The sequence below is a fragment of the Pristiophorus japonicus genome, unplaced genomic scaffold (assembly GCF_044704955.1).
Source record: "Pristiophorus japonicus isolate sPriJap1 unplaced genomic scaffold, sPriJap1.hap1 HAP1_SCAFFOLD_503, whole genome shotgun sequence".
Taxonomy (NCBI): Eukaryota; Metazoa; Chordata; class Chondrichthyes; family Pristiophoridae; genus Pristiophorus; species Pristiophorus japonicus.
This window is the reverse complement of record NW_027254409.1, coordinates 349,841-421,929: the sequence shown is the minus strand read 5'-3', so window position 1 is coordinate 421,929 and position 72,089 is coordinate 349,841. Positions and strand designations below refer to the sequence as shown.

Here is a 72,089-nt window from a genome sequence, read left to right as displayed (position 1 = left end):
ACGGATCCTGAGTTCGGTGGAATAACGTCCTTCAACACTGACATTTTTTTCTCATGTTCATTAATTTGCAATATTCACGATACATACGGATAGAAAAACGGAAAAATCAGCCAAATTCGCGACAGTGATTCAGCCTGTCGATCCTTCTTTATGTCTAAGGCACTCTGTGTATGTCCATTGGTGCGTGTATATTTTTGGTTATGTGTGTGTGTGTGTGTCTCTGTGTCTGTCTATCTGTATGTATGTCACTGTGTATGTGCAACTGTCTGTGGATATCATCACCATGAATTTGGTATGAACTGGAACTTTTTAAAAAGACTTGGGGAAAATAATACAGTTGTGACATTTGATATCGGCTTTGGTTCAGCGGCAGTATTTTCGACTTCAAGTCCCACTCCTGAGACTTGAGCATATAATCTTGGCTGACACTCAAGTGCAGTCCTTGCAGAATTTTACATTGTTGAAGCTGTTGACTTTGGGATGAAAGTTTAAAATGAAGCTCCGTCTGCTCTCTCCGGTGAATGTGAAAGTTCCCACAGCATTATTCGAAAAAGAGTAGTGAGTTGCCCGGTGTCATTTTTATATAAATATTCTGAAATGCTCACTGAAAACCTGAGTGTATGCGTGTGTCTGTGAGGGTGGCGCTCAAGCCCAGATTCTCACAGAGACAGAATGTGAAGGTTCACAAGTCCAGAATGGCCGAATGTGTAAGTCGTTGCATTTAGGATCTAATGGGTTTATTTCCGCGTGGTTTCGAACCCCACTCCTGGTAACTCTTGAATTTTGCACCGATTTTCTCCCATTCTGCTCAGTGTTACCCGAATGCCTTCTGTTGAATCAGTAACACTGTCACACTCTCAACTGACAAAGAAATGGGATTGTGGAATGTATCTGTGCCTCTCACTCTCTGTCTTTAGAGAGGCCTGTATATCTTTATGTGTTTGAGTCTCTGTCACTCTCTGACTCACTCTGTCTGAGGACCTACGAGCTGAATTCAGGGAGCTCGGATTTAAATTAAAAAGTAGGACCTCAAAGGTTGCAAACTCAGGATTGCAACCAGTGCCACCTGCTAGTGCGAGCAGGAATCGCAGGATAGCTCAAGTGAATACGTGGCTTGAAATGTGGTGCAGATGGGAGGGATTCAATTCCTGGGACTTTGGAACCGGTTCTGGGGGAGGTGGGACCAGATCTAAACCGGAAGGTCTGCACCTGGGCAGGACCAGAAACAATGTCCAAGGGGGAGTGTTTGATAGCGTTGTTGGGGAGTGTTTAAAGCAGGGCGACAGGAGACAGGGAAGTAGAATGGGCGCAGAACGAAAGATTAAAAGTAAAGGTGGAGGGCAGAGAAACCCACGGCAAAAATCAAATAGGGCCACTTTACAGCAAAATTCTAAAGGGTCAAAATGTATTAAAATAACAAGCCTGAAGGCTCTGTGCCTCATTGCGAGAAGTATTCGTAATAAGGCGGATGAATTAACTGCACAAGCAGCAATTACTGAATATGATAAAATTGGCATGACGGAGACATAGCTCCAGGGTGACCAAGGCTGGGAATTCAACATTCAGGAAGCATAGACAGAAATGGAAAGGTGTTGGCGAAGTGTTGCTGGTTAAAGCGGAAATTAAGGCAATAGTAAGGAACGACATTAGCTTGGATGATGTGGAACATGTGTGGGTGGTGCTGCGGAATACCAAAGGGAAGAAAACGCTCGAGGAGTTGTGTACAGATCAGCAAACAGTAGTAGTGAGGTTGGGTACAGCATCAAACAAGAAATAAGGGATGCGTGCCATAAAGATACAGCAGTTATCAAGGGCGACCTTGCTCTACATGTAGATTGGGCTAACCAAACAGGAAGCAATACGGTGGAGGAGGATTTCCTCGAGCGTATTAGGGATGGTTTTCTCGACCAAGATGTCGAGGGACCATCGAGAGGGCTGGCCATCCTCGACTGGGTGGTGTGTAATGAGAAAGGACAAATTAGCAATCTTGTTGTGCGAGGCCCCTTGGGAAGAGTGACCATAATAAGGTAGAATTCTTTATTAAGGTGGCAAGTGACACAGTTAATTCAAAGACTTGGGTCCTGAACTTAAGGAAAAGTAACTTCGATGGTATGAGACGTGAATTGGCTAGAATAGACTGGCGAATGATACTTAAAGGGTTGACGGTGGATAGGCCATGGCAAACATTTAAATATCACGTAGACGAACTGCAACAATTGTATTTCCCTGTCTGGAGTAAAAATAAAACGGGGAAGTTCGCTCAACCGGAGCTAACAAGGGAAATTAAGGATAGTGTTAAATGCAAGGAAGAGGCATATCAGTTGGCAAGAAAAAGCTGCAACCTGAGGACTGGGAGACATTTAGAATTCAGCAGAGGAGGACAAAGGGTTTAATTAGGAGGGGGAAAATAGATAATGAGAGGAAGTTTGTTGGAAACATAATAAAGTTCTATAGATATGTGAAGACAAAAAGATTAGAGAAGGCAAACGTCGGTCCCTTGCAGTCAGATTCAGGTGAATTTATAATGGGGAACAAAGAAATGGTAGACCAGTTGAACAATTACCTTGGTTCTGTCTTCACGAAGGAAGACACGTATAACCTTCCAGAAATACGAGGGTACCGAGGACCTAGCGAGAAGGAGGAACTGAAGGAAATCCTTATCAGTCAGGTAATTGTGTTAGTGAAATTGATGGGATTGAAGACCGCTAAATCCCCGGGGCCTGATCGTCTTCATTGGAAAGTACTTAAGGAAGTGTCCCTAGAAATAGCGGATTCATTGGTGATCATTTTCCAACAGTCCATGGACTCTAGATCAGTTCGTATGGACTGGAGATTAGTTAATGTAACACCACATTTTAAAAAAGGAGGGAGATATAAAATGGATAATTATAGACCGGTTAGCTTGATATCAGTAGTGGGGAAAATGTAGGAATCAATTATTAAAGATGAAATAGCAGTGCATTTGGAAAGCAGTGACAGGATCGGTCCAAGCTGCATGAACTTCTGAAAGGGAAATCAAGCTTGACAAATCTTCTGGAATTTACTGAGGAAGTAACTAGTATAGTGGACAAGGGGAACCAGTGGATGTGGTGTATTTGGCCTTTCAAAAGGCTTTCAACAAGGTCCCACACACGTATTGGTGTGCAAAGCTAAAGCACATGGTATTGGGGGTAATGTACTGACATGGATAGATAACTGTTTGGCAGTCAGGAAGCAGAGAGTCGGGATAAACGGGTCCTTTTCAGAAAAGCAGGCAGTGACTAGTGGGGTGCCACAGGGCTCAGTGCTGGGACCCCAGCTATTTACAATATACATTAATGATTTAGAAGAAGGAATTGAGTGTAATATCTTCAAGTTTGCAGATAATACAAACCGGGTGGCGGCGTGAGCTGTGAGGAGGATGCTAAGAGGCTGCAGGGTGGCTTGGAGAGGTTAGGTGAGTGGGCAAATTCATGGCAGATGCAGATTAATGTGGATAAATGTGAGGTTATCCACTTTGGTGGCAAAAACAGGAAGGCAGAATATTATCTGTATGGCGGCAGATTAGGAAAAGGGGAGGTGCAATGGGAGCTGCGTGTCGCTCGGTCTCTGCATCTCTCTCTCTTCAGAGAGCTGTATCTGTGTTTGAATGTTTGATGCTTTGTCTCTCTCAGTCTGACTCACTCTGTCTGTCCCTGTTTCTCTGTTTGTCTCTGTCTCTCAATCTGTCTCTTTCTCACGGTGCCCACGTCTGTTCCAATGCGATTCTCTCAGACTCTTTGTCTGACTGGCTCTCTCTTTGCCATCATTCCGGTCTGTCCATGTCTTTGCCTGACTCTGTTAGTCCCTGTCTCTAACCTGCTGAGTATTTCCATCATTTTCTCTTTTAGTCTCTATCTCTCATTCTCGATAAGTCCCTCTCCTTGTCACTATCTTTATCATTGTCTTTCTCTCACTCTTTCCCCCTCTCTCTTAATAGATCACACACACACATCTCTGTATATGTATGTATTTGAGTCTTTTTCTCACTTAGTCTGCCTCTCCTTCTCAGTCTCACACTATCTGTCTCTCGTTGTCTCTATCTCGCTGTCTGCCTCTCCCTGTTTGTCGGTTTGTCTCTGTCTCTAAATGTGTCTGTCGACTTCTCATGTTATCCAGTTCTGTTCACAGCTCGATTCCTGCTCTGACAGTGAAGGTACCGGTCAGTTCCTCGTTAGTACAGTGGTGAGTATCTCCGCCTGGTACGTGGGAGACCGGGGTCCAATTGCCCGACGGGGAGGCAGTTGTTTCAAAATGTTGAATTTTACTTCTGTTTCTTGGTAGAGATTCATATTAAAAATTCCAGAGCAATATAGAACTGTAAAAATACAGGTGGAAGAGATTGCCTGTTCCAGATCTTTAGCAAACGGAGTCTTTTTCAGGATTCGTTGGCCGTCTGCTGCACCGAGATGGATGACTGAGTTTTTTCTTAGTAACGTTTAACAAAGCAGCGACACAGTGGTAGTGGCCGAGTGGTTAAGGCGATGGACTAGAAATACGTTGTGTTATACCGCGCAGGTTCGAATCCTGCCGACTCCGATTCTCAGCATTTTTCATTCCATTTCACAATTTAACCAGTTCTCTGCCAAACTGATCCTGAGATTGATGGAATAACGTCCCACACCTTTCAACACTGAAATTTTTTTCTCGTTTTTATTAATCTGCAATATTCATGATACATCCGTTTAAAGAAATCGCAAAAATCAGTCAAATTTGCTACAGAGATTCAGCCTGTCTATCCCTCGAGATGTCGAAGGCATCTGTGCATGCCCGTTGGTGCGTGTAATTTTTTGGTTATGTGTGTGTGTGTCTCTGTGTCAGTCTATCTCTATATATATCTCTGTGTATGTGCAACTGTCTGTGGAAATCATAACCATGAATTTGGTATATCCTGGATCTTATAAAAAAGACTTGGGGAAAATAATACGGTTGTGAACTTTTGTATCGGCTTTGGTTCAGTGGCAGTATCCTCAACTGAATCAGGTGTGTGTGTGTTCAAGTCGCACTCCTGAGACTTGAGCATATCATCTTGGCTAACACTCAAGTGCAGCACTTCAGGAATTTTGCAATGTTAAAGCTGTTGACTTTCGGATGAAATGTTAAATTGAAGCTCCGTCTGTACCCTCGGGTGGATATGAAAGGTCCCAGAGCATTACTCGAAACAGAATAGGAGAATTGCCCCCGTGTCAACATTACTAAAAATGTTCGTAAATGCTCACCAAAAGCCGATGTGCATGCGTTTGTATGTGGGATTGGGGTTGAAGCCCAGTTTGTCACAGAGACACAATCCAAGCTCTCACAGGACCAGGATAGCCGAGTGGTTAAGGCGTTGGCCGTAAAATTCAATATGTTTTTCCGGCGTGGGTTTGTACCCCACTCCTGGTATCTCGTTACTTTAACATGTATTTCCTCCCATTCTGATCAGTAGTGCCCGATTTTCATCGGTTGAATCAACAATTTTCTGCAACTGTGTGAGACTCTGAACCGATAAAGAAATGAAATTGTGAAATGTATCTGTCTCGCTCGGTCTCTGCCTCTCTCTATCTTCAGAGAGCTGTATCTGTGTTTTTATATTTGAGTCTTTGTCTCTCTCAGTCTGACTCACTCTGTCTGTCCCTGTTTCTCCGTTTGTCTCTGTCTCTCAATCTGTCTCTTTCTCACGGTGCCCACGTCTGTTCCAATGGGATTCTCTCAGACTCTTTGTCTGACTGTCTCTCTCTTTCCCATCATTTCGGTCTGTCCATGTCTTTGCCTGTCTCTGTTAGTCCGTGCCTCTAACCTGAGAAGTATTTCCATCATTTTCTGTTTTAGTCTCTATCTCTATATCTCTATCTGTCTCTCACCTTGTCACTGTCTTTATCATTGTCTTTATCTCACTCTTTCCCTCTCTCTCTTAATAGATCACACACATTCATCTCGATATATGTATGTGTTTGATTCTTTTGCTCACTCAGTCTGCCTCTCCTTCTCAGTCTCACACTTTCTGTTTCTCATTGTCTCTATCTCGCTGTCTGTCTCTCCCTGGTTGTCGGTTTGTCTCTGTCTCTCAATGTGTCTGTCGACTTCTCATGGTGTCCAGCTCTGTTCACAGCTCGATTCCTGCTCTGATAGAACTCATGCTCGTTAGTATCGTGGTAAGTATCCCCGCCTGTTCTGCCGGAGACCGTGGTTCTACTTCCCTACGCGGTGGCAGCTTTTACAAAATGTAGAATTGTACTTCTGTTTCTTGGTGTTGATTCATATTAAAAAGTTCCAGAGTGATACAGACCCAGTACAAATACAGGAAGAGAAGATTGCCTCTTCCAGATATTTAGCAAACGGAGACTTTTTCCGGATTCTGCGGCCGTCTGCTGGACAGAGATGGATGACTGAGTTTTATCTGAGTAACATTTAATGATGCAGCGAGCCAGTAGTCGTGGCCGAGTGGGTAAGACAATAGACAAAAAATCCATCAGGGGTTCTCTGCGCAGGTTTGAACTCTGCCGACTATGTTTCTCAGCATATTTCATTCTGTTTCACAATTTAACCACGTTACTGCAAAACTGATTCTGAGATAGATGAAGCAACATCTTTCGACGCAGCCGCTGTTTTCTTTCTTTCATTAATCTGCAGTATTCACGATACATACGGATTGAAACACGCAAACACCAGCCACAGAAGCGACAGTCACACTGCCTGTCTATCCATCTATTTGTCAAAGGCAACCTGTGTATATCTTGATCTGGGTGTCATTGCACATCAGTCATTGAAAGTTGCATGCAGGTGCAGCAGGCGGTGAAGAAGGCAAATGGCATGTTTGCCTTAATGGCTAGGGGATTTGAGTATAGGAGCAGGGAGGTCTTACTGCAGTTGTACAGGGCCTTGTTGAGGCCACACCTGGAATATTGTGTTCAGTTTTGTTCCGCGAATCTGAGGAAGGACATCCTTGCTATTGAGGGAGTACAGCGAAGGTTCACCAGCATGATTCCCGGGATGGCAGGATTGACATATGAGAAGAGACTAGATCAACTGGGCTGGTATCCACTGGAGTTTAGAAGAATGAGAGGTGAACTCACAGAAACATATAAAATTCTGACGAGATTGGACAGCTTAGAGGGTGAAAGAATGTTCTCGTTGCTAGGGAGGATGAGAACAAGGATTACAGTCTAAGAGTAAGGGGTAAGCCATCTAGGACCTAGATAAGGTGAAACTTCTTCACTCAGAGAGTGGTTAACCTGTGAAATTTTCTACCGCAGAAAGTCGTTGAGGCCAGTTCGTTGGAAAAATTCAAAAGGCAGTTAGATATGGCCCTTACGGCTAAAGCGATCAAGGGGTCTGGAAAGAAAGCAGGAAAGGTGTACTGACGTTGAATGATGAGCCATGATCGAAGGGCCGAATGGCATATTCCTGCACTTAATTTCTCTGTCACTTTCTTTCTATGTTGATGCGTGTAAAGTTTTGGTTATTGTGTGTGCGTGTGTCTGTGTATGTCTATCTGTATATATGTCTCTGTGTATGTGCAACTGTCTGTGGAAATCATCACCATGAATTTGGTATGTCCTGGAACTTTTAAAAAAACTTGGGGAAAATAATATGGTTGTAAACTTTGGTATCGGTTTTGGTACAGTGGCTCCCTTCTCGACTGCATCAGGAGGTTGTGTGTGTAAGTCCCACTCCTGAGACTTGAACACATCATCTTGGATGACACTCAAATGCAGTATTTGGGGAATGTTGCATTGTTGAAGCTGTTGACCATCGGCTGAAATTTTAAATTGAAGCTCCATCTGCACCCTCGTGTGGATGTGAAAATTCCCAGAGCCTTAGTCGAAAAAGAATCGGAGAGCTGGGCTCGTGTCAATATTACGAAAAATGTTCGTAAATGCTCCCTGAAATCCAATGTCTCTGTGTGTCGCTGTGGGGGTGGAGCTGAAGCCCAGATTCTCACAGAAGCAGTGTCCAACCACTGACCGGATCAGGACCAGGATGACCGAGTGGTAAAGGCGTTGGACTTAAGATGTGATGGGTTTATTGCCCCGTGGGTTCAAACCCCACTCCTGGTAATTCCTTAATTAAACAGAGTTTTTTCCCATACGGCTCAGTGATACCCGATTTTCATCTGCTGAATCTCCAATTTTCTGTAACTCTGCAACTCTGTGACACTCTGAGCCGATAATGAAATGAAATTGTGAAATGTATCTGTGTCGCTCTCTCTCTTTAGAGAGCTGTGTTTATGTTTGTGTATTTGAGTCTTTGTCTCTCTCAGTCTACCTCTCTGACCCACTCTGTCTGTCCCTGTTTCTCTGTTTGTCTCTGTCTCTCAATCTGTCTCTTTCTCACGGTGTCTCGTTCTGTTGCAGTGGGATTCTCTCAGACTCTCTGTCTGACTGTCTCTCTCTGTCCCATTATCTCTGTCTGTCCATGTCTTTGCCTGTCTCTGTTAGTCCCTGTCTCTAACCTGATAAGTATTTCCATTATTTTCTGTTTTTGTCTCTATGTCTCTCTCTATCTATCTGTCTTTCTCTCTATCTGTCGCCCTCTTTGTCTTTCTCTTTGTCCCTGTCCTTTTCTCTGTTTCTCAATGTGTCTGTCACTTTCTCACGGTGTCCAGTTCTGTTCGAATAGGATTGTCTCAGTCTCTCTGTCTGACTGTCTCACTCTTTCCCATCATCTCTGTCTGTCTATGTTTCTGCCTATCTGTCTCTCTTTGCCTGTCGCTGGTAATTCCTGTCTCTAACCTGCTGAGAATTTCCATCATTTTCTGTTTATATATTTGCCTCAGTCTCGATCTGTCGCTCTCTCTCTATCTGTCTCTCTCCTTGTCACTGTCTTTATCACTGTCTTTCTTTCACTCTTTCCCTCTCTCTCTTTATTGATCACACACACACATCTCTGTATATGTAGGTGTTTGAGTCTTTTTCTCAGAGTCTGCCTGACTTTTCAGTCTCACCCTTTCTGTCTCTCGTTGTCTCTCTCTCTCGCTATCTGTCTCTCCCTGTTTGTCTCTGTCTCTCAATGTGTCTGCAGACTTCTGTTCACAGCTCGATAACTGCTCTGACACAACCTGTATCCTCGTCCGTATAGTGGTGAGTATCCCCGTCTGTTACGTGGGAGAACTGGATTTAATTCCCCAACAGAAAAGCAGCTTTTTCAAAATGTCGAATTTTACTCCTGTTTCTTGGTATAGATTCATGTTAAAAAGTTTCAGAGCAATATAGAACAGTAAAGATACAGCAAGAGGAGATTGCCTCTACCAGGTTTTTTGCAAACGGAGACTTTTTCAGGATTCTGTGGCCGTCTGCTGCACAGAGATGGATGACTGAGTTTTTTCTGAGTAATATTTAAAGTGCCAGAGACGCAGTAGTTGTGGCCGAGTGGTTAACGCGATGGTTGAGAAATCCTTTGGGTATTCCCCGCGCTGGAACGAATCCTGCCGGCTACGATTCTCAGCATTTTTCATTCCATTTTACAATTTAACCAGGTTTTTGCAAAACGGATCCTGAGAAATGCAGAAGAACGTTCCACCCCTTTCAACACTGACATCTATTTCTCATTGTTATGCAATATCTCAATATCTGCAATATTCAAGATACATACGGATAGAAAAACGCAATAATCAGCCAAAGTAGCGACAGTGATTCAGCCTGTCTATCCCTCTATATGTATAAGGCATCTGTGCAAATCCGTTGGTGCATGTATATTTTTGGTTATGTGTGTGTCTGTGTCTCTGTGTCTGTCTATCTGTATCTATGTCTCTGTGTATGTGCAACTGTCTGTGGAAATCATCACCATGAATTTGGTATGTTCTGGAACTTTTAAAAAAGACTTGGGGAAAATAATACGGTTGTGAACTTTGGTATCGGCTTTGGTTCAGTGACAGCATCCTTGACTGAAAAACGCAAAAGCCAGCCAAAGTAGCGACAGTGACCCTGCCTGTCTATCCATCTATTTGTCTAAGGCAACCTATGTATATCTTGATCTGGGTGTCATGGTACATCAGTCATTGATTGTTGGTATGCAGGTGCAGAAGGCGGTAAAGAAGGCAAATGGCATGTTCGCCTTCATAGCGAGGGGATTTGAGTATAGGAGCAGGGAGGTCTTACTGCAATTGTACAGGGCCTTGGTGAGGCCACATCTTAAATATTGTGTTCAGGTTTGGTCTCCAAATCTGAGGAAAGACGTCCTTGCTATTGAGGGAACACAGCGAAGGTTCACCAGCATGATTCCCGGAATGGCAGGACTGACATACGAGGAGAGACTGGATCAACTGGGCTGGTATCCACTGGAGTTTAGAAGAATGAGAGGGGATCTCATAGAAACATATAAAATTCTGACGAGATTGGACAGCTTCGAGGCTGGAAGAATGTTCCCGTTGCTCTGGTGTTCGAGACCAAGGATCATAGTCTAAGAATAAGGTGTAAGCCATTTAGGACCGAGATGAGGAGAAACTTCTTCACTCAGAGAGTGGTTAACCTGTGAAATTTTCTACCGCAGAACGTCGTTGAGGCCAGTTCGTTAGATATATTCAAAGGGGCACTTACGGCTAAAGGGATCAAGGGATATGGAGAGAAAGCAGGAAAGGGGTACTGAGATTGAATGATGAGCCATGATCTTATTGAATGGTGGTGCAGGCTCGAAGGACCGAATGGCATATTCCTGCACAAAATGTCTATGTTTCTATGTTTCTATGTTGATGCGTGTATATCTTTGGTTATTGTATGTGCGTGTGTCTGTGTTGTCGACATGTATGTATATTTCTGTGTATGTGCAACTCTCTATGGAAATCATCACCATGAGTTTGAAACGTCCTGGAACTTTTTAACAAACTTGGGGAAAATAATACGGTTGTGACCTTTGATATCGGTTTTGGTTCAGTGGCTCCTTTCTCGACTGAATCAGGAGGTTGTGTGTGTAAGTCCCACTCCTGAGACTAGAACACATCATCTTGCCTGACACTCAAATGCAGTACTTGGGGAATGTTGCATTGTTGACGCTTTTGACCATCGGCTGAAATTTTACATTGAAGCTCCATTTGCACACTCGGGTGGATGTGAAAGTTCCCAGAGCCTTAGTCTAAAAAGAATAGGAGAGTTACGCCCGTGTCAATATTAAGAAATATGTTCGTAAATGCTCCCTGAAATCCGATGTGTCTGTGTGTCGCTGTGGGTGTGGAGCTGAAGCCCAGATTCTCACAGGCAGATTCCAACCTCTGACAGGATCAGCATCAGGAAGGCCGAGCGGTAAAGGCGTTGGATTTATGATGTAATGGGTTTATACCCGCGTGTGTTTGAACCACAGTCCTGGTAATTCCTTAATTAAACGTAGATTTTTCCCATCCTGCTCAGTGATACACGATTCTCATCTGCTGAATCTGCAATTTTCTGTAACGATATGACACTCTGAGCCGATAATGAAATGAAATTGTGAAATATATCTGTGTCGCTCGGTCTCTGCCGCTCTCTCTCTCTTTCGAGAGCTGTGTTTGTGTCTGTGTGTTTGATTCTTTGTCTCTCTCAGTCTGCCTCTCTCTGACACTCTCTTTCTGACTTTCTCTCTCTGTCCCATTATCTCTGTCTGTCCATGTCTTTGCCTGTCTCTGTTAGTCCCTGACTCTAACCTGATAAGTATTTCCATTATTTTCTGTTTTTGTCTCTATGTCTCTCTCTCTCTATCTGTCTTTCTCTCTATCTGTCTCCCTCTTTGTCTCTCTCTTTGTCCCTGTCCTTTTCTCTGTCACTGCATCGCTAATTGCCTCCCTCTCTTTATGGAGCACGCAAATACATCTCTGTGTATGTATGTGTTTGAGTCTTTTTCACATTCAGTCTGATCCTCTCTTTCAGACTCAAACTTTATGTCTCTCTTTGTCTCTATCTCACTGTCTGTCTCTCCCTGTTTCCCTGTTTGTCTTTGGTTCTCAATGTGTCTGTCTCTTTCTCACCGTGTCCAGTTCTGTTCGAATGGGATTCTCTCAGTCTCTCTGTCTGACTGTCTCACTCTTTCCCATCATCTCTGTCTCTCTATGTTTCTGCCTGTCTGTCTCTCTTTGCCTGTCGCTGGTAGTTCCTGTCTCTAATCTGCTGAGTATTTCCATCATTTTCTGTTTATATCTTTGCCTCTTTCTCTATCTGTCGCTCTCTCTCTATCTGTCTCTCCCCTTGTCACTGTCTTTATCACTGTCTTTCTCTCACTCTTTCCCTCTCTTTTAATAGATCACACTTACACATCTCTGTATATGTAGGTGTTTGAGTCTTTTTCTCGCTGTCTCTGACTGACTTTTCAGTCTCACCCTTTCTGTCTCTCGTTGTCTCTCTCTCGCTGTCTGTCTATCCCTGTTTGTCGGTTTGTGCCTGTCGATCAATGTGTCTGTCGACTTCTATTCACAGCTTGATTACTGCACTGGCGCCACCCATTCCCTCGTTCGTATAGTGGTAATTATGCTTTCCCTGTTACACGGGAGAACCGGGTTCAATTTCCTGACGGAAAAGCAGTTTTTTCAAAATGTCGAATTGTTCTTCTGTTTCTTGGTATAGATTCATATTAAAAAGTTCCAGAGCAATATAGAACAATAAAAATACAGCAAGAGGAGATTGCCTCTTCCAGATTTTTTGCAACGGAGACTTTTTCAGGATTTTGTGGCCGTCTGCTGCACAGAGATGGATGACTGAGTTTTTTCTGAGCAACATTTAAAGTGCCAGAGACGCAGTAGTTTTGCTGAGTGGTTACAGCGATGGTCTGGAAATCCTTTGGGTTTTCTGCGCATTGGTTCGAACCCTGCCGACTACAATTCACCGCATTTTTCATTCCATTTAAAATTTAACCAGGTTTTTGCAAAATGGATCCTGAGATAGGCGGAATAATGTCCCACACATTTCAACACTGACATCTATTTCTCATTTTTATTAAACTGCAATATTCATGATACATACGGATAGAAAAACACAAAAATCTGCCAAATTAGCGACAGTGATTCAGCCTGTCTATCCCTCTGTATGTCTAAGGCATGTCTGTTGGTGCGAGTATATTTTTGGTTATGTGTGTGTGTGTCTCTGCGTCTGTCGTTCTGTATATATGTCTCTGTGTATGTGCAACTGTCTGTGCAAATCATCACCATGAATTTGGTATGTGCTGAAACTTTTTAAAAAGTCTTGGGGAAAATAATACGGTTGTGAACTTTGGTATCGGCTTTGGTTCAGTGGCAGTATCCTCGACCGAAAAACGCAAAAGACAGCCAAAGTTGCAACAGTGACCCTGCCTGTCTATCCATCTATTTGTCTAAGGCAATCTTTGTATATCTTGATCTGGGTGCCATGGTACATCAGTCATTGATTGTTGGTATGCAGGTGCAGCAGATGGTGAAGAAGGCAAATGGGATATTCCCCTTCATAGCTAGGGGATTTGAGTATAGGAGCAGGGAGATCTTACTGCATTTGAACAGGGCCTCCGTGAGGCCACACCTGGAATACTGTGTTCAGTTTTGGTCTCCGAATCTGAGGAAGGATGTCCTTGATATTGAGGGAGTACAGCGCAAGTTCACCAGCATGATTCCCGGGATGGCAGGACTGACATATGAGGACAGACTGGATGAACTGGGCTGGTATCCACTGGAGTTTAGCAGAATGAGAGGAGACCAGAAGAGACATGAAAAATTACGACGAAATTGGACAGCTTAGAGGCTGGAAGAATGTTCTCGCTGCTGGGGAGTTCGAGACCAAGGATCACAGTCTGAGAGTAAGGGGTAAGCCATTTAGAAACCGAGATGAAGAGAAACGTCTTCACTCAGAGAGTGGATAACCTCTGAAATTTTCCACTGCAGAAAGTCGTTGTGGCCAGTTCATTAGATATATTCAAAAGGGAGTTAGATATTGCCCTTACGTCTAAAGGGATGAAGGGGTATAAAGAGGAAGCAGGAAAGGGGTACTGAGGTTGAATGATCAGCCATGATGTTATTGAATGGCAGTGCAGGCTCGAAGGACCGAATGGCATATTCCTGCACCTAATTTCTATGTTTCTATGGTGATGCGTGTATATTTTTGGTTATTGTGTGTGCTTGTGTCTGTGTATCTCTCTGTATGTCTGTCTCTGTGTATGTCCAACTGTCTGTGGAAATCATCACCATGAATTTGGTACGTCCTGGAACTTTTTAAAAAACTTGGGGAAAATAATACAGTTGTGAACGTTGGTATCGGTTTTGGTTCAGTGGCTCCATTCTCGACTGAATCAGGAGGTTGTGTGTGGAAGTCCCACTCCTGAGACTTGAACCCATAATCTTGGCTGACACTCAAATGCAGTACTTGGGGAATGTTGCGTTCTTGAAGCTGTTGACCATCAGCTGAAATTTTAAATTGAAGCTCCATCTGCACCCTCGGGTGGATGTGCAAGTTCCCCGAGCCTTAGTCGAAAAATAATAGGAGAGTTGCGCCCGTGTCAATATAACGAAAAATGTTTGTAAATGCTCCCTGAAATCCGATATGTCTGGAGCTGAAGCCCAGATTTTCGCAGAGGCAGAGTCCAACCTCTGACAGGATCAGGGCCAGGATGGCCGAGTGGGAAAAGCGTTAAACTTAAAATCTAATGGGTTTATACCCGCGTGGGTTCGAACCCCACTCCTGGTAATTCCTTAATTAAAGAGATATTTTTCCCATCCTGCTCAGTGATACCCGATTTTCATCTGCTGAATCTCTAGTTTTCTGTAACAATGTGACACTCTGAGCAGATAATGAAATGAAATTGTGACATGTCTCTGCCGCTCTCTCTCTTTCGAGAGCTGTGCATGTGTTTGTGTGTTTGAGTCTTTGTCTCTCTCTGACCCACTCTGTCTGTCGCTGTCTCTCAATCTGTCTCTTTCTCACGGTGTCTGGTACTGTTGCAATGGGATTCTCTCAGACTCTCTGTCTGACTGTCTCTCTCTTTCCCATTATCTCTGTCTGTCCATGTCTTTGCCTGTCTCTGTTAGTCCCTGTCTCTAACCTGATAAGTATTTCCATTATTTTCTGTGTTGTCTCTATGTCTCTCTCTCTCTATCTGTCTTTCTCTCTATCTGTCACCCTCTTTTTCTCTCTCTTTGTCCCTGTCCTTTTCTCTGTCATTCCATCACTATTTGCCCCCCCTCTCATTTTGGAGCACGCAAATACATCTCTGTGTATGTATGTGTTTGAGTCTTTTTCTCATTCAGTCTGATCCTCCCTTTCAGTCTCAAACTTTCTGTCTCTCTTTGTCTCTATCTCACTGTCTGTCTCTCCCTGTTTCCCTGTTTGTCTCTGGTTCTGAATCTGTCTGTCTCTTTCTCACGGTGTCCAGTTCTGTTCGAAATGGATTCACTCAGTCCCTCTGTCTGACTGTCTCACTCTTTCTCATCATCTCTGTCTGTCTATGTTTCTGCCGATCTCTTTCTCTTTGCCTGTCGCTGGTCGTTGCTACCTCTAACTTGCTGAGCATTTCCATCATTTTCTGTTTATATCTGTCTCTCTCTCTATCTGTCTCTCTCCTTGTCCCTTTCTTTCTCTCACTCTTTCCCTCTCTCTCTTTATAGATCACACACACACATCTCTGTATATGTAGGTGTTTGAGTCTTTTTCTCACTGTGTTTGCCTCACTTTTCAGTCTCACCCTTTCTGTCTCGCGTTGTCTTTCTCTCTCGCTGTCTGTCTATCCCTGTTTGTCGGTTTGTCTCTGTCGATCAATGTGTCTGTCGACTTCTGTTCATAGCTCGATTACTGCTCTAACGAAACCCGTACCCTCGTCCGTATAGTGGTGATTATCCCCGCTTGTTATGTGGGAGAAGCGGGTTCCATTTCCCGACGTCGCAGCAGTTTTTTCAAAATGTCGAATTTTCCTTCTGTTTCTTGGTTTCGATTTTATTAAAAAGTTCCAGAGCAATATAGAACAGTAAAAATACAGCAAGAGGAGATTGCCTCTTCCAGGTTTTTATGCAAACGGAGACTTTTTCAGGATTCTGTTGCCGTGTGCTGCACAGAGATGGACGACTGAGTTTTTTCTGAGTAACATTTAAAGTGCCAGAGACGCAGTAATTGTGGCCGAGTGGTTAAAGCGATGGACTAGAAATATTTTGGGTTTTCTGCGCGGAGGTTCGAATCCTGCCGACTACAATTCTCAGCATTTTTCTTTACAATTTAACCAGGTTTTGGCAAAACTGATCTTGAGATAGATGGAATAACGTCCCACACCTTTCAACACTGACATTTTTTTCACATTTCTATTAGTCTGCAATATTCACGATACATACGGATAGAAAAATGCAAAAATCAGCCAAAGTAGTGACTCAGCCTGTCTATCCCTCGATATGTCTAAGTCATCTGTGCATGTCCGTTGGTGCCTGTATATTTTTGGTTATGTGTGTGTGTGTGTGAGTGTGTGTGTGTGTGTCTGTGTCTGTCTATCAGTATATATGTCTCTGTGTATGTGCAACTGTCTGTGGAAATCATCACCATGAATTTGGTATGTCCTGGAACTTTTTCAAAAGACTTGGAGAAAATAATACGTTTGCGAACTTTTGCATTGGCTTTGGTTCAGTGGCAGCATTCTCGACGGACAAATGCAAAGGCCAGCCAAAGCAGCGACAGTGACCCTGCCTGTCTATCCGTCTATTTGTCTAAGGCACTCTGTGTACATCTTGATCTGGGTGTCATGCTACATCTTTCATTGAAAGTGGGCATGCAAGCGCAACAGGCGGTGAAGAAGGCAAATGGCATGTTCGCCTTCATAGCTAGGTGCTTTGAATTTAGGAGCAGGAAAGTCTTCCTGCAGTTGTACAGGGCCTTGGTGAAGCCACACGTTAAATATTTTGTTAGTTTTGGTCTCCAAATCTGAGGAAGGACGTCCTTGCTATTGATGGAGAACAGCGAAGGTTCACCAGCTTGATTCCAGGGATAGCAGGACTGACATATGAGGATAGACTTAATCAGCTCTGCTCGTATCCATTGGAGTTTAGAAGAATGAGAGGGGATCTGATAGAAACATATAAAATTCTGACGAGATTGGACAAGTGAGAGGCAGGAAGAATGTTTCTGTTGCTGGGGAGTTCGAGAACCAGGGGTCACAGTCTAAGAATAAGGGGTAAGCCATTGAGGACCAAGATGAGGAGAAAGAGCTTAATTCAGAGAGTGGTTAACCTGTGGAATTATCTACCGCAGAAAGTTGTTGAAGCCAGTTCATTAGATATATTGAAGAGGGAGTCAGATATGGCCCTTACAGCTCAAGGGATATGGAGGGAAAGGAGGATATAGGTACTGAGGTTGAATGATCTGCCATGATCTTATTGAATGGTGGTGCAGGCTCGAAGGGCCAACGGCCTACTCCTGCAACTAATTTCTATGTTTCTATGTTGATGCTTGTATATTTTTGGTTATTTTATGTGTGTGTGTGTCTGTCTATGTCTATCTGTATGTATGTCTCTGTGTCTGTGCAACTGTCTATGGAAATCATCACCAAGAATTTGGTATGTCCTGGAACTTTTTAAAAAACTTGGGGAAAATAATACGCTTGTGATCTTTGGTATCGGCTTTGTTTCAGTGGCTCCATTCAAAAGGTCGTGTGTGTAAGTCCCTCTCCTGAGACTTGAGCGCATCATCTTGGCTGACACTCAAATGCAGTACTTCGGGAATTTTGCATTGTTGAGGCTGTTGACCATCGGATGAAATGTAAAATTGAAGCTCCGCCTGCACCCTTGGATGTATGTGAAAGGTCCCAGAGCATTACTAGAAAAAGAATAGGAGAGTTGTCCTCGTGTCAATATCACTAAAAATGTTCGAATATCCTCGCTGAAACCCTCTGTGTGTGTGTGTGTCTGTGGGGGTGGCGCTGAAGCCCAAATTCTGACAGAGACAAAGCCCGTTTCTGCCAGGCCCAGGATGGCTGAGTGGTTAATGTGTTGGACTTAAAATCCAATGGAATTATAACTGCGCGGGTTCGAACCCCACAACTATTTGCCTCCCTCTCTTTATGGAGCACACAAACACATCTCTGTATATGTACGTGTATGAGTCATTCTGTTATTCAGTCTGACCTTCCATCTCAGTCTCAAAGTCTCTGTTTCTCTTTGTCTCTATCTCACAGTCTGTCTCTCCCCGTTTCCCTGTTTCTCAACTTATCTGCCTCTTTCTCACGATGTCCAGTTCTGTTCCCATGGGATTCTCTCAGTCTTTCTGTCTGACTGTCGCTCTCATTCCCAACCTCTCTGTCTGTCCATGTCTCTACCTGTCTCTCTCTTTGCCTGTCTCTGTTAGTTCCTGTCTCTAACCTGCTGAGTATTTTCATCATTTTCTGTTTATATCTCTGCCTATCTCTCGATCTGTCACTCACTCTTTCTCTGTCTCTCTCTTTGTCACTGTCTTTGTCACTGTCTTTCTCTCACTCTTTCCCTCTCTCTCTTAAAAGAGCACATACACACGCATCTCTGTATATGTGTGTGTTTGAGTCTTTTTCTCACTCAGTCTGCCTCTCCTTCTCAGTCTCATACTTTCTGTCTCACTTTGTCTCTATCTCGCTGTCTGTCTCTCCCTGTTTGTCGGTTTGTCTCTGTCTCTCAATGTGCCTGTCGACTTCTCATGTTGTCCAGTTCTGTTCACAGCTCGATTCCTGCTCTGACAAAACAAATGACCGTCAGTTCCTCGTTAGTGTCGTAGTAAGTATCCCTTCCTGTCACTCGTGAGGTCGGGGTTCAATGCCCTGATGAAGGTGGAGCTTTTTCAAAATGTTGAATATTGCTTCAAATGTCCTGGAACTTTATGAAAAGACTTGGGGAAAGTAATACGGATGTGAGATTTGGTTCAGTGGCAGCATTCTCGGCTGAATCAGGAGGTTGTGTGTGTCAGTCCTTCCCCTGAGACTTGAGCATTTAATCTTGGCTGACACTCAAATACAGTACTTGGGCAATTTTGCATTGTTGAAGCTGTTGACTTTCGGATGAAATGTTAAATTGAAGCTCCGTCTGCACCCTTGGGTGGATGTGAAAGTTCCCAGAGCATTACTCGAAAAAGAATAGAAGAGTTGCCCCTGTGTCAATATTGCTGTAAATATTTGAAAATGCTCATTGAAAACCTCTGTCTGTGAGAGTGGAGCTGCAGCCCATATTCTCACAGAGACAAAATCCGAATACTGACAAAACCAGGATGGCCGAGTGGTTTAGGCGTTGGACGTAAAATCCAATGGGTGTGTAGCTGTGTGGGTTCGATACCCCACTCTTGGTAAATCTTTAAATTGAAACCGATTTCCTCCCATTCTGCTCAGTAATACGCAAATGTATTCTGTTGAATCTGTACATGTCGATGACTTTATAACATTCTCAACTGACAAAGAAATGGGATTATGCAATGTTTCTGTGCCTCTCACTCTCTGTTTTAAGAGAGCTCTTCATGTGTTTGTGTTTGAGTCTGACTCACTCTGTCTGAGGAATTACGAGCTGAATTTAGGGAGCCTGGAGCTAAATTAACAAATAGGACCTCAAAGGTAGCAATTGCAGGATAGCTGCCACTGACACCTGCTCGTCAGAGTAGGAATCGCAGGATAGCTCAGATGAATGTGTGGTGCAGAATGGAGTGATTCAATTTCCTGGGACATTGGAAACGGTTCAGGGGGAGCTGGGACCAGTGCAAACCAGACGCTCTGCACCTGGGCAGAACCAATGTCCACGGGGGAGAGTTTGCTTGTGTTGTTGGGGAGGGGTTAAACGAATATGGCAGTGGGATGGGAACCTATGCAGGGAGACAGAGGGAAGTATAATGGATGCTGAAAAGTAAAGGTGGAGGGCAGAGAAACCCAAGGCAAAAATCAAAAAGGGCCACATTGAAGCCAAATTATAAAGAGACAAGGTTTGGTAAGATAACAAGCCTGAAGGCACTGTGCCTCAATGCGAGGAGTATTCGTAATAAGGTGGACAAATTAACTGCACAGGCAGCAATTAATGAATATGATGTAATTTGCATCACGGAGAAATGGCTCCAGGGTGACGAAGGCTGGGAACGCAACATCCAGGGATATTCACCAATCAGGAAGGATAGACAGAAAGGAAAAGCAGGTGGGGTGGCATTGCTGGTTGAAGAGTAAATTAACGCAATAGTAAGGAAGGACATTCGCGTGGATTCTGTGTGGGTGGAGCTGCGGAATATCAAAGGGAAGAAAACGCTAGTGGGAGTTGTGTATCACCAAACAATAGTAGTGAGTTTGGGGACAGCATCAAACAAGAAAGCAGGGATGTGTGCAATATAGGTACAGAAGTTTATTGGGCGACTTTAATCTACATATAGTTTGGACTAACCACACTGGTAGCAATACTGTGGAGGAGGATTTGCTGGAGTGTATACGGGATGTTTTACTTGACCAATATGTTGAGGAACCATCTGGAGGGCTGGCCATCCTAGACTGGTTGATGTGTAATGAGAAAGCACTAATTAGCAATCTTGTTGTGCGAGGCCCCTTGGGGAAGAGTAACCATAATAAGGTAGAATTCTTTGTTAAGGTGGAGAGTGAAACAATTAATTCTGAGACTGCGGTCCTGAACTTAAGGAAAGGTAACTTCGATGGTATGAGACATGAATTGGCTAGAATAGACTGGGAAATGATGCTTAAAAGGGTTGAGGCCGATAGGCAATGGAAAACATTTAAAATCACATGGATGAACTTCAACAATTGGAAATCCCTGTCTGGAGTAAAAAAATAAAACGGGCAAGGTGGCTCAACCGTAGCTAACAAGGGAAATAAAGAATAGTGTTAAATCCAAGGAAGAGGCATATAAATTGGTCATAAAAAGCATCAACCTGAGGACGGGGAGAAATTGAGAATTCAGCAGAGGAGGACAAAGCGTTTAATTCGGAGGGGGAAAATAGAGTATGAGAGGAAGCTTGCTGGGAACATAAAAACTTCTATAGATATGTGAAGAGAAAAAGATTAGTGAAGGCAAACGTAGGTCCCTTGCAGTCAGATTCAGGTGAATTTATAATGGGGAAAAAAGAAACGGTCGACCAGTTGAACAAATATTTTGGCTCTGCATTCACGAAGGAAGACACGCATAACCTTCTGGAAATAGTACGTGACCGAGGGGCTAGTGAGAAGCAGGAACTGAAGGAAATCCTTATTTGTGGGAAATTATGTTCGGAAAATTGGTGGGACTAAAGGTCGATAAATGCCCTGGGCCTGATGTTCTGCATCCCAGAATACTTAAGGAAGTGGCCCTAAAAATAGTGGATGCATTGGTGATCATTTTCTAACAGTCCATCAAGTCTAGATCAGTTCGTATGGACTGGAGGGTAGCGAATGTAACACCACATTTTGAAAAAGGAGGGAGAGAGAAAACACGTAATTATAGACCAGTTAGCCTGAATATCAGTGGTGGGGAAAATGTTGGAATCAATTATTAAAGATGAAACAGCAGCACATTTGGAAAGCACTATCAGGATCGGTCCAAATCAGCATGGATTTATGAAAGGGAAATCATGCTTGACAAATCTTTTAGAATTTTGTGAGGATGTAACGAGTCGAGCGGACAGGGGAGAACCAGTGGATGTGGTGCAGTGGGACTTACAAAAGACTTTTGACAAGGTCCCACACAAGAGGTTGATATGCAAAATTAATGCACATGGCATTGGAGGTAATGTATTGATGTGGATAGAGAACTGGTTGGCAGAGTCGGGATAAACGGATCCTTTTCACAATGGCAGGCAGTGACTAGTTGGGTGCCGCAGGGCTCAGTGCTGGGACCCCAGTAATTTACAATATACATCAATGAATTAGATGAAAGAATTGTGCATAATATTTCCAATTTTGCAGATGACATTCTGCTGGATGGCGTTGTGATATGTGCGGAGGATGCTAAGAGGGTTCAGAGTGACTTGGACAGGTTCGGTGAGTGGGCAATTGCGTGGCAGATTTCTGTAATAACGATAAATGTGAGGTTATGCACTTTGGTGGCAAAAACACGAAGGCAGAATATTATCTGAATGGCGACAGATTCGGAAAAGAGGAAGTGCAACGAGATCCGGGTGTCATGGTACATCAGTCATTGAAGATTGGCATGCAGGTGCAGCAGACAGAAAGAAGGCAAATAGCATGTTGGCCCAATATCCTTGGGGATTTGAATATAGCAGCAGGGCGGTCTTGCCGCAGCTGTACAGGGCCTTGGTGAGGCCTCACCTGGAAAACTGTATTCAGTTTAGTTCTAATCTGAGGAAGGACGTTCTTGCTATTGAGGGAGTGCAGCGAAGGTTCACCAGACTGATTTCCGGGATGGCAGGACTGACATATGAGGAGAGATTGGATCGACTGCGTCTGTATTTACTGGAGTTTAGTAGAATGAGAGGGGACCTCAGAAACTTAAAATTCTGCATGGACTGGGCAAGTTGAATGCAGGAATAACGTTCCCGATGTTGGGGAAGTCCAGAACAAGTGGTCACAGTCTAAGGACAAGGGATAAGCCATTTAGGACCGAGATGAGGAGAAACTTCTTCACTCAGAGAGTTGTTACCTGTGGAATTCTCTTCCACAGAACGTTGTTGATGCCAGTTCATCAGATATATTCAAGCGGGAGTTGGATATGGCCCTTGAGGTAAAGGGATCAAGGAGTATGGAGCGAAAGCAGCAAAGGGGTACTGAGGTGAATGATCAGCCATTATCTTATTGAATGTTGGTGCAGGCTCGAAGGGGCGAATGGCCTATTCCTGCAACCTTTTTTCTATGTTTCTATGTTTCATGGTGCATGCATCTAATGGCCCAGTGTGCTGTGCCATTTCTTTCAACTGGGTGCTATTTATTGAAACTTTAACTCGCCCGCTTTGTATCTGATCCATATTGTGTCTCACCTGACCAATCATCCATCTACCATAGGCATGACATGTGTCTATTTTCCTGTCCTCGGCATCGTCCTCTCAATTCCTGCTTATTTTGCTCTTTAATTGTTCGTGCATGGCCTTCCAATACGGATACACCCTCTAGCATTTGTTTTGGATCTTTTAGATCCTAACTCTGAAGATTCTATCCCAATCCTGGCCTGTTTCCTGATTAGTACCTCCGTTGTTCCCCTCAAACTATCTACACGTGTCTGGATCGCCTGTATATCTGGTGCATTTACTAGAAATGTCCCTGTAAAGTTAATACGTCATTCGCTGTAAATCTCCTCTGTCTTCCTTCTTTGTGTCTCAGCTTCTTGTGTTACTCTCTTCCTCCTGATGTGTCACTAGCTATTCTCAGGATTGTGTCTAGCAATCGTATTTACAACGCTTTAGTCTTGTGGCTAATTTTTTCTGGCAGGTATAGGGCTGATTCATTTATACTCACAGGTAACATTTCATGCTGCACATTGTCAAATAACAACATTACTTCTGTTCGAGGTTTAACTACCAGACAATTTCCCAAGTTTAATTCCCCTGGTTTACAATATTCAGGTAACATTTTTTACACACTTATCTTATGGCTTCAAGACAAACGCTCCTGATACTTAGATGTCGCCCTCTAGAGGCTGACTTACGTAGTTGTTGTACCCTCCGCTGTGGTTAAATGCTTCTGGGCAACCTCGGGGCAGCCTTGTAGCTTGTCCTGGTACAATCTGAAGGATGGTGATGATCACGTTTATATTCCGTTGATAAAACACATCCTGGATATTCCAGGTTTTAGTTAGAGTCTTACCATTTCCATTTCAACCGGATTTTCCTTTCACTAGCCACTGTATTGGTTCTGCAATTGCTGTGGTTAGGCACAAAATTCCTGCAATAGCTAAAGAACCCCAGTACCTTACAAACCCCTCAGGTTGGTTTTGGTCGGGGCATAATCCTAATGTCCTCCTTCCTGTCATTGGACATGGTCCGAGTTCCTTGGGATATTTCATGTCCCAGGTACTGTACCACAGCTTGTCCGATTTGTGCCTTTTTGGGATTTACTTTAAATCCTGCTTTCCGTTATCTTAAATGATTTTTCCATAACTGGAACAGAGTCTAGCACTGAGGCTTTGATTGTTGCTTTCCGTTATCTCAAATGTTCCAGTTTCAAAGCCTTTATGTCTCACTTTCTGTGGTTCTTCAATCACTGTATCTTAAGTCACAAGTTCAACTTATATTTTCCTTTGTTCTAAACTGCTAAAGCCTGCCGTTTTAACATTTAATTTTTTTCAAAATTCCTTTTAACTTTCGCAGATAGCTCCCCACTTGCCCAGGAGTTTGACCTGATCCCTGAAGGTATTTCTATATTGTTTTCAAACATTATAGTTTTATTTTTTTTTAATGAGATCAGATTTAACTTTTTATGTTAAATGTATTTCATTTTGTTGTGTATTTTCTTAAACAGTGGTACTTGAAATATTCACAACAAAATTAACTATTCACTGCTCCCATCCTGATTTCTGCTCCCCTTTTGTAGTATTTGTATTTTTTGTTGGATTATGAAATGTCAAATATGGTAATACTGTTTTTTAATCGGACTTATCATTTATGCTTTGTAGTGATTCATAGATCACAGAATGCAAAGTACTTGTTTTATAATTACGTGCCAAACTTCTGTTTTAGAAGATGAACATCAAAAACTCTAATCTTTTGCGTTGTAACTTCAATTTTGTGATACAGTATCTCATAAATTTAATCTTTTTGAGCTTCAGCGTCTGACGCAGTATGTTTACTTTTATTAAAAGTCTTTCCAAACCCAAGATTTTCCAATACAACCAAAATGTTTATCAAGGAGAATCACCAGAAATATCTCAAAATCCCAACTCAAATATGCCAATCTTTTATTTAAAAATCTTTTTACTGAGCTCGAAGCTTTCGTATCATGATTTTACAAAAAGAAATATGGGGGCGTACTTCCCAAGCACGCAGCCTTGAGACACCCATGCAGGATTCTTTTTTAAGGCATTAAAATTTACCTTCTCCATTCTTTATCTCGTTCCTAGACTAAATGTATTGTCTTTCAAACAAATGTAATCAATGATTACATGTTTTCTTTTGACAAATGAGCGTGTCGAAATTTTTTTTTTAAACCATCGGGACCACACATTTTTTATGTTTTGCTCAACAAACCTATCCTTTGTGCATTTCCTAGCTCCATAACATATCATCTGAATAAATCCACACCTGGGTTTCTAAATTAAAATGTAATTCAATTCTAGGTTCACACTTTCTTAAAACTTCCTTCATACAGGACAACACTGCAAAGGGTTAAAACAAATTAACTCTGTCTGAAAAAGTAGTTGGGGCCATAACAACAGATAGCTCTACCACTTTCTGAAGCAGGCTTTCAGACACATGAAAAATTCATTAACTCCCAACTCAAATATTCCGAAGTCCAAAATCACACAAGCACTTTCATTCAAAGACAGACAATCCCAAAAATCTCTCTTCATTCAACAAAGCTTATTGTTTGGCCGGCTCTATTTTTGTATCCATACTTCACTTAAGAAAGTCATAATAGTTTTTGTTGTGGACTTCGGGAAAATATCTACTAAGCGAGCCTTCTGGCCCCCAATCATTACTTTATTTTCCTCAGGTCCTAATCATAACCCTATTAGTGGGGGATACAAATTTGGGCCAAATTCCTCTGTCCATTCCCTTCTGTCATCTATATCTATTTTTATACTTACATCCTGTGGTCTTTTGTCACTTTCTCTGTCCATCTCACCTTCGGGTATCTTTCTATTCATCTTTTCGGCTTTTAAAATGATCTTTTTCCCTTCATCATATCCTGCCTTAACCATCTTCATGAGCTTTTCAGATTTATCTCTCAGAAACTATTCTGGTAGTTTATACCTCAGCCGTCCAAGGGCCTTGGCAGATTCCTTTGCCATTTCATACATTGGGGCTTTTTCCCCAGTTCCTGTTTTACCATCTTTACTTAAGCAGAACTTTTTAAACCAAGGCTTTTTACCTAGTGCTGTTTTTCCGCTTTTACTTATGTGGGACTATTTACACTGAAGCTCTTTTCCTGTATACGTACTTTTTGTACCAAAACTTACAGTCTTTATTTACAGTGTCCTGACGCGCCCCTCAACTGGATTTACTGGCTGCATGGACTCTACCTCAGATTCGTTGGATCTCTCGTTACTTTGCGAGGAGAATTTCTCAAGGTAATTCTCTACTCACTTGTTATTCGGTTGGTTTGGCTTTTTGAGTCTAATCTGCCCGTCCAGTAGATCCTGCTGACTGCGCCACGTTGTTAGAGTTAACTTCAAACCATACTCGGAGTCCATTTGCCTTAAAGTAAATGCAGTTTTTATTAATAAAAGATACAAGCTGCCAGTTGAGCTATCCTTGAATGAATGCTCAGAGAAACTGCCAGAGACATCTTATTTTATACAGTTTCAGATTATAGTCTTACTTAATTATGCAAGTTACAATTAATATGTGCTGATTGATTAATACATGATTATCTGGTAGGTTGCTTCCTCCAATCAGGCCTCTATATGTTTAATTAGTAATTCAGGATACATGTTGTTATGATTCTTTTTACTTAACTTGTATCTTATGACAGAATTCAAATTCTATGTTATCTGTGTCTGTGCCCAGCTCCCAAGGCCTTTGCTCTATGAATTGGAACATCTGCTCCTCTGTGGAAGGCATCCCACACATGCTTCTCACAATCTGAAGAACAGGCTGTGGGATCCATTTTAAAAATCTGTTAACTCCATTTTAAAACATCACAATTATTATTATTAATTGGAATTACGATTTGTCATCTGCCCTTTCAGTCTATTATGGGATATCTTATCGAAGGCCTTTGGAAATCTAGATAAATTACATCTACTACATTACGTTAGTTTACGCTATCTGTTACTTCTTCGAAAAATTCAAATAATTTGGTCAATTCAAGACTTTCCCTTTTATAATCCATGCTGACTATTCATTTTTGGATTCTAGTTGTTCTTCCACTTTCTCCTTTAGTAGGGAATCCATTATTTATCCTCCCAACGACGTTAAGTTAACTGGACTATAGTTCCTCAGACACGTTCTACCTCACTTCTTAAAAATTGGTATTACATTAGGTATCTGCCAATCCTCTGGCACTGCACTTTATTCTAGCGAAATAATGAATATGTTTATTAATGCCTCTGCTATCTCTTCCCTCGATGTAATTTGTCCGAAGCCGGCATTTTATCCATTTTCGGTTTGATTAGTTTATATAATATTTTACTCTTGTTATTTTAAATGCAGTTATTTCATTTCTAATATCATCCAATATCATGTCCACATGTGTTGACTCCCTGATAAATACTGATGCAAAGTAGTTGTTTAATATTTCTTCCTATCTCTGTCTGTGGACAACATTGTGAGCCACGTACCTTGGTATGTATTGTGGATGTCCTCCACGCAATCTTTATCCCTATCGTTGGGCAGGAGCATTGTCTCATTCTCAGCCTCTCCTCAGTTCTCGCCACACGACACCCAATCAGCCACGGACTTTCCTGAACCTGCGCTTTTCTGTGGGATGTGACTGTTTTCTGGATTAAATCACTCCTCCCGTGTGTTTCAGAGTGTGTCGAACTCGCACTCCAGCCCAATTACCCTGAGCCAGAGCGAATAAAGAATACACATTTATTGCAGATGTGGGAATGTGGGACAGATTTGATGTCCACAAACTCACACACACTACAGTCTCGTCTCATTGCCTACCCTGCCATCTTTAGTTATTTTTTATAAATTTATTTGCTTATTACACACTGAATTAATTTAATTACTTAGTTTTTATTCAATGGTTATTTATAATTATATTAATTAATTAGTAATTATAGTTAAATTATTAATTTAATAAAGTATTGTTATTGCTCCCAGGTCTTAGTGTGGACCAAGCTTCGAGAAAAAAGGTAATACTCTCCAAACGTTCATCAACCTGCTGTATTTTGGAGGCCAAAGCAGCACCTCCTTCAACCACTGTTCCCATTCAAACTCTCACCAAATTCCGTTTAATATCACTGTGCAGAACACACTGTGCATCAGCAGTTAGTGTTTAGTTTTATATCTTTGGAGCCACACACAAGTTACAAGTGCTGTCTCAGCTCCATGCCCATTGCTCGCAGTAATTAGCACATATTTAAGACTAACACTTACAGCTGACTGATAGTTAACTACCACTAACAGGCAGTTTCTGCTAACTTCTGTATTTAAAGTTCTAAGTTCAATTCAAAACGTTAATCGAAATGTCCCTTTTTACAGCTAATACTCAGCCAGACTCACCACGGACTTACCACTGAATCTCACTTTCTCTACGTTCCCAAGTTTAAAACTCTCTTTGTGCACTCCGTTTAAGATCATGATGTGGTGATAGAGTAAGCTCTGACATGCTTTGCTGGGCCGAAAGGGTCGGGGTGGGGAAGGTCGCTCTGTAAATTTGCAGTCCACAGGCAGATGGGCTGCTAACTCCCAGCACCCCCAGGGAAACCTCAGGGGAACAGCCTCAGACCAGTTTGCAGCCGCGAGCACCGAATGGCCTATTTCTCTGCTGCAGACATTAAGTAACTGTATGTAAAGTAATGTGTGAAGGAGAAGGGATGTCTGAAATGCAATTTTGGGTCAACCACAGACCAGGGCATGGTCAGAAGGGCAGGTCTGTGATGTCACAATACTCAGGCACAGTGTCATGTGAGTTTCCCTGCTTTATTACATCACACATACTGCAATACCGAGCAACAAAGCTCGTTACCACCCTCCCTGAACACTGCATATTATGGGCTATGTTTAGCAAGGAGATTTTACAGAGAGTGAGGAGGAGCTGAGTTTAATGTGTGTTGAGTGTGTGCGGGGAACACTTCATCCTGCAGCTCACCGCATTGTTCAGGCAAACTTACAAAGGAATGTTATAGTTGTGAATTTCACTGGAATATACTTCGTCTGCAGGAGGCCCGTTAATCCCAAAGGTAGATTATCTGAAACAAGGATACGTCGCTATCACCGGGCGCTGGGGCTGCTCAGGTTAAACCCCACTGGGAGAAAAACACAAGGAGCCTGCAAAAGGATGAAAGCACTGACCTTTGAGCCTTTGAAACCTTGCCTCCCTGGCTGTTGTTTGGTCCCAGGCCATTTCCCCCCAGCTTTCCCTGGGAGTGCTGGGGACTGAGCGGCCCTTCCGCCCGTGGACTGAAAAGTCACAGAGCCACCTTCCCCGTGCCGCTCCCTTTGGGTAAACACATCTGACACGAGCCTGGCGGTCGGGAGCTTTATAAACCCGTCCGAGACCGCAGCAGACGTCTTAGCGGGGATAAAACCTGCAGGAGTCCAGCGGGACTGATCTCCGTGGACTTCCCCATCTCTACCATTTTTGTGAGTCGCTGAATCCGCGCAGTGAAAGATCAAAACATGCCTCACTCTGTGTATATCACAGAGATGAGCGGATTGGGCAGAACACCCGCCCAAAACATTGTGTGATTCTTATAATTTAATGCATTTAACAATTACAGTAAAGGGATATTTCACCACATTCTTCAACTCCTCTCTGAATTTCGTCTGGGTCACGGCATAAGTACATGTGTTGGTGCAGCAACTCAGGAGCTGAAGCATTAATCCCATTTCCTGTACATATCTAGGTAGAGATACAGGAATAACGTTTAACGAATACAATCGTTCAACCACAAAATACAACAGAAACACTGCCCATAAGATGATAAAATTGCCGGATATAACAAACAGTAATATGATGGATTTCCTTCGCTTCTCCATCTCTGGGTCACTGGGATTCTCCCAACTGCTGTGGGCCCTGAGTCTCCTGCGGGCTCTGCTCGACACTAAAACGTGTCTGACAGTTAAAGTATTGAGCAGAAGGATCAGAACAAATGGAATAAACGGTGTTATAATATAATGAAGGAATTCAATTACTGCCCATGATACTGACTCATAGACTTCCAATCGAACAAAACAAAACCAGGGACTATTGGAAATATTATACATACCTCCATACATAAAGTACCAGAAAGTGTTCTTTACACAGAACAGCGCACTCACTGTTCCCACAGCCACAGTCGCCGTTTTCTCGGTGCAGTATTTGGTTTTGAGCTTCTGACAACAAATGGCTATACATCGATCAAAGGTAAAAGCAACTGTGAACCAGACGGAACAGTCCGTGACTGCGTAAAGCAGGATGGCATGGATATTACAAACATTAACCTTCCACATGAACACAAACACGGTTGAATAACGAATAGCAATCTGCCTGAATATCAGGTCGAGGATAACGACCAGTAGATCCGCCGCTGCCATTGCCACCAGGTAACGGGTGACACACTTGGAGAGACCGCACCTTCCTTGAGACAGGATCATTATCGTCACTAAGTTCACTGTAAGAAAGAGAAAAAGAGGGAATTTATATTTCAGATTGAGAGCAACAACAGCTGTCTCAAAGTATTATGTGTGAAATGAGTCAGGATTATATGAACCAGCCATTGGGACTTGTGGTATTTGGGTCAGGACTGATGAAATCATCGGATGAGACGTGTGCTGTTTGGGACAGGACTGATTACACCAGCGGATGGGATGTGTGGTGTTTGGCACAGTTATTGAAAGAACCACTATATGGGACGTGTGGGTGTTGGCTCTGGACTGAATGTGCCAGTGTATGGGATGTTTGGGTGTTGTGACAGGGAGTGAATGAAGCGGTGGATGTGATGTGTGGGTGCTGGGTCATGACTGAAAGAATTAATGTATTGGACTTTTGCCAGGTGGATAAAGCTCCGAATGAGACTCTGATATCACGCCATATCCAAGTCAGAGGGAGCAATAATTCAGCACAATAAGCCGCGAATTTGTGAACAGCCTGCGAACATTGAGGGGAATAGAGTCATTTTCCAGGGATGGGAATGTAGTATGGGGACAGCGAGGGGGATGAAATCTGTGTCCAGGGAGGAGAATGTAATTGGGGGCCAAGGGAGGGAATGCAGTCTGTGGCCAAGGAAAGGAATGGAGTCTGTGACAGGGAGGGGAATGGAGTATGTGGCCAAGGAGAGGAATCGATTCTTTGTCCACGAAGGGGAATCGAATCTGTGTACAGTGAGGGGAATGGAGTCTGTGGCCAAGTTGGGGAATGAAATCTGTGGCTGAGAGGGGAATGCAGTCTTTGGCGAGGTTACTGCGGTTGTGTCGTAAGCTGAAGAAGATGACTTGAAATGTATTATGTGTCGAAATCAGAACCTTTCCAACCATTGTTTTGAAAGTACACTTTGTAACTGGCTTAAGCTGACTTTCCACGAATATTGCAAATAATCTTTAAAGAAGGGACTGTCGCTTTACGAACGTGTCTGTTTACAGCTGGAACTGTGTCAACCAACTGCCTTTCACCTGGTGTGAGTAAATTACAGACTTCCAGTTGACAGAGAGAGTTTGAGACTGGAAATATCAAAATATTTCACAATATAGTGCTCCATTTTGAATAGTTGCTACCGTGCGGCCCACCCCGAGCTCTCCGGAACTGTGGCTGAATAAGGGAAATAAATCAATTCAAACACAACTGAATAAACATTTTACTGGAAGACGTATTGCAGTTTTAACCCTGTCCTGATCATCTGGAATTAGTCATTGTGAGGCAGAGCGGGAGGCGGTGGAAATTACGACAACTGTCTAAAGCTGAATCATTAGTGAATAATGTCTCATATCTCAGTGTATTTGTGAAGGATCTCTCAACGCTGATTTCCACAGATCAGTGTCATTAACAATAACCAGTGGACCTTAAAACACTTGTTGCCGCTGAACACATATTTATTATCCAACACTGGGCATCAGTGCAGAAAGCTGATTGCAAGCTGTTCAATAATATAATCGTTCACTAACATATCTGTGTCAATAAAATCAAATTTCTCTCAAATCCTGTAAACCACTATCACTGGAAGCAAGTTGTGGAAACAACATACTGTTCATTGAACTGGGAGCAGCGAATTAACAAACGATCAAACATTACATGACAGAAACTTCTTTGCATTGCCAGACAAAGAACAAGAGGGTTAAATTGAATACAATTAATAACTAGAACTAAAGGACAAGGACAGCAAATACAGAGAAACATGGGTTACATAAATTATTGCAGATGAAGGACTCACCAGGAACACCAACAGCAGCGAGGAGCGGGTAATAAATACGTTCTACATCCAAAAGTGCCCACAGGATCCAAAGCTCAGTTGGAATCTCCCAGAACATGACTTGACTTTCTGTGAGCTCCAATGAGCGCTGTTCGTTTTAAACAACAACTTCAGTCAAACATTGCTGTATAGACTGAAAACAAATACCTATTTATAGCCTGAGGGAACTCTCCAGTGAGACAATTAAACTGCATACTGAAGGATATTAATCACAGTCACTGAATAAACAAGTTGTCCGAACCTTTTCTTTGCATCACTTTCAATTGCAAAATATCTTAAAAGCAACGTGGCTTTCAGATCAAAAAACTTTATCCAAAACCAAGCACTATTGGTAAAAGCAGAAATAGTTAACTCCACAGAATCACAGCATGCATGTGAAGGGAGCAGCTTCATTTAGGGAGTTTCTATTATTACTGAGATGTAAAATAGCTCTGTAATTTCAGATTTTCAATTCACTTCTCGGGGTAACACAAGTGAAATAAAACAAATGGAAGGATAGAGGCAGGCTAAGTAAATGTCAGTAACATACACGGGGACTGACAGTACAGTTCAAATTAAGGATACATGGGGACTGATAATACAGTGGTTAGTAAGGGTACATGGGGCAGATAATATATTGGTCAATAATGGTACATGAGGACTGATAATACAATTGTCAGTAAGGGTACATGGGGACTGATATTTCAGTGGTTAGTAAGGGTACATGGGGACTGATAATACAATCGTCAGTAAGCGTACATGGTGACTGTTAATATAATTGTGAGTAAGGATACATGGGGACAGATAATACAGTGGTCAGTAAGGGGACATGGTGCAGATAATATATTGGTCAGTAACGGTTCATGGGGACAGATAATACAGTGGTCAGTCAGGGCACATGGGGACAGATAACATATTGGTCAGTAAGGATACGCGTGTGCTATTATTACAATGGTCATTAAGGATTCATGGCGACCGATGCCATACTGACAGTCACACGCCATCAAATCGTTTATTTTCCTCAGAGCAGGGAATGTAGAGACTGGAGGTGAGGAATAGAGATGAAAGGAGCAGAGAGGTGAGGGGAGGAGAAGAGAGAGGACAGGAGGTGGGAGGGAAGTAGACGAGAGGAGATGAGTGTGGAGGAGAGGAGAGGAGGGGAATAGGAGGGCAGAGGTGAGGAGAGGAGATGCGTGGAGTGGAGAAGACAGCAGAGCAGAGTAGAGGATAGGAGGTGAGAGGAGAGGTGGGAGAAGGAAAGAATGAAGATGAGCAGGAAGGGGAGGAGAGGTTAGTGGAGGATAGGATAGATGAAAGGGGAAGTAGAGAGGCGAGCAGAGGAGAGCAGAGCAGAGATGAGTAGAGGAAAGCAGAGGAGAGTTGAAGAGAAGATAGGAGAGCGGAAGAGAGGAGAGGAGGGGAAAGGAGATGATAGTGTAGGGGAGATGGATGGAGAGGAGAGTGGAATAGAGGTGAGGAGAAGGTAGGGGAGAGGAGAGGGATGCGAGGAAAGGAGAGGCGAGGGGAGTGGAGATGAGAGTGTAGGGTAGAGGGGTGGAGAGGAGAGTGGAGTAGAGGTGGGGAGAAGGTAGGCGACAGAAGAGAGATGAGAGTAGCGGGGAGAGGAGGAGAGGAGCGTAGGAGAGAAGGGAGGAATGGAGAGAAGTGGAGAGGTGAGAGATGATGAGAGAGAAGGAGAGTAGAGCAGAGGAGAGGGGAAGGGCAGTGGGAGAGCAGAGGAGCGACCAACAGAGGAGAGGAGAGGAAGAGAGTGGGGAGAGCAGGGGCGAGAAGAGATGAGAAGGGAGGGGAGGAGAGGGGAGAAGAGAGGGGAAGCGGAGAGGAGAGTGAAGGAGAGAAGAGCTGTGGAGATTCGAGCAATGGAGAGGAGAATAGAGGAGATGAGAGGATAGGAGAGAAAAGATGAAAGCAGAGTGGAGAGAGGAGGTAGTAGATTAGAGGAGAGGAGAGGAGAAGAGAGGGGACAAGGGAGGAGTTTAGAAGCGAGGGCAGGAGAGGATAGAAGAGTGGGTAACGGAGAGGGGAGTAGAGGTGAGTGGAGAAGAGGGGAGGGAGTTAGGGGAGAGAAGAGAAGAGAGAAGACAGTGCATGAGAGGAGGAGGTGAAAAGAGGGTAGAGGAAAGGAGGGCAGAGGGGCGGAGAGTGTAGGAGGGGGAGGAGAGAAGTGGAGAAGAGAGGACTAGACAGGGTACAGGAGAGCAGAGGGAAGGAGAGGAGCGGGAAGGAGAGGAGAGGAGAGAACATCAGAGGAAACAAGTGAGGAGAGGAGTTAAAATGAAAGGGGAGAATAGGTGAGGAGGAGAGGAGAGGGGTGAGGAGCGGAGGGGAGAATTTAGGGGAAAGGAGTCGCGATGATTGGAGTGGAGACGAGTGGAGAGGAGAGAGGAGAGTGGACAGAGAAGCGACCTGAAAACAGGAGAGAGGAGAGGATAGGTGAGGATAGGGGTGGATCGGGGAAGACAGGAGATGAGAGAGCAGAGGAGATGAGAGGAGAATGGAGGAGAGGGAAGGGGAGGAGAATTGTGTAGGGGAGAGGGGAGAATGGAGTAGAGGCGTGGAATAGGTAGGCAAGAGGGGAGAAAATGAGGCACAAGAGAGTTGAGGAGAACAGCTGAAAGGGAAGGAGAGTTGCGGAGAGTGGAGAGGAGAGAGGAGAGGAGACAGGAGAGAACGGGAAGACAGGTGAGAAGAGAAGTGGAGAGGAGAGAGGAGGAGATGGGAGAAGGGATGAGCCGAGTGGAGAGGATGGGGGAGGAGAGGGGAGAGGAGAGATGATGAAAGGATAAGGAGGTGAGCAAAGGGGAGAGGAGAAGAGTGTGAAGGAGAGGAGAGGCGAGAGGAGGAGAGTAGTGGAGAGGTGAGGAAAAGAGAGACGAGGGGAGGAGAGGGGAGAAGAAAGCTGAGCAGGGGAGAGTTGTGGAACGGATAGTGGATGTTATGAGAGGAGAGGAGAGGAAAGCGGAGTGAAGAGGGTAGGGAATTAGAGGGGAGGACTGGGGAGAGGAGAGGGTAGAGGCGAGGGTGGGAGAGGAGAATAGAGTAGAGGAGGGTAGATGGTAGAGGAGAGGAGAGAGGTGCGCAGAGGAGAGACGTGAGGAGAGAGGAGAGGAGATGGAGGGTGAGGAGGGGAGCTGTTGTGGTAAAAAAGAGGCTTCTCTCGCTCGGGATGGACCAACTGATATAGTTAACCGACACCTCGCCCAGCTTCCCACTGTATGACGAACACGGAAGTAAACAAACGAAACCTCAGGTTTACCAGTTTTATTACGAGCAATGAACGGGAAGGTTCAGTCTTGGAACCTCCGAAGTAGAAGAATTTTTAAGCATAATGTATACAGGTGTTGGAGAGGAGCTATCCTCCTCCAAAATCATCGAAAGGTCTATTGCTATCAGCGAAGTTACAGTGATTTGTCGACTCTTATCAGACGGGCTCTGAGTGGTACATGAAACTGCCCATCTCTCATCATTGTTTTATTGTATTTTGCCCTCTACCCCAGTCTATCCGACGCTTAGTGTGGTTGTTCTGGCTTATTTATCTCTTCATCAGCGACTTTGAAACAAAACTGCTGACTTTGGCTGTTTCAGTGTTACTAAGGTTAAGCTATAATATAATGCGTATAAGTGTGTTATACCGATATAAGCAAGTGTTACATACATCGACAATTGATAAGTTCACTACGTTCGGCATAATTCTGACCCCCTTTCTATAACCTTACTATTTATCCTTTACAATTCCCCCCTAATGGCCCAGGCTATTTGCCCCAGATAGGCAATTTCGCAATTAATTCCACATGGGTGAGCTTCCAGGGGTGTCCTTTCACTTGGGTATGGCTACTTCCCGAGTTCATGGATCTACCTGTTGGCTTTCCCATCAAGGTTATACTATGTAAGTCCTTTTTGCAGGACTGTCTGTTTTCCCTTTCTTCAATGTTTTAACGATAGTACGGGCTAGGGCCTACCTCTTACGTCGGTTACAGCTTTTTAAAGGATATCAAGGTGAGCCCCCTTGCACGACAACCAATACATTGAGTCCAGCTTCGTTCGTGTATAAGTCCTTTGTAGCCAACATTTTCTCGGTGTTCGAATTATGCCACGCCTGCGTTTTCTGCTGTTTCATCTATCTTCCCTCCACTTGGGGTCTTCACTGTTCTGCCGAAATTCTGCTCCGCCTGGAGTATCCTTTATGTTGTCGAATGGTGTTTGTTTCTCTTTCAATTCTAGTATCGGTTTTCCTTGTGGCCCGATGGTCTTCGCATAACCTCCTCAGGCAATGTCCATCATTGTCCCATCGATCATTCCTCCTTTAGCTCAGGGGTTATAATAAACCCATTTATATCTGTCTCATCAAGTGGAGTAAAGCAGACGTCAATATCCATAATGGTGCATGAGGTTTTCCTTCATTCATTTCAGTTGCCGTGGTGCTCACACATCAATCTCCATATCCTCGTACTACAGCGATAATTTAGTAATCCTGTGTTAGTGGGGGTGATACTCAAGGTGCACCCGTCCACTTGGTTATATCCACAGTCATCTTTTCTCATTCGTAGTGGATCTCGACATAAAGCAACTTGGTTATTTTTATAACAATCTACATATGCTGAGACTCTTAGTACTGTTGTTCTCTTCAATTAAATTTCTGGTTTTTCATCGTACCGCACGCGAGTTTGATTCCTTATTTCTCCTACATTGTTTGGTATAGAGGATCTCCTGTTGTCATATCATACTGTCGTATAGATAATACAAAATCTATTTAAATGTCTGGTAACACAGCTGGCCTTTGAAACCCAAGCATGACTGTTTCTCTGCACCTCGCAGGCATGAGTCATGTTTTTGTCTAAGGTCCAGTTGGTAAATATATCGAATGTTATCCAATCCGGCACATTTCTATTCTGAAGCTACTCTATGTTATGTTGTATTCCATTGAGCAACCATGCTCCATATCCTGCACGTACTAGTTCTGTCTGTATGGTTTTACTTAAGTTGCGTTATGCTCTATTCATTTATAGTTCTGGTGTGGTCTCGCAATGTGTGGGCCACTGTAATAATTCGCTTTCTGCGCCATTACCCAGCTGTACCTGTATCTTTTCATTATCCTTATCCCTTTCCAGCAATCCCTGTCAGGTTAATGTTAAGGCGTTAACTCAATCATCTAGCGTGTGCAGGTCTATCGTTTTGCAACTCCCGCCACATACACGTATCCCGCCGTGTATTCTGCAGTGTATCCTGCCACGTATCCTGCCGTGTATCCTGCCTCGTGCCATTTCTAGTATCCCTCTTTTTCCCCTATCCCGTCTTTTTTTACCTGACCCTCTTTCCACATTAAACTTCATGGTTTTGGATTCAGCGCCTTTAAGTGCTCGAAGGATCAGGTTTCTATACAGGCTTATACTGTTTAACCCGCAGATGTTGGGGTAGCTTTATTGTTTAATTTTAGGAATACAGTAATTATTCGCTGACGTACCCTGAAGTGTATCTTATCCTTGGTCTGCCTTATCAATTTCTCTTTTGCCCCAGTGTTCACAGTTGGACGCGTTTGTGGCGCTGAGGGTGTGATGGTCGAGGGCCTGGTAGCGCTCACTGTTGCTAAAGTAGTGGATGGGTCCGTGTTGGTGGGTCTATCTCTGGAGATATCCCTCCACCACCATTCATAGATGTTCATGAAATCTGCACCCCATTCCCCTGTTGCAATATGTTTGTCCCTCCTGATTAAAAACACACCGCGGTCTTATTCCCACTAATTATGGTTCTATATTATTGGCTCATCCCCAATGTTGTTTCGTTTCCTTGTAACATTGTTTTATGCCCGTTATTTAACTCTACTGTTGCTCCGTCCGACACCATCAGTGTTTTTGATGTTTTATTAAACTAATGTCGTCCGAGTCCCTGTAATACAGGCCTTGCCATCCCTCAGTCTGTTGTCCCTGATATGAGGCTGCGTTACTCCACGTTATTTCCATGAGCTCTCGAGTCCTGCAAAAAGCAATATTTTCCGGTCGTCACTGGTTAGTTAGTGACCATGCTTTTTTAACTTGGTCCAGTGTTTCCACTTGCCGATACTCCTTATAAGTACCATAACGTACTATGATTACCTGATAGAGACCGATCCATTTGGATGCGATCTCGAACCTCTCTGGGGTAATCACTTGACTGCATATTTGGGGTGTTTGGAACTTCTGTTTCTTAGTGTCGTTCTCTAAATCCTTGATTTGTTGATCTCTAAACTTTTACTCTATATCAATTCTATTATAACTAAACAGTATGTTTTCCCCCTGTTGCTGGATAATGGTCCAATAAAATCTACCAGCAAATTTTCCCAGAGTCCCTTCGGTCGGGGCTAATGTCCCATTCTGACCTTTACTTTCCCCACTGGGTTTTATTTTGTGCATATCACGCACCTTCTGCAGAGGTCCTCTATATCTCTAAATATTCCATTCCACCACCAGCATCTGGACATCGAGCTTATCATGTTGGTTCTACCTATATGCACATACCCATGGTATAAATTTAATAGGCTCCCCTGGATGCATTCCAGGGCCACCACATTCCCATCTTTTCTCCATATCCCGTCGGTCCCTTGTTTGGCCCATCTCTGCTTCCATCCCTCCTGTTCCTGCGGATTGGCCTCTCCCTGTACCTCAAGCATATTTACTTCCTCAGGCCTGATTTTACATGCTCTGCCTTGGGCTTCCCCGGCCAGTGTACCTGCCACTCGCTTGGTTGCTTCATCTGTCCATGCATTCCCCTGTTCATACTGATCATTCTTTTTTACATGTGCTTTAATCTTTATTATCGCACACTCCTGGGGTAGGTGGGAGGCTTCCATTAGATGTTTATCAATGTCCTCATGTTTAATCGGTCCTCCTCCTGAGGGCGTGTATCCCCGTCTGCTCCAGGCTATCATATAATCATGCACTAATCCGAAAGCGTTTCGACTGTCTGTATAGACGTTTACTCATTTTCCCCTAGCCAGCCTCAGAGCCTCAGTGAGAACCACTAATTCAACCACTTGAGCTGATAGATTCTCTTCTAACCGTCCTTCCCCTTTGGCCTGACCGCTGCGATCTACCACGGCCCATCCTGTCTGTGGTGTCCCATTGATATAGCGCCAAAACCTATCTACATATAGATCCATGTCTGCCTCCTCAAGCGGGGTTTTATTTGCCTGACTACTTCTCTCATCTTCTTCTGTTGTGCTACACTGATGCTCCTCTCCCTCTGTATTTTATTATTGTTACCGTCCCGTTGTGTGGGTGGGGGGGGGGTGGCGGGAGAGGAGGGAGGAGAGCATTATTTACCACCTCGCCATTTGTGCATCGAATACCTTTTTAGCCTTCCAGTGTTAGGTAATTCTACTAAGGTACGCTGGGTTTGTAGAATAATGCATCCTGGCATTATTATTGGTTCGTTAACTCTGATGGCCCAAGCAGCACAGTCGAGGGCATCAACGCAACTGGACAGTCCTGCAGCTACAGGTTGCGGTTTATCTGAGTAATATGGCACTGGGCTATGCCTTTCGCCATGTAATTGAATCACTACCGAGTTATAATGATGGTTAATATGGTAGGAAGAGACGTAAAAGGGCCTATTCTGGTCTGGTAGTCCCAGGGCTGGAGCACTTGTGAGAGTTTGTTTTAACCGCACACATGCAGTTTCTTGATCTAGATCCCAGTTTAGTGGCTCTTAGGAGGGTTCCCATCCTTTGACCTGTTTCTGTATAGGTTCGGCCACCTTGGCATATTCGGGAATAACATTTCTGCAGTAGTTTAATAGCCCTAGTATCTGCCTGACCCCTTTCACGGTTCCTGGTCTGGGGATTGATTGAATTGCTTCCTTACTGTCCTCGGGCATCTGTCTCTTCCCTTACGATATTATGTATCCCAGATATGTTACTTCGCTCCTTCTTTCTCCTAAGTCTACTGGTTCCAAAATCCCTGACAATATTCGATGAAATATGCTCCAGCTGTTATTGAATCACAGTGGTACCTTGGCCCATGTGTATTGTTATCCATTTAGCATGAAGATAAATTTTCCTTGAGACTCTTTGGCTAAGGGAATCGTCCAAGTTCCATTCACTATATCCAGCATGGTGAATATCTTATGATCTGGATCCAGGCCATTAAAAATTGTGGCCGGACTTGCCACTATTGGGTGTTGTCCGGAAGTCACCTTATTCAGGGTGGTATAATCGATAGTCAGTCGGTAACACCGGTCGGGTTTCTTCATCAGCCACACAGGTGAATTAATGGAAGCTATTACATATTTCAATATACTTTGCTCCTCTAATTCATGCACTATCTGACAGACCGCTATCTAAGCTTCGGGTGTTAATTGGTACGGTCGGTGAGCTTTGTGTTCGGGTCCAGGAAATTTGATGGGTGATATCTCTGCTAATCCACAATCTTGTTTGCATTGTGCCCACAGAGTCGGGTATAATTGGCACACGCTACCCAATACAGCCATTGAATCCCACTCGGGTTGGATTATGGTTGTTCCTGCCATTCGTTGCTGCTGGTGTCCCGAGTTTTCGAACTTAATTCGGTTTTCGTGCTGATCCCCCAAAATTATCCGATTACGCTGAAGAGCTATTAGTACCCCTATCTCTCTTAATGTATCGCTGCCTTCTGTATACCTTCTTTATGTTGCCTTCTGTATTCTGACAGCACCAAAACTGAGCAGGTAGCATTACCCCTGTATTTCGACAACACCATCTCACTTAGGGTTGCATTCTGATATGCCCCACTCTCTCCTTGTATGTTGATGGTCCTATGGGTCAGGTGCAAATCTAAGTTGGTTATTGGGTGTTCTCTGGTTGGGGCGGTGGTGGCAGTGGTACCAGTGGTGCTGGTACCTGTCTGAGCGTGTCCATCAGATCTTCCCTGATTAATGGTATTCCCTTCTGTGCCTGTTTGTGGTCTCGCCATCCAGCGCCTTCCTCATAACTCCAGCTATCTTTGGCCAGATGTCCAAGTTTACCACAATTTTGACATCTCCCTTTAGAATTGCCGAAACCTCTGCTTTTCTGCAGGCAATCCCTATTGAACTTGCCTTCCTGATTGCAGTTTAAACATATCAGTGGAGCTGCGCAGGAGTGTGTCTCTTCCTCCTTCGTCTCTGTTGCTAACGCTGTTGTTGCTATTTTTGCTCTTTTATCCCTTGTTCTATCTTTAACCCCTCTACATGTTCTGCCCATTCCAAAGTTTCATCATAATCATCTCCAATCTTAAATAATCACTTAATTATCTTTTGATGTGCCTTTCCTCGTCCATCCTTAAACATTTTCAAGAATGCTGCATCATTTATGTTGCGGTCATCAGCCCCAGAGTGGTTTTTGTATTCAATCCACTTTCGTTCCCCGTACTCCCCAACCCTTTTCCCTGCCTCTTGAGTCACAGTATTCTACTCCAATCTTTTGTCAGAGTTCTGTATCTCTACTATTTTGCTTTAGCGGGTGGTAACTTATTCAATAGAATTTGTCTCCTGTGGGCTGAGGGGCACCTCCTTTATGGTAATTTGGGCTGCTCTACTCCCACTGGAGCGAATGGTGGTCGTACGTATCAGTGCCACTGATAAATAGCCATCATCATGTGCCGGGGCCACCTCTACTCCAAACTCATTATCCCTCTCTGATTGACTGTTAGGTTGGGTTTGTGGACTGCACTTACCCACCTTGGGGTACGTTATCTCTATTACCGTAGGTGATGGTGCTATGTCTGTGCTTTGCACTATCCATCTGGTCCTGTCTTTTTCTCTGCCAGCTTATTTATCTTTAGCTTCTAACTCTTGAATTTGATGCGTTTAAGTATCTATCTGTCCTCTGCAGCAGGTGAATATTGTTACATAGGCTTTCTTCGTTTTGTTTTCATTCTGAATATCCCCACATTTCTTCTGTCTGTCAGGTGAGTCTTTTTTCTTTTATTAAGAAATCCAAATTAATAATGTCCAGTATAAAACCGCTTTCAATGGAAAGGGTTAACTCTTTTACAGGTTTGTAAGAAGGCCTGGCGTCATTACGTGACTTCGGGTATTCATCTGCAAATTTTTCCCAAGTCTTTGTGCTTTCAAAACTTGCTAAGAAATTAGGAATCCGTTAAAATAGTATAAATTATTAGTAAAGTTGTCAAAATAAAACCTTCTCAGCGGGAAAGGCAGCATTTTAGATTAAACTCCAATTTCTCTACACATCCAATTCAAATACTTGCCAACGAGTTTTTCATTGATTTAAAGCGAGACCACACATTTTAATAGCTATTTTGTTTACAGAAATCCAATTTCCACGCAAGCTATATACATTCCAGCATTTTGTTTTTTTATGTTTCCGTTCACTGAGCAAATCTTGTGTTTTATTTCTCTCAGCACAAAATCTAAACTTCAGTGCCGGTCCATCTTTTTAAGAATCCTGTAATTCCTAGTTTTTTCTTTCTGTGCTGAGTTCACAAAGCTTAGACCTTTTCCCCCTTTTGAATCTGAACTTAATCATTTTTTGATGACCTTACTCCAGTCCATAGTTAAACATCTTGGTTTCTCTTTCTCGGCACAAAGCGTTGTCGGGTTTAACTCATAAATTTTTATATTTCAACCAATATCTTTTTCACAGCCAATTTAAATCTCATTTCTTCAAATTTGGTTTTGTATTTTGATGATCTTCCTCCAGTCCATTTTCCTCAACATCTTTGTTTCTCTGCAGCTTTCAAGGTCATATTTCTATCTTTTGATAAAAACAAACTGTCCTTTGTAAATTCAATTTGATTTCCAACATTTTTCTTTTCTTTTATTAATTTTCCATGTATCTCAGCGAGCATTTTAACCCACTGGCCAGTTTATTTTGGATCCTGGGGTCCAAGCCCACGGTTTAGGTTGTATTTCTTCTTGTTTGCACCGCACACGATCAATACCAGCCTCACAGTGTTATTACCACGTCACGCTTCAGGACATACGCCTTATATTTCCCATAACGATCGCTGGGGTCCACTCCCCCCGCGGTTGCATTCCTTCTTTTTCAGGCATACACCTATCCCACCCTTGGTTTTCAGCCATCTGTGGTTCGTTATAAGTTGTCCGACAGCTGAACCCTTCTAATCATTTATACAAATTAACTCCTTCCCCGTCAATGCTACAGCTGCATGTGGTAAAAAACATGCTCACTACCATTTAGCTGTCACGTGATCCAGGTCGGAAGGTCTGCATTCGGTTCATGACGCCAAATGTTGGGGTTAAAAAGGAGGCGTATCTTCTTTGACGTGGACTAACTGATAAAGTTCATCGACACCTCACCTTTCTCCCACTATATAACGACCACGGAAGTTAACACACGAAATCCCACGATGAACTGGCTTTTATTACGAGCAATTGCACGGGAAGGTTCAGTCGTGGCACCTCCGAAAAAGAAAAGTTTTCAAGCATAACTTATACAGGTTTTGGAGAGGAGCTATCCTCCTGCAATATCATCGATAGGTCTATTGATATCAGCAAAGTTACATTGATTTGTCGACACTTATCCGACGGGCTCTGAGTGGTAAATGCAACAGTCCATCTCTCATCATTGTTTTGTTCCATTTTGCCCTCTACCCCAGTCTATCCGACGGTTAGAGTGGCTGTACTTGCTTATTTATCTCTTCCTCAGGGACTTAAAAAAACTGCTGACCGGCTGTTTAAGTATTACAGAGGTTACGGATTCAGTTCAATGTGTTATACATTTGCGCTGTACCTACATAAGCAAGTGTTACCTACATAGCAATTATAAGTTCAAGACCTTCATCATAATTCTGAGCTCCTATTTGCAACCTTACAATTTATCCATTGAAGGGGTCGATGCAAATCCTCCATCATTGCTCCCCATGAGTCCTCTCATTGTTTAGTGAGACGTTTATTCTCTCTGCTTAGATCTTCGTTTTACACCTCAAGATTTCCGAATTGTTTGCACTGCAGCCCCGACGTGAATTGCATTGATACTCTGCTGTTGGATTACTGCAGTAGCTGAGGCAAATTGACTCTGCAAATTCACAATTTTCTGTTTAATGTCTGAATCTATTTTCTGCAATTCTTCATTCTTAGCCGATTTTTTTTTTCAGTTCTGATATTTTATCCTCTAATTCTTTCTTGACCTTTGATTGACGTCCTCGGAAGTACGAAGCTGCACAGGTGACTAGACGCATCGTCTTACCCAGATTCCATTTCTTAGCTTTAATGTGTTCATAAATAAAAGTGACCACATCCTTAAGGGATGCATTCGGATTCTTCTCGAGGCAATCTAGCAACTGTGTCTGCACTTGCGTTTCGTCCCATCTTTTTTCTATCTTTTTCTGATACTCTTCCAAGAGACACTCCTCCGGCATCTGAAAATTAATTATTTTTAAGCAAGCTTCCTTAATGAAGATAACAGTCACTAGCAGTTGACTTAAATCAACCTTACACAAGATTTGATCGGTGATCAAACGATCTGCCTTGCATCTGCTGGTGATACACAACAACTTGTTTTCAAATAGACAGAAAAAATTACAAGAGTTCCCAATTAACTTGATTATTGAGTATATTGCATTTTGTTCAATATCTCTTTGTTTTGTTCCTTCGTGGTCGCCAGATGTAGTTTTTATCCAATGAGCAGCTTTTTGCCGCTTTGCTAACTATAGCAATTCAACTATTTTCAGGGTATATATTTAATTCAAACTGGGAGACTCTTGTTCAGATCATACCAAATGCTTTTAATAGAGGTATAGTGAGTAAAAACAGTGTTTTATCAAGTAAATTACATTCTGTTACAAAAAGTAACACTAAACAAATTATAGTCGCAGCCTAATTCTCGATAACGTCCTCTCGAGCTGACCGTGGTGCCGACTCCTTATCTCCTGTTCGCTTGATTTGCACTGCCTTCTGAGTAGAAGAGCTGTTACCTTATACCATTTTTCTCCCATTCAAAAGCTGTGAAAATTTACAGCTGTTGTAGCCTTACAATAGATCATATTATCTATTGCCTTTGACTTTCTATGTTATCTCTATCTCCCTCCCTCTCTGTGGCACGAATCACTTCTCTGAGAACAATTATACAGACCATGGTCACACAGAATTCATTACTGAGCTTGGCTTTACAAAGATATGACAAGAACTGGTACGCAATGTATACCTTTATGTTATTGAATAATAATTTTGGCCTTGATCTTTCTATTTCTAAATGAAGCTTTATCAGCAGTTACAAAAATGGATAAAATAATAATGACTCAATTTAACGTGATGCTTTGTTCATGTGTGGACATGTATAAGTATGGTTATGTCGAAATGTTTGTTTATGTTGAGGTGTAAGTGTGTTTGAGTTTTCGTGTAACATTGTGTTTACATGTAAGTGTGTGTGTATGTTTTGTGTTAGTTTGTGTTTGGATTTATATGCATGTTCATGTTTGTGTAAGTGTGTTGAGGTGTGTGTTTTCCTGCAAGTGTATGGTTATGTCTCAATGTTGTTCATGTTTAGATGTAAGTCTGTGTGTGTATGTGTGTGTATGTTTCGTGTAAGTGTGTGTTTTGATTGATGCGTGTGTATAAGTGCAATAGTGTGTTTGCATGTAAGCGTGTGTGTGTTTTGTGTATATCTGTATTTGGATTGATGCGTTTGTGTACGAGTGTGTATGTGTTTTGTGCAAGTCTGTGTGTGGATTGAGGTGTATATTTATCTGTGTGTAAGTCTGTTTGTGTGTTTTGTGTAAGTGTGTGTGTGGATTGATGTGTGTGTTTATGTGTGTGTAAGTTTGCTTTGTGCAAGTGTGTGCGTGGATAGATGTGTGTGTTTATATGTGTGTAAGTATGTATAAGTGTGTTTTGTATTAATGTGTGTGTGGATTGATGTATGTGTTGATATGTGTGTAAATGTGTGTAAGTGTGTTTTGTGTTAGTGTGTGTCTGGATTGATATGTGTGTCTATGTTTTTGTAAGTGTGTATAAGTTTCAGTTGTGCAAGTGTACGTTTCGATTGACGTTTATTATTGCTATTGTTCAAAGTTTCCGAGAGTACCAATAACTGGATTTGACAATGATGGTTTTCATTATATTCTAGTTATGTATAATATTACGTGTCAGGTTGTTAGTATGTCTTTATATGTAAGTCTATGTGTGTTTATGTGTAATTGTGCACTTACACAAAAACACAAACTTATACAAAATCATCAAAACACTCACATGTGAACACACACAAACTCACTTTCACATGTATTCTCCTCCGCTCTGTGTAAATGTGTTCTGTGTGAGGCGCAATGTGACATCAGCCGAACGAATGCAACAATTCAACCGATGGGCTTCAGCAACATCAGGGACACAACTGTGAGAAACCCGCAGAGGATTCAGTCACCAGTTTAGACATGGCCCATTAGAATTCAACATGTTAGTTTACAATTAACAGGGACTTTTGCACCCCCAACCCTATTTAAAAATATTACGTGGAATAAATAGCTATTTCAGAATATAATACTCATATGGAAAGTTTAAAATCTTTAGAGCATGGGTTAGAACGTACGATGGCAACTTACTGCATTTCAAAGAGAGTGGTTCACTTCCCATCTCCCTGCGGGAGGGGCAGTGGAGGTTACATGAATTACACGTTTCCCTTTCTCCTCTCGCTGGTGCGTGTGAGAGGTACAGTGAGTTAAAATTACCCTTTACTCCCTCTCAGCTGAAGTTACCTTCAGGAATCCTGTAATGAGAGAACTCCACCCAGTTTCTAACTCATGCTGTATCTGAGCTGGGAGCGCTGGCTGTACAAGCCTTGGGAACGAGATCCGCAAACACCCTATTTCAGATAAACAGCCCTCACATTGGCCAAAATAGGAAACATAATTAATTGTAAAGGCTGTGTGTTTAACTCACGATTGGAAGAAAAGCCCTTTATTGTTTTTTATTCAAGTACTGAAATGCAATCGAGACATTCTCATTGACAAGAATGTCGAAGAAAGCAATAAAGAAAGGAAAGATCGATTACAAAGATAAACTTGCGCAAAACATGAAAACGGATAGTAAAAGCTTTTACAGATATGTAAAACGGAAAAAAGTGACTAAAGTAAATGTTGGTCCCTTAGAAGATGAGAAGGGAGTTTTAATAATGGGAAATGTGGAAATGGCTGAGAGCTTAAACAATTATTTTGCTTCGGTCTCCACAGTGGAAGACACAAAAACCATGCCAGAAATTGCTGGTCAAAGGAATGTGGGAAGGGAGGACCTTGAGACAATCACTATCACTAGGGGGGTAGTGCTGGACAGGCTAATGGGACTCAAGGTAGACAAGTCCCCAGGTCCTGATGAAATGCATCCCAGGGTATTAAAATCGATGGCGGAAGTTATAGCAGATGCATTCGTTATAATCCACCAAAACTCTCTGGACTCTGGGGAGGTACCAGCGGATTGGAAAGAAGCTAATGTAACACTTCTGTGTAAAAAAAGAGGGCAGACAAAAGGCAGGTAACTATAGGCCGGTTAGTTTAACATCTGTAGTGGGGAAAATGCTTGAAACTATCATTAAGGAAGAAATAGCGGGACATCTAGATTGGAATAGTGCAATCAAGCAGACGCAGCATGGATTCATGAAGGGGTAATCATGTTTAACAAATTTACTGGAATTCTTTGAGGAGTTAACGAGCATGGTGGATAGAGGTGAACCGATGGATGTGGTGTATTTAGATTTTCAAAAGGCATTCGATAAGGTCCCACACAAAAAGTTACTGCAGAAGATAAAGGGACACGGAGTCAGAGGAAATGTATTAGCATGGATAGAAAATTGGCTGGCTAACAGAAAACAGAGAGTCGCGATGAATGGGTCCTTTTCGGGTTGGAAATCGGTGGTTAGTGGTGTGCCACAGGGATCGATGCTGGGACTACAACTGTTTACAATATACATAGATGACCTGGAAGAGGGGACAGAGTGTAGTGTAACAAAATTTGCAGATGACACAAAGATTAGTGGGAAAGCGGGTTGTGCAGAGGACACAGAAAGGATGCAAAGAGATTTAGATAGGTTAAGCGAATGGGCTAAGGCTTGCCAGATGGAATACAATGTCGGAAAGTGTGAGGTCATCCACCTTGAAGAAAAAAAACACGCAAAGGGAATATTATTTGAATGGGGAGAAATTATAACATGCTGCGATGCAGAGGGATCTGGGGGTCCTTGTCCATGAATCCCAAGATGTTAGTTTGCAGGTGCAGCAGGTAATCAGGAAGGCGAATGGAATGTTGGCCTTCATTGCCAGAGGGATGGAGTACAAAAGCAGGGAGGTCCTTCTGCAACTGTATAGGGTGTTGGTGAGGCCGCACCTGGAGTACTGCGTGCAGTTTTGGCCACCTTACTTAAGGAAGGATATACTAGCTTTGGAGGGGGTACAGAGTTGATTCACGAGGCTGATTCAGGAGATGAGGGGGTTACCTTATGATGATAGATTGAGTAGAGTGGGTCTTTACTCGTTGGAGTTCAGAAGGATGAGGGGTGATCGATAGAAACATTTCAAACAATGACAGGCATACACAAGATAGAGGCAGTGGGGTTGTTTCCACTGGTCGGGGAGACTAGAACTAGGGGGCAGAGACTCAAAATACGAGTGAGCCAATTTAAAACTGAGTTGAGAAGGAATTTCTTCTCCAACAAAGTTGTGAATCTGTGGAATTCTCTGCAAAGGGGAGGAATTGAGGATAGCTCATTGAATGTATTCAATTCACAGATAGATAGATTTTTAACCAATAAGGGAATTAAGGGTTATGGGGAGCGGGCGGGTAAGTGGAGCTGAGTCCAAGCCCAGATCAGCCCTGATCTTGTTGAATGGCGGAGCAGGATCGAGAGGCTAGATGGCCTTCTCCTGTTCCTAATTCTTATGTTCTTATGTTCTTATGACGTTGTCCATCAGAACAAGGGAAATGCTTTACCACTGGATTTATTGACGGTTCTGTTGGTGATTATCAATGGGATCACTTCATGTCCCACCACACAGGAGTGAGAGTCGCCGCTGGCCCATTCCTTGGCTGCAATGGATAGCAGGCTGTACATGAAGAAGGAGCTGCTGCCGTTCTCCGCCATCACCTCGGTGTTCTTGTAGTTGCCGTAATCCACCAGTTTATCATTGACGGTCCTTTTGACGAAGATCTCTCGGGTGGAGAAACCTCTCACTAAGCAGGTGAGGCTGACCAACCTCTGAGCAGAGACTTCTTCTGCTGAGGGCAGGAGGACAGACATGGCCGGTTCCCGCGGATCTTTCGCTGTAGGACAGTTACAACAAAGGCCAATGAACTGGATAGTTCCAGAGACAATGGGGGAATTTCAACCCAATACAGCGGGCGGGTTGTGGGCGTGGAGGTTGTTAAATTGGTAAAAATCAGAATCCCGACCTCAACACGCCTACTTCCAGTTGTAATATTATATTTGAGTAATATATTTAAATGAGATTGGAATCCTCTATTTTAACCACCATTTGGTGTTTAACTGTCGCTGGTCCGGCTTGACAAACTGTGTAAATCTCAGCAGTTACAGCAAGGCGGGGATTGCTGCGCCCAGCTGGTAATTGCCCTTACACCGACCTCCTGGATCCAGGGTCCCTGCCTAACCCATCGCCCGCGATCCGCGACCTCCTCACTCGGCTTCCAATCCTCCCGCTTTCACTGGTGGCCTGTGAGACCAACGCCCACAACTCGCCTTCCTCATTTAAATTCAGCCATTTTCCGATGGTTAGATGTGAGAGAAATGGACACTGCATTGCATTTTAACGTTTTACCTTTTCCCCTCTGTTGCCTCTCTGGTTTTCCATCCCTTATCAAAGGGAACGTGATCTTTCTCTCTGAAATCTTGAAGCGTTGGACTGGAAAATGACATAGAATTTAATGCACAGAACGAGGAGATTTGGCCAACTGGTCTATGCCGGTGGTTGTGATCCACACAAGCCTCCTCCGAGCCCACTTCATCTAAACCTAATAATATACCCTTCTATTTCTTTCTCGCTCATGGACTTATCCAGTTTCCCCCAAAATACATAATCTCAGGTCCCAGAGTGCTGAGTTGGTGGAATTACCAACCTGAATGATCAGAGTAGCCATTAAACACTTTATATAATCAATTGGCCCTTGCACACGCATCGAAATTGTCGCAGTTTCTCACTTATTGCAACAATCTCCCCGCTCACCCTTTTCCTTGTGGCTGGAATCTCTGAGAGGAATCGGCATATCCTGATGGCTCACCACGCAGTAGAACTTATCCCCACTCAGCCAGTCTTTTGTCGAGATGTTTAAGTTGCTGATCACACTGTTGGGATCCTCTCTGGGTTGGACGGCAATCTCTGATTTCAAAGTCTCGTTTTTTCGGGTCCAGGTCACGGTGAGCCCATAAGGAGCGTCAGACACGACAAACGTTAAGGTCACCGTTGCCTCCAGTAAAACCTGTTCCAATTACGGTGGGCGAAGAGTGATTTTTAATCGCTGCATGGGACATCCACTGCGAAACAGGAATGAAAGTCAGGAAAAGCCGCATCTTCAGAATCAGGACACCAATAATTAGCCTTAACTCTTTCAAGGGGAAATTCTCACTTTTGAGATATCAACCTCTCGCTATTGCTTGAACACCGTCGTTATGGAAGGACAATGAATTGGCAACGATTCCGGGAGGTCTGTAATATTTCCTGTGTATTTGAGCCAGAGCCACCTGTAATGGGCTATGAAACAAATACCTGGCGTAAAATGGGAATACATTGGGACGCAATTGTGATAGGCACTGAATAGCGCTCTTTCTGAAATCCTTTGCTCCTTTACGCCCGTCTATAGATTATTGCACCCAAGTGCATCTCCACTGGTTATAATAGCTGAAGCCCGAATAGCCCAAGTTCAAGAGGTCTACACTAGCATTATACTTGTTCAAAACCAGTGTCAAATTAATTTCAGGATTTATGGGACAACAGGAAACAAAGTTAAGTTTCTAGTCTTTTGCTGCTATTTTTGTTGCGATGAAAATGTGCACGAACCAGTCACATCCCCCGTCAGAGAAGAAGTGCAAATTCCGGAGAATGGAGTTGCAAGGAATCTTTTGTGGTGGGGCATCATTTGTAATGATGTGAGGTAGTTTGTTAATATCTGTAATTACTGAACATTTATCATGTCTGGTGAGAGAGATTCAGAAAGCACTATGACCTCAGGGCATTAATAGTAACATAGGAATAGGAGAAGGCCATTCAGCCCATCCATTCTGTCCCGCCATCTAGTTAGATCATGGCTGATCAACACTCAACACCATCTTCACGCCTTGGTTATGTAACCCATGATAACCTTGCCGAACAAAAATCTATCAATTTCAGTTTTCAACTTTTCAATTGAAAGCAAGTGTCAGCAGCTTTTGGGGAGGGAAATCCCGACTTGCACTATTCTTCCTGTGAGAAAATCCTTTCTGACATCACCTCTGCACGGCCTAACTCTAATGTTAAGGTTCTGCTACTTGTTGTGGACTCTCACATCAAACTAAATAAATGTTTCTATAACTAATCGATACAATTCCATTTATCAACTTAAACACGTCAATTGTATCATCTCTTGACGTTCTATACTCACCACCTGATCATTTTACATTATTAGCCCCGGTATAATTCGGGTAAACCTGCAGTTTAGCACCTCCACGTATATCCTTCCTCAGGTGCGGAGCCCAGAATTGGGCTCAGTACTCTGAATAGGGTAGATGCCCATTCTTGCAGTGGGTTCCTGGACAGTTAGCATTAAAGGATTCCAGACTCCTATTGCCATTCCGTATATGATCAGCCAACTCAGGATATACCTGAGACTAAGGACACTTCACTCACTGCCTGACACCAGAGCAAGGGGAAAGCTTCTTTGGCGAGGATAATAAACCCTGAGCAATGAGGAATCCTGAACCAGAAGATCGTGGGTTGAAGTCTCACTCCAGTTATTTGATCACAGTATGTAAGCTGAGTCTCTCAGTGCAGTACTGGGGGCGTGGTGCATTGTCGGAGGTGCCGTATTTCGGATCATGTGTTAAACCAAGAATCCGTCTAGCCTCTCAGGTGGAGGTAAAAGTTCCCCTGGAATTATTTCAATGAAAAGCAGAGGAGTTCTCCCTGGTGTCCTGGGAATATTAATACCTCAAGAAATAACACTAAACAAAAAAAATAGTCGTTATCACACTGCTGTTTGTGGGAGCTTGCTGTGCACTAAATGACTGCTGCACTTTATACATTACAACTGTGACCACATTTCACAACTTAATTCATTGCCTGGCAAGCGCTTTGGTTCAGTCTGTGGTCGCTGAAGGCGCTGTATAAAGGCAACATTGTATCGCAAGAATACACAAACTGCATGATTGGAAATTAGGAATATTCCTCTGCTTTCTACTAATTTCAATCAAAGTCCTGACTGAGATCAACGCTCAGAATGGTCTGGAACCTCCCTGGATTGTGCCTCTTACCCTGAGATCTGCTGAAGTTACGGCTTTGTGTGCCCCATTCATGAGTGACCTGGCAGGTGTAGACCGAGCCGGTGAACCATTCCCTGTCGGGGAGTGTCAGCCGACTGGCCGTCAAAACGTTTCTGTTCATCTCAAAGGCGGGAGAGGTGGTGAAGCCCGAATCCAGGAGTTGTTCACTCTTCAGCCAATTCATGGTCAGTGACTTTGGCCTTAATTCGATGATTGAACACATGGCGCTTGCATATCTGCTGCTGATGATTTGTTCAGTGGAGCTTAGCAAGAGGAGAACAATTGGAGGAACGATGATCCGTTCAGGACGTTTACGAGAAGGCATTTTATTGACATTGCTTGTAAAATAAATGATTAAGAAATGCAAAGTGTCCTTATATTTTAACAAGTTCTTTGCTGTCAGATTCACACTAACCTGGCATTTGAAGAGAGCAAGATTGTGCACAGTATACTCAGTGTAATATGCAGACCAGAACTGTGCATAATATTCTAAGTGCGATATGGGGACCAGAACCATGCACAGTATTCTAAGTGTGATAGGGAGACCAGAGCTGTGCATACTATTCTAAGTATGATATGGAGACCAGAAGTTCACACAGTATTCTAAGTATGAGAAGGAAAGCAGAATTGTAAACAATATTCTAAATGTGATAAGGAAACTAGAACTGTGCACAGTATTCTAAGTATTATATGGAGACCAGAACTATGCACAATACTCTAACTGTTGTCTAACCAAGTTTCTATACAAGTTGAACATAACTTCTCACCTTATCAGAGTTTGCCCTGTATCTCACATCATTAACCTGACATTGTGATGTTCCACACCGATCCACCACGTCGAACCTCGCAGCAAATTGTGCTGCTCCCCAACTCGGACTCGGTGATGGTTAACTGGCTGCTCAGTGTGTAGGCTCAATTCTTTTTGATCAATGACGGGTAGATCTTCAATCCAGTGGTGATCGGCTCTTTATCTTCCTTCCAGAAAAGTCTGATGATGTCAGGGGAGTAGTCCATCACCAAACAGCCCTACGTGATGGAGCCATCGGTGCTGGGTTGTTCACAGGAGGCGAACAGGGCGCAGAGGGTGGGGGGAGACCGTGTTACTGGGAAGGAATGGCCCATTGAACAAGTTAGACTCTGTAATCCGTGCTTATAAAAGAAATAAACAAATCGAAATTTGACTGCAGAATAAACTAATTCCACCATTTCTCCATCAAAGACTACACAGGCATTTGAGCTTCTGTCAGTTCTATCGTAAGCACTTGTCAATGCGCTGGTCAGGAACGCACCTCTCTATCACCGAGCTCTATCACATTACACAACAAGAACCTTTGCACAACTCGTCAATAAAGACGCCTTCATTGGATCATACAATAGCAAAACAGAGAAATGTTCCTGTTATTTCGGCCTGCATTTATTTCTCAATCAGCACCATTTCTTGTCCTTTATTTAATTGCAGTTTGGGGAAATTTGCTCTGTGCACGTTGCCTGCGGTTTATCAGTACAAAACAACAGTGACTGCACTTCAAAGTAACATCGGAATTCCTGCTTCGGACGTTAGCAAAAAACCCTCCAAACTTGCCTACCACATAATTCAACAGGTAGCATTTCCATAGTCTAGTTTCTAAGATGCAAGTTGTAAATGAACCGCGATTGAGTCGAATTTATTCCTTATTTTCTCAGCATTTGAGGGAGAGCGATGTCCTTCAGCGCACTGTGATCTGAGCTCTATTCCATCCTATTATATGCATGTCTCTTGAGTAGCCTGCTTCCTGCCACTCAATTAATAATCCGAATAAAATACCATTCCAAAATCCGATTAATTTGAAGTTACTCCTTAAATGGCCCGTTTCAATTCCCATTGTTGTTCTTGTTGTATAACAATGACATGGACTTGGTTACAGGGAATACAATTTCGAAGTTCAAAAATAATGCAAAACCTGGCAACGTAGAGAATAGTGAGCATGATAGCAGCAGACTCCATGAGGAGACAGATGGACCAGTGAAATAGGCTGGGACATGGCAATTACAATTAAATGCGAATCATTGAGAAGCGATGCAGATTGGGTGGAAGTTGGAGAGGCAGTATAATCTAAATAGTATTATTTTGAGGGGATGCACGAATAGAGAGATCTGGATGTACATATTCACAAATCTTTGAAGATGGCAGGGCAAACTGGTAAGGCTGTTAGGAAAGCGTATGGGATACTTGACTTTGTAAATGGGGCATTCACTACAAAATCAAGGTGGTTATGCTAAACTTACAGATCACGTGTTAGGCTTCAGCTGGACTATTGCGTACAATTTTGTAACCACAATGTAGGAAGGATGTCAAGCCCTTGGGGAGTGTAAAGGGAAGGCTTTTAGCTGGATGATGCCAGGGATGGGGTCTTCAGTTATGTCGAAAGATTGGAGAAGCTGGGATATTCTCCTTAGAGCAGAGGTTAAGAGGAGACCTAAGAGAGATATTCAACATTATGTCAGGTTTTGATATACTAACTCGGGAGAAATTGTTCCGCTGGAAAATAGGTGGGTAACCAAATGTCGCAGTTTTAAAATAATTGTGAAAAGATCAGAAGGTAAAATTCAGGTGATTTTTTTCACACAGAGGGTTGGTAATTTCAGGAATGCTCCAGGCAGTATCTCCTGTACGTCAGGAGGACTCATTTGCACGTTTATAATGTTAACTCTGGGGAGTTGGACTAAATTGGACAGCTCTTTCAGAGCCGGCACAGGCACAATGCCTGAATGGCCTCTTCCAATGCTGTGAGATGCTATCAGTCTACACGAGTCAGTGGGAATAGTTCTTCTAGATTTCATGGAAGGAAACACTTCATATTTTCGATACCTCTACCAGATCTATTTTTATTGTTCGTTATAATGAAAGAGGATATTTAAAATAAAGGGATCTTATGAATCTGACGCAAATTAGTCAATCGCATGCTGTTAGAAAGGCTTAAATTCATTGCGAATGATGACGTATTGCAGGTTGACTCTCTCTCTTTAAATGATTCACAGAATTGCAGCCCAGTGACTGTGTGCCTTGTGTTGTGACCCAGGCTATTAGCTGCATCTCGTCACAGTTTGTCCCTGCCTTTAACCTTCTCAGGAAGAATTGGACAACATAATGTTTCTAAACATGAGGTCCCCATGACGGTTATTTGAAGTGGGAGTCTCGATATTCTCTATTTTAATTGTGGAAATAACTTGTAACCTCCCATCAGATCAGAACAGGCGCTGCTTTCTGGAGCGTTATTCACTTCCTCAAACTGTTTGTTCTGAAAGTGAGCTGAGGATCAGGCCAATCATGTTCATTAGTAATCTGATGCTCAAAATGTTCAAACATTAATAACTCATTAAAAATTGGGCATTTTTTCAGAAAGAATATAAACATCAAAGAATGTGCGCTTTTTAATCTGGGCAATGGGACGAATTATTGTATATATCTGGCACGAGCAGTTTATCTGCTATCTGTTAGTCGCAGATAACGATGACTAGAACACTGCCTGACCAAGCACTCTCAGGTCAGATACAGCACGGATAAGAGAGCAAAGCTCCCGCTATGCTGCCGTGTGGTCAGGACAGGTATAGCAAGTGTTGCACACAGAGTAATATGTTATCTATACTATCCCGTCAAACATTCCCAGCTCAAGTACTGCAGAGATGTGCTACGAAATGTCTCCCCATAAAATGTGTTATCAAATTGACCGATTAATTAAGCACAATTATGACGAGTACAAAGAAAAGCTTCCAATACACTCTCCCATTAAAGCGCACCACCCCTCCAAAGCTCTGATTAAATAGAAGATCATTCTATATTGAAGGACGCAATTAAGTTCCACGTCCTTGTAAAGAAAAGGTTAAATACTGATTAAAGCTATCTCTGCAATGTCCCATCAAGCACTGCCAGATAAGATAACGCACGGGTTAGTTGCAGAGTAAAGCTTCCTATCAAACACTGTCAGGGCAGGTACAACCGGGTTAGAAACTGATTAAAGCTCCTTCGACTGTCTCACCGTAGTGTTTCGGAACTGCTCCTTCTGACTGTCACAATCTGGGTTACTGATCTCATTTCTACGGCGACTCCTCAACCTTAAAGTCAATCTTTCACGTTTCTCACATATACCAGTTTCTTAAATAACTGAATTAAGTGACACTCCCCGCAATACAGGATCACAACCCCGAAGGTTTACAACCCGTCAGGAGGACTCCTGATTCTCACACAGTGAGCAGGCGCACATAAACAGAACAGACACAAACGGTGTAACAAGGGTGCTCCAGGCAGAGAGAGACCAGTTCAATCTTTTAATTTCAATGAAGTTGTTTGATTTCTAGTTTATTTCTTGTCAATTTCCAACCACCTCAACGCTGCAGATTCTTTGAAATTAATGTGATATTAATTTGAGAGACTCTTCAACATCCAGCCATTTCCCCATCTCTGTCAACTATCTTGTAAACCGTGCAAAGATTAACTTCCCTGAAAGCAAGTATCTGGAAATAATTCACATTCCACGGGAATTGTCTGCCCGTCACACGGGACTCGGTGACAGAGTAAGAATGTCGCAATCCAGGAGACATATACAGTGATACCTAATCACCCACTGATTTTATATGTTTTCATCAGTAAATATAACCTGTAATATCATCGCGGCAAAACAGGAAATTAATTCACTAAAATCTGCAGCGACACCTTGTCGAACTCAGCACAGCCGAGTTATCAATGCATTGTTTTCTAAATTAATTTATGAATGAATTAAACATTATCTCCAACCCTTGAAATGTTGCAATAATTGTAATACTGACCAGTATGCAAAACAATTGTAAGGGCTCGCTTACGTTTTAATGAATTAGCACTTATGTTACATTCTAATTTAATGTTCATGTTAGCTGAATATTGAAAATAATCTGAGTGCCAGTCTGGCCCTTCCTCCTCAGAAGCATACCTACCTGGAACTTTTGAAATTAAATTAATGTGCTTGAATTTCAGCCATACAAATACAAGTAATTATTAATAATTTTAAAACCTTTTCTGCCTGATAACTTGTGATATATTATGGTTTACTTAACTTACCATAACAATTAATCAATATTACAATATTAAGCAGCATATTAATACATAACTACTCATAAATATACTTTATTTTTACTTAAATGGAATCAAATTTGAATAATTGACAATAATCACGCATTTCTACTATTGTCCCGCTCTCGACCGACACCTTTTTAAACTCTGCATGTTTATAATATCGCATAATCTGCGTCTATTCGCAGAGAATATTTCACATGATGGATTTGGGTGTGGACTAATTTAAATAGTTCTCTGTCCAGCCGGGGTCACAACTCCGATGGGCTGTAAACCGCTTGTTTACTAATGCTGGAATCTCGAGCTGAAATATTCTCCTCAACCTTAATCCCCAAAAAAGTTTTTATTAATTAAAATATATCCTTGCATTTTGCAGTCAGTAGCAGAGCCTCCGCTACTTAATAAGACAGACAATCTTTTAAAGTTCATAGAAACATAGAAAATAGTTGCAGGAGTAGGCCATTCAATGAGTTCATGGGTGAACACTCCAGTTATTCACAAAATGCCCGTAAGTTAATGATTAAATATATTCTGCTACTTCTTGAAAATAGTTTCCAGAATGGTCAGTGTAAAACTAGAGGATAACAATTCATTCAGACCATCTGGGGCACTGAAACTGAATGAGCAAATGGAGGAGAGACTTTGTTCATCAATTTAATATTAATAAGAATTAAACATAGCACTCAGATATGATTTGTGCTTTGTCTACCGTTCTATTCCGCATACAGCAGCGTTTTGGGAGATAGGACTTTGTATCAAATTCGAAATCAGATGAACCTTTTGTAAGTAAATTAATCTGCTTGAATTTCAATGGATTATTTGCTTTCTCCAGCCATACGCAGTCGGAACCTGCCTTGAATTTCAATATAATTACATGAACAATTCTTTGACTGCCAGCGATGCCTCTCTCTCAGCTTTTGTTCTTGCAAAGTGTTCGAGATTAACTTAGTGATAATTTTATCAAACAACACACAATATTGATTCAATAACAAATTTCGGCTACACAGTGAGAATGTCACACCCCGGCAGATATATTAAATTGACAAAATGCAATTTGCAACACGGCTTCAAGTTATAATTAATTGCACTCAGTCATTCATCTGTGTAAACAGGAGGTAGCAAGTAATTGAACTCCCGACTCAAACTGAACACAGCGGTGGAATCAGTATGTTGTTAATGAAATAATTGCAGGCATAATTAACAACTGTATCCAGCCTCTAAAAGTTTCTGCTTCCCTTAATGGTGCCCAGTGTAGAGCAGGATTTTTGAAGGTGAATAATATTAAGTAAATGAACATTGGACTTATAGCATATTTTAATAACATTCGGAGATATTATTGCATTATAATCGGTTGGTTAATAGTAATTTAATTCAACTACAACCTGAATAAGTTAATTATGTAGATGGCAACTAGTTACATTTCACATATTAAAATACCAGCATCGTCAACATAGATTAATAGTTGAATATATAATTATCACTTCAATAATTGTGATTTTAAAATACCTTTCAATGATTTCTGATGTCTAAACCCGTCCTGTTCTTTGCCTACCTACTGTTTTCAAACAGTTTCAAAATACATATCGTGTTTGGATTCGATCAGAAACCTGCTGCTACCCGCTGTCACCGATATTAAACATGGTAGAAACGCCAAACAGCTTCACAAATTCTAAGTATTCTGAGTAACACAGGCACGAACTCTCCTCAGAAGATCAACACTAAATCACATCGCTGAGGGGCGGAATCCCTCGACAGAACCTTTCATGGAGCAGATCCGTAATTCTATAAACCCTTTCAGCAGAATCAAATATATCATTGCAAAAAAATCTCATTACACAATCACCGAACCCGACTCACACTGAAATAACTAATGATTGAATTCAACAGAAATATAAAATACTGACAGAGAATTGTGATTCGATGGATCATGTTAAATACATTAATTTTGATAGTATAGCATATTTAAATAATAATTGGTGATATTACTACGTTATAATAATGTTAATTTAAATGTGTTCCAGCTGGAAATATGTTAATTTTTCAGTTCTTAATTACAGCTCACGTATTGAATCTGATCATTCGGGAACATTCGGTCAGGAGATGACAATGTAATTTTCATGAAAAAACTTAAAATTCCTTAAGGGTATTTACTGATCACTAAGCTTTCTGCTTTGTGCCTACAATGTTCTTTTAAACACATTCAAACACAATGTTTGCATTCGATCAGAAAAACTGCAGCAATCATGGGTCACCAAGATTAAACATTGCAGAAACGTCAAACAGTGTAATAATCATTAAGTATTTAAAGTAACCTAGACACACAGTCTCGTCAGCAAATAAATACCAAATCACATCAACAACATTTTCTGTGGAGAAACAGTTGAATTCTATAATCACTTTGCAGCAGAATCACATTGAACATTGCAAAAAATCTCAAAACAAAATCCACCGAACCCAAGTTTCAGTGAACAAAGTAATTATTAAAATAAACAAAAATATAAAATAAAGACACAAATACAAGTGTTACTGAATCAGTGAATGCTCCTTACCTGCAGTCACCGTCACCATGGTCCCTTGTCCCCAGTAGCCCATTGCGTAACACAGTGAGAAACGTTGTGTCAAATACTCCGGCGGACTGTTAACTGTAAAATACAGAGATTAAATTCCACACAGCTCTAAAAACACGATTCCGACTCTCGTAAGAGTGAATCAGCGAGATATTTCATTTTTTACCGTTCATTATATTTACAAAAATGATTGGAATACTTCTGAAGCATCTGTGCATGTTCAACATGGCAATCAATAGTAATAAAGAAGAAAACTGTTACACATTTAAATATATATATATATATAACTTATTTCTAATTATTTTTATTTAAGCCTCAGTTCCTTCGACGCTCCTGGCGTGGTAATGGTCGCAGGTTTGAGCAAACTCCCTGTCTGGGGTTTTTGTATGGAGAGCTCGCTCTGTATTTCACCGTGACCCACTCCCGTAGTCCTTCCTTGCACAGTAATAGATGGCGGTGTCTTCGCTCCTCATGTTCTTCATGTCCAACGTGAAGATGTTGTTTGAAGTGTCTTTGGATACAGTAAATCGGCTCTCAATCCCTGGGACGTTATTCTTGTTCGATGGAGTGTAATAGTAAACCAGCCACTCCAGCTCCTGTGCGGGAACCTGGCGGACCCAGTTCATGCCATATCCGCTAAGATCGAACCCGCTGGTTTACAGGTCAGTCTCAGGAAGCCTCAGGAAATCCTGGTCTTTGCCTCGGGCTGAGTCAACACCACATCCGACTGGACACCTGTAAAAATAATCAAAATACCCCGAGGATCAATCCTCGAGAAATGATTCCTGACTCTGTAAAATTCCAGAGAGAGACTTTCACTGAGACAGTAACAATGAGAGAATTGGACAATAAAATCTACACACGGGAAAGTAAAGCCAGCAACAGAACGAAAGCAATCGCCGACCTCATCCTCATGGCAATGTGTGGTGACTGGTTCCGGCAAGAACTCACTGAGCAAACCCACTCCCAGACTGTTGTATTGCGCTCCCAGTGGCCGGCAGCTAAATACCCGGGTGATGGGGGCGAGGTGAAAGGCGCCACCCATTGATTCCCTGATAGAAGCGGTTTCTGGATCCACGTCACTCCTTCCACATCACCAACAGAATGGACTCACATCTGGACTGTAAATTAAATCCGTTTATTCCTCACTCTTTCACAGGGGATGTAAATCTTTGAGAATGAATTACCTAATCAGGATCTAAAGACACTGCCAGTTTGTGCTTTTACATCTCCCGCTATCTATCCATGCAACTGTACCAATAAAGTATCCCCTATAATCTGAATTGATATCACTCTATGTAACCGAGTGCGGTAGATGGGTAATGTGATTCTATTTACAGTGTACTTGGCTGAAGCTACACTTTTGTTCTGGAGATGAGATCATATTCCTCACATTATAAAATTGTCTCTCACTGCATTTCACTAACTGCCCCTGAGTCTGTGACTCTAAGACAGCCGTTTGTAAATTTAGCTGTAAAATAAGTCCGCTTGTCTGATGATTAAGGAGTGAGTTGACGAAGACACATAAGAAAGTGGGGCCCGCCCGCTTCAGACCAGCGTTTTATGAGAGAAGCTGGTGAATCAGAATCGATAATGTGATCAGCAAACCTCGACATCCAAAGCCTTGCAGCTAACTTTAATAGCGACCGAATGTGTAACAGACACGGGTAACAGGAACACGGTGTATCAGGACATAGTGATATGTTGCAGAATATCACAGGAATAAATGCTTCATCTCCAGCAGAAACAGATCACAATCTGGGGCCTTTCACCACCCACTGGTAGCCGGGCTATGACAGGGCTTGTTCAGGGATCCAAATCATTTCAAATTACACGACACACTGCGCGGCTACTAATCACGAATAATGGAGACATTAGTTTAGACCAGGCGCAAAATTCTGTGAGAATATTAAAGAAGTGCAGCTGGCACTTCTCTGTGAGAATAATTCAAGGCAATTCAACCTGTTTTAGTTAATTTCCGAATCCCACTCATCTCATTACAGTGTGGGGTGAGGACATTAAACCTCTCTCCAGCATTTCATGCTGTACTGAATAAATCGACTGAAAGATTTAGAATGGTCTTTATTTGGAAATAGTTTTCATTAGGTACCGTGTGGATCAATTCATTATTTTCCGATCCTGTTTTGTAATATTGTGAGCATGCAATTTACGTAAAATCATTCTTGAGATGTTATACTATGTAAAATGTTTCTTATTTTAAAAGTTCGACTGAATAATGTAATATTTAAATAGTTAAATACCATCTTTCTCTCATTCTTGTTCACGCTAATCTGACCCGCACAATATTTGGCAGTAACCAAACCGACTGCCGTCAGCGAGCATCGAACACCAGTGTCATTTTCAGAAAGCATCTGGGGTTCTGTGCACTCCATCAAAGGTCAGTTTTCTCACTACTGACCGCATGCCTGGAAGCCAACTTCAAAACATTCACATTGTCAAAAGACCTATTTATATACACATCTACCCAATAACAGAACTGGTGTTAAGTTAAATTTTTTCGTTGTGTAAATGTGTGTAACTGTTCACATATTGCAGGAAAGGAAATATATCCAAAGTCTCAGACACCATGTCAGTAGCAGCAGTCAGCTGGAGTATCAGTACCGCACATAACTCTGTAATAGATAGATAGATAGATAGATAGATAGATAGATAGATAGATAGATATATAGATAGATAGATAGATAGATAGATAGATAGATAGATAGATAGATAGAAAGATAGATAGATAGATAGATAGATAGATAGATAGATAGATAGATAGATAGATAGATAGATAGATAGATAGATAGATAGATAGATAGATAGATAGATAGATAGATAGATAGATAGATAGATAGATAGATAGATAGATAAACAGATAAACTAATATATAGAAAGAGGGATCCCACAAAGATCAGTGATGGGTCCACTATTGTTCACAACTTATATTAACAATTTAGATTTTGGAGTCAAACACACAATTTCCAAATTTTACCAATGCACTTGGGGCGGGCGGGTCGGCGTGTAAATACTGTGGAACACTGCAACTAATTAAAATAATACATGAATTGACTAATTCATTTCAGCACAGACAAGTATGAGTTATTACAGTTTGGTAAGACAAATAAGGAGGTCACTCATCACGTTTAAAATAAGAACCTATGCGGGATGGAGGAACACAGGTCTCTGAGAATGCAATTACGCACATCACTAAAGGTAGCGACGCAGGTTAATAAGCTATAAAAAGAAGAACACTTACACTCGGGTTTATTTCTAGAGGGATAGAATTGAAAAGTGCAATAGTTATGCTAAACTTGGTTAGACCACACTTGTCGTACTTTGTATAATTGACCAATCCCCCGCCATTTCCCTGAAGCCCTGCATATGTTTCCATTCAGATATATGGATAGTGCAGGGAAGGGGAGTTGAGGTAGAAGAGCAGCCATGATCCCGTTGAATGACGGAACAGGCTCGCTGAACCATATGGCCTACTCCTGCTCCCAATTCCTATGTTCTTATGTTGTGATTTCCAAGGAAATATGGACATTAGATACTCAATCTCTCCTGATAGAACAGCCTCACGCCCCCGCCGCCGTCCCAGGAATCAGATCAGTCTGATGAACCTTAGATGCACTCCCTCCAAGGCAAGTGTATCCTTCCTTAGATAAGGAGAAGAAAACTGTGCACGATACACCAGGTGTAGTCTCAGCAGAGCCCCATATAAGTGCATGAAGACTTCTTTTTTCTAATACTCTAATCCCTTTGCAATAAAATGTTGCTTACCATTTGCTTTCCTAATTGCTCACTTTGGCTCCATGTTAGCTTTCTGTGATTCGTGTACAAGGCCATCCAGGTCTTTCTGAATAACAATATTACCCAGTTTCTCAGCATTCAAAAATTATTATGCGTCTCTATTTGTCCTACCAAAGTGCGTAACTTCACACTTCTCCACATTATACTCAATCTGCCATGTTCATGCCCACTCACTTAACCTGTCAATATCCCTTTGCAGCCTCCTTACTACATCCTCACTGTTTACTGTCCCACCTACCTTTGTATTGTAAAGTACGCTAATTTAAGTCATCTTTCTATACACGTGTAGAAGCTCGAACAATCTGTTTGTAGATTATTGATAGCTTATTTAATTTTATATTTCTCCCATATTATCAGTTGCATGTGCATCTTTTGCAGAATTCCAAAATCTTCCCAATTTTTGGGCTTATTACTCTTTTTGTCAACATTCCATGGCTGTTAATTTCATCTATTACTATCTTTAACTTCCTTTGTTAGCCACGGTTGGACCATTTTTCCTGTGAGGTTTTTATTCATTATGGATGTTTATCTAATCTGACGGCTCTGTATGATGAGCTGAAGGTGAATTTGCAATAATAATTTTGCTAATTCCGCCCTTGATACTTCCTGATCATCTGCACCTCTTGTGGTTTGTTCTAAAAAAAATCCTCTGGTTAAACGTTCAAGCAAGTTATTGTAGTGGGTGTTATGAATCATGTTTAAAGTAAGCTCTGGAGCTTGCAGTAGATGTCGTTTATCAGCAGGTGGCGACAGAGATCATATTGATACATGAGTCATGTGGAGACAGATGTTGCTGAGCATTTCAGTCACCGTCCGTTTTGTCAAAACAAGTAAAACAATATAATTAATGCTTCTCAGTCAGTCAAATTTGAAGGGAGCATGTATCCTTAGAAATAATCTGAAGGACAAATAAAGATTGCATTTTTTTCAATCCACATTTTAAGAAGATTGTCGGGCTCTTGTCGAGGATGCAGAGGAGATTGGTGGAAGGCATGAGGGAGTTCAGTTTTGTGGAGACGAGAGAGGATGGGTTTATTCTTATTATAGCAGGGTATGCTTAGGGGAGAATTAACAGATGTTTTCAAAATTGTGAAGGGGTTTCATTGAGTTAATAGTAAGGTGGGGATTCTATCGGTAGGTCTATCGGTAACCAGAACACAAAGATTAAGATGAATGAAAAAATAAATCCAGACGGGAGATAAGGAGATTTTTTATGCAGCGAGTAGTAATAACCTGGAATGCAGTGTCTGAAAGGGTGATGGCAGCAAATGTAATTATAACTTTCAAATAGGGAAATCAATATATATTTGAAAAGGAAAGATGATCTGGGTAATACAAAGAGAGACAGTGTCGAGGATAATATAAACAGTGACAATGCCTGGCGTATTATAAAAAGAGACAGGGTCTCGTGTGATATAAACTGAGACAGTGTCTACTGGCATATAAACAGAGACAAGGTCTAGTGTAATACAAAAAAAGACAGGGAAGACAGGGTCTAGTGTAATATAAACAGAGATAGTGTCAGAAAGAATATAAACAAAGATAGTGTCTGGTGTAATATAAACAGAGACATGGTCTAGTGTAATATAAACAGAGACAGGGTCTAGTGTAATACAAACAGAGACAGGGTCTAGTGTAATAAAAACAGGGATAGTGTCAGAAAGAATATAAACAGAGACATGGTCTAGTGTAATATAAACAGAGACAGGGTCTATTTTAATATAAACAGAGACAGGGTCTAGTGTATTATAAACAGAGACAGGGTCTAGTGTAATATAAACAGGGATAATGTCTGGAAGAATAAAAACAGAGACAGGGTCTAGTGTAATATAAACAGTGACAGGGTCTAGTGTAATACAAACAGAGACAGGGCCCAGTGTAATATAAACAGGGATAGTGTCAGAAAGAATATAAACAGAGGCAGTGTCTGGTGTATTATAAACAGAGACATGGTCTAGTGTAATATAAACAGAGACAGGGTCTAGTGTAATACAAACAGAGACAGGGTATAGTGTAATATAAACAGGGATAGTGTCAGAAAGAATATAAACAGAAACATGGTCTAGTGTAATATAAACAGAGACAGGGTCTAGTTTAATATAAACAGAGACAGGGTCGAGTCCAAAATAAACAGGGATAGTGTCTGGAAGAATATAAACAAAGACAGGGTCTAGTGTAATATAAACAGGGACAGGGTCTAGTGTAATACAAACAGAGACAGGGTCTAGTGTAATATAAACAGGGATAGTGTCAGAACGAATATAAACAGAGGCAGTGTCTGGTGTAATATAAACAGAGACAGGGTCTAGTGCAATAAAAACAGAGACAGGGTCTAGTTCAATATAAACAGAGACAGGGTCGAGTCCAATATAAACAGGGATAGTGTTAAGAAGAATATAGACAGAGACAGGGTCTAGTGTAATATAAACAGAGACAGGGTCGTGTTTAATATAAAAGGACACAGGGTCTAATGTAATATGAAGAGAGACAGGGTCCAGTGTAAAATAAACAGAGACAGGATCTAGTTTAATATAAACAGGGACAGGGTCCAGTATAATATGAACTGGAAGAGGGTCTAGTGTAATGTAAACAGAGGCAGGGTCTAGTTTAATATAAACAGAGACAGCGTCTAGTACAATATAAACAGAGACAGGGTCTAGTGTAATATAAACAGAGACAGAGTCTAGTGTAATATAAACAGCGATAGTGTCTGGAAGAATATAAACAGAGACAGGGTCTAGTGTAAAATAAGCAGAGACAGGGTCTAGTTTAATATAAACAGAAACAGGGTCCAGTGTAATATAAACAGAGACAGGGTCTAGTAGAATATAAACAGAGACAGGGTCTAGACTAATATAAACAGAGACAGTCTCTGGTATAATATGAACTGGGAGTGGGTCTAATGTAATGTAAACAGAGGCAGGGTCTAGTGTAATATAAACAGAGACAGGGTCTAGTACAATATAAACAGAGACAGGGTCTAGTGTAATATAAACTGGGACAGGGTCTAGTGTAATATAAACAGAGACAGGGTCCAGTGTAATAAAAACAGAAACAGAGTCTACTTAATATAAACAGAAACAGGGTCTAGTGCGATATAAACTGGGACAGGGTCCAGTATAATCTAAACACCGACAGGATCCATTATAATATAAACAGGGACAGAGTCTTGACTAATATAAACAGAGACAGTGTCCAGTATAATAAAAACTGGGACAGAGTCTAGTGTAATATAAACAGAGACAGGGTCTAGTACAATATAAACAGAGACATGGACACGGGTAATATAAACAGAGACAGGGTCTCGGGTAATATTAACAGGAACAGGATCTTAAGAGAGACAGGTTCTAGTGTAATATTAGATAGAAGTACAGATAGATGGATAGAAGTACGAATCGACGGACGGACGGACAGACGAATGGACCGACCGACCGAACGACAGACAGATAGACAGTCAGACCACATGAAGATTCGCATGGCTGGAATGTTACTATCAAATTATTCCAGACATTCTATATGTTTAAATTACTCTGGACCCTGTTTAATTATAACTACATCTCTCTTTTCGGATTGCACAAGGCCCTGTCTCAGTTATTACTGCACTAGACCCTGTCTCTGTTTATATTATGCTCGGCTCTGTATCAGTTATCACAGTACTGGACCCTCCGTTATAATACATTAGACCCATTCTCAGTTACTACTGAACTAGACGCTGTCACTGTTTATATGACCGTACACCACGTTTCTGTCAATATTTCACTAGTTCCTGTCTCGCTTTATATTACACTCGACATGTCTCAGTTTATATTGCACTAGAAAATGTCAATGTTTCTACTACAATAGTTCATGTATTAGTTAGTATTAGAGCACTTTATCCTTTGTTATATTATGTTGGACTCTGTCACTATTTATATTATACTATCCCCTGTCTCTTTATAATAGATTGGTCCTGTCTCTGGTTATATTACACTAGACCCTGTCTCTATTTATATTACACTCGACCCTGTCTCTATTTATATTACACTAGACCCTGTCTCTGTTTATATTATACTAGACACTGTATTTTTTACATTACACTAGACACTGTCTCTGTTTATATTACACTAGACACTGTCTCTGTTTATATTACACTAGACACTGTCTCTGTTTATATTACACTAGACACTGTCTCTGTTTATATTACACTAGAAAATGTATTTTTTATATTACACTCGACATTGTCTCTGTTTATATTACACGATACCCTTTATTTTCTATATTACACTAGACACTGTCTCTGTTTATATTACACAAGACCCTGTCTCTGTTTATATTACACTAGACGCTGTGTCTTTTTTTTTTACACTGGTCCCTGTCATTGTAGATATTACACTATATCCTCTCTCTGTCTATGTTACACTTGGACGTGTCTCGGTTATTACTGCACTAGACCCTGGTGTATATATAGGTCAAATCGAGCAATCCATTTGGCTGAGGGTCAGACGTCGCACTGATGTAGCAATGGCGACCAAATCACGTTGATGACGCTGCTTTGTTGTAAACAATGACGTCACCCATTGTTTACGTGTTGCTGACGTGATGATGTCAAACAGGTAAACACGAAATGCAATATACAGGAAGTTGCACTGACAAAAACAATTTTCTGCGATAGTGATATCACACTGTCCATTAAAACATTCCCAGGGCAGGGACAGCGCGGGTCTATGCAAAGAAAAGCTCCCTCGATGCTGTCCCGTCAAACACTCCCAGCTCAGGTACAGCACGATTCGAAAAACAATAAAGCTCCCTCTACACCGTAACATCAAACTCTCCAAGGGCAGGTACAGCACGGTTTAGATAGAGAGTAAATCTTGCTCAACACCGTCCCATCAAACTCTCCCAGGGCAGGTACAGCTCTGGTCTATGCAGAGTAAAGCTCCCAAAACACTGTCCCAGCAAAGACTGCCAGGGCAGGTACAGCACGGGTAAGCTATAGAGTAAAGCCCCCTCTATACCGTCCCATCAAACTCTTCCAGAGCAGGTACATCACTGATCTATGCAGAGCAAAGCTCTCTCGAAACCGTCCCATTAAACACTCGCAGGGCAGGTACAGCACGTAGTTAGATGCAGAGTAAAGTTCCCGCTACAGAGTCACATCAAACACCCAAGATCATTGAGTTCACACGACATATTTTATTATAAAGCTGCCATTCCGCACACCTACCAATTTGGTGTGAGGCCTGGAAATAGACCTTAGAGAACATTTTTGTTAGACATTGACTTCTTATTGTGAGGTAAAATAATGACGCATTCTTTACAGGCAAGGCAAAAGGTGGGGATATTAGAGAGAGGCAGAGAGGGAGGGGATGCAGGGAATTGCCACGAATACATTTGAGCTGTGACTATGTATGGTGACTGGAATCTTTCCCCATTCTGGCCGCGGATAACATCGTTGATTTGTTCACCAATAACTGAAAAAAAATATCCCAAACATCAATTGTTGCTGGAATCCGTTGAGACATTAGCGTTTCTTTCTCTGTTTATTTCTATTCTGTCGTTCACTATTCTAATCTGGGACTTCTATTTCTGCGTTTATTTACAGAAACACCTCACAGATTTCCATGAAGTGTTCATGGCAGCAAAAGCAGATCCACAAAGTAATTTACTGATTAGTTTTAACTCACAGCACAGGTTTATTTTATGAATATTGGTAGTTGGTACAAAGAAATGGAAATATCTCCAGCTGTGACATCGGTTTTTGGTTTGTTCAATTAGAAGAGATATGATTTATATCAAAGGGAACATATTAAAATTAATAATTCAATTCTGAAAATTCTGCTACCAAAGTCAATGGAACCTCGCTGAACAGATCAGTAATTCACTGAATGTCCATTTAGCGTAAGATTCCAGCCACTTAAACTAAACAAGTTAACAATGCGACCAGAGGATTCACCCATTGCAACGTGTATTTTAAATGTTGACTTTTAGAAATAACTTTCACGATTTTCACGTCCTCAGAATGTCCAAAAGTGCTTTATATTGAAGTACGTTTGAAGTGTAGTCACTTTTGTAATGTAGGAAACGTGGAGTCAAATTGCACACAGCAAACTCCCACAAACATAATGTGATAATAACCATAGAATCTGTTCTTTAGCGATGCTGGTTAATGGATAAATATGTGTAATGGACTTCGGGGTGAACTCCCCTGCTATTTAAAATAGTGCCATTCAATCTCTTACATCCAACTGTAAGCGAAGACTCAGCAGATGTAACGTCTCATCCGAAAGACTGCTCCACCGTCAATATAGCCCCCCTCCCCTTCTCCTTCGGTACTGGTACCGGGAGTGCCAGCCAAGATTATGTGCTCAGTCTCTGGAGAGGGGTTGTGAACCCACAGCCTTCTCACTCAGAGGTGAGAGTGATCCCATTGTACCAGGGCTTTAGCACGTCACAGCTTAATTTTTTAGATGTTGTCATTTAGTTCAGAGTGTCCAAAGTTCAAAGCCTGAGACGAGTCTTACACAGTCGGTTTAATTCCCTCGGATAATACTCTTATCTTGCCTGGGATGATATTCTGGCACTGTTGTAAAATGGGATCAAATCTTAGCGACTCCTCATCTGGATGTTCATGAGGTGCATCAGTAGAACGGCTGGAAACTGGGACGGTGCTCCTTATATCCGAGAATGTTAAGGCAGATTTAATAGTGGCGATCGAAATTATGAGGAGTTTTAATCAAGTAAATAGTTAGAAACCTTTGCCACTGGTAGGACGGACAGTAACCACAAGCCGGAGATTTAAAATGGATTACTGCACTAGACCCTGTCTCTGCTGAGATTACATTAGACCATGTCCCTGCTTACATTGCACTAGACCCTGTCTCTGTTTATATTACACGAGACCCTGTCCCTATTTTCATTACACGAGACCCTGTCTCTATTTATATTACAGTCGCTTAAACAAAGGGGACTACAGTGGGATGATGGCAGAGTTGTCTAAAGTAGACTGGAAACGCTGACTAAACGGTGGCACAATTGAGGAACAGTGGAGGACTTTTAAGGAGCTATTTCATAGTGCTCAACAAAAATATATTCCAGTGAAAAAGAAGGGCGGCAAGAGAAGGGATAACCAGCCGTGGATAACCAAGGAAATAAAGGAGAGTATCAAATTAAAAACCAATGCGTATAAGGTGGCCAATGTTAGCGGGAAACTAGAAGATTGCGAAAATTTTAATCGACAGCAAAGAATGATTAAGAGAGCAAAAGAGAAAGGAAAGATAGATGACGAAAGTCAATTTGCGCAACACATAAAAACAGATAGTATAAGCTTTTACCGATATATAAAACGGAAAAGAGTGACTAAAGTAAATGTTGGTCCCTCAGAAGATGAGAAGGCGGATTTAATAATGGGAAATGTGGAAATGGCTGAGTCCCTAAACAATTATTTTGCTTCGGTCTTCACAGTGGAAGACACAAAAACCATTGCAGAAATTGCTGGTCACGGGAATGTGAGAAGGGAGGACCTTGAGATAATCATTATCACAACGGGGGTAGTGCTGGATAGGCTAATGGGACTCAAGGTAGACAAGTCCCCTGGTCCTGATGAAATGCATCCCAGGGTATTAAAAGAGATGGCGGAAGTTATAGCAGATGCATTCGTTATAATCTACCAAAATTCTCTGGACTCTGGGGAGGTACCAGCGGATTGGAAAGCAGCAAATGTAACGCCTCTGTTTAACAAAGGGGTCAGACAAAAGGCAAGTAACTATAGGCCGGTTAGTTTAACATCTGTAGTGGGGAAAATGCTTGATGCTATCATTAAGGAAGAAATAGCGGGACATCTCGATAGGAATAGTGCAATAAAGCAGACGCATCATGGATTCATGAAGGGGAAATCATGTTTAACTAATTTACTGAATTGTTTGAGGATATAATGAGCATAGTGGATAGAGATATACCGATGAATGTGGTGTATTTAGATTTCCAAAAGGCATTCGATAAGGTGCCACACAAAAGGTTACGGCAGAAGATAAAGGTACGTGGATTCAGAGGAAATGTATTTGCAAGGATAGAGAATTAGCTGGCTAACAGAAAGCAGAGAGTCGGGATAAATGGGTCCTTGTCGGGTTGGAAACCGGTGGTTAGTGGTGTGCCACAGGGATCGGTGCTGGGACCAGAACTGTTTACAATATGCAT

At 42.1% G+C, this 72,089-nt stretch overlaps 2 non-coding genes and 1 pseudogene across 2 annotated transcripts; 2 read left to right on the top strand and 1 right to left on the bottom strand.

The window, feature by feature from the left end:
- Window positions 1-14,523: 14,523 nt before the first annotated feature.
- trnal-uaa (transfer RNA leucine (anticodon UAA)) lies at window positions 14,524-14,606 on the top strand. The gene has a single exon. It is a non-coding gene; the product is annotated as a tRNA-Leu (tRNA).
- Window positions 14,607-19,115: 4,509 nt separating this feature from the next.
- Window positions 19,116-19,199, top strand: trnal-uaa (transfer RNA leucine (anticodon UAA)). The gene has a single exon. It is a non-coding gene; the product is annotated as a tRNA-Leu (tRNA).
- Window positions 19,200-44,082: 24,883 nt separating this feature from the next.
- LOC139253680 (Ig heavy chain C region-like) lies at window positions 44,083-61,013 on the bottom strand (annotated as a pseudogene).
- Window positions 61,014-72,089: the final 11,076 nt, after the last annotated feature.